This window comes from Triturus cristatus, chromosome 5_1, assembly GCF_964204655.1.
Source record: "Triturus cristatus chromosome 5_1, aTriCri1.1, whole genome shotgun sequence".
Taxonomy (NCBI): Eukaryota; Metazoa; Chordata; class Amphibia; order Caudata; family Salamandridae; genus Triturus; species Triturus cristatus.
In genome coordinates, this window is record NC_140587.1 from 312,116,481 (window position 1) to 312,188,569 (window position 72,089).

Below are 72,089 nucleotides of genomic sequence, written 5' to 3' on the forward strand. Positions count from 1 at the left end.
ACGGCTGGGGTGGGGGTTTGGTGCGTACATACACGGGTGGTGGTTCGGTGCGTACATACACGGCTGGGGGGGGGTTTGGTGCGTACATACATGGCTGGGGGGGGTTTGGTGCGTACATACACGGGTGGGGGTTCGGGGGCGTACATACACGGGTGGTGGTTCGGTGCGTACTTACACGGCTGGGGTGGGGGTTTGGTGCGTACATACACGGGTGGGGGTTTGGTGCGTACATACACGGCTGGGGGGGGTGTTAGGTGCGTACATACACGGGTGGGGGTTCGGTGCGTACATACACGGCTGGGGGGGGGTTGGTGCGTACATACACGGGTGGGGGTTCGGGGGCGTACATACACGGGTGGTGGTTCGGTGCGTACATACACGGCTGGGGTGGGGGTTTGGTGCGTACATACACGGCTGGTGGTTCGGTGCGTACATACAGGGCTGGGGGGGGTGTGGTGCGTACATACACGGGTGGGGGTTCGGGGGCGTACATACACGGGTGGTGGTTTGGTGCGTACTTACACGGCTGGGGTGGGGGTTTGGTGCGTACATACACGGGTGGGGGTTTGGTGCGTACATACACGGCTGGGGGGGGTGTTAGGTGCGTACATACACGGGTGGGGGTTCGGTGCGTACATACACGGCTGGGGGGGGTTGGTGCGTACATACACGGGTGGGGGTTCGGGTGCGTACATACACGGGTGGTGGTTCGGTGCGTACTTACACGGCTGGGGTGGGGGTTTGGTGCGTACATACACGGGTGGGGGTTTGGTGCGTACATACACGGCTGGGGGGGTGTTAGGTGCATACATACACGGGTGGGGGTTCGGTGCGTACATACACGGCTGGGGGGGGTTGGTGCGTACATACACGGGTGGGGGTTCGGGTGCGTACATACACGGGTGGTGGTTCGGTGCGTACATACACGGCTGGGGTGGGGGTTTGGTGCGTACATACACGGCTGGTGGTTCGGTGCGTACATACACGGCTGGGGGGGGTGTGGTGCGTACATACACGGGTGGGGGTTCGGGGGCGTACATACACGGGTGGTGGTTCGGTGCGTACATACACGGCTGGGGTGGGGGTTTGGTGCGTGCATACACGGGTGGTGGTTCGGTGCGTACATACACGGCTGGGGGGGGTTCGGGGGCGTACATACACGGGTGGGGGTTCGGTGCGTACATACACGGGTGGGGGTTCGGGGGCGTACATGCACGGGTGGGGGTTTGGTGCGTACATACACGGGTGGGGGTTCGGGGGCGTACATGCACGGGTGGGGGTTCGGTGCGTACATACACGGGTGGTGGTTCGGGGCGTACATACACGGGTGGGGGTTCGGGGCGTACATGCACTGCTGGGGTGGGGGTTCGGTGCGTACATACGCGGGCGGGGGGGGTGGTGGGGTGTTCGGCGCGTATGCGGGCACATGTCTCCATGGTTGCTATGGGAGTTCGGTTCGGACGGTGTTTTTTGCGTACGGTTGTGAAATGGGGAGGACGGGAGGGATCGTACTTGCGCAGTCGGACTTTATTTTTCCGCACGGTGGGTTTTTCGCCCGGGGACGTGTCGGTGACTTTTCCCGACCCGAGGACATGTGGGGAAATCTTCCCAATGCGATTCGTATGGACTTTTTTCCGTTCGAATCGTACTTGGCAGTTTGTACGCTACTTTGACGATTCGGACGGAAAAAAATCCGGATACGAGTCGGACGGGGAATTTTTTTACCGGATCGGAATTGGCACCTGAGTGTCTGTCCAAGTGTGTGTGCTTCATAGTCTGTGTGCCACTGCATCATAGACTGTGTGCTACTTTATGCATGTACCAGTGTGAGGGTATGCACCACTGCTTTTGTGAGTCACGCTGTTTGCGAGGGAGTGTGTTGCACTGTGTGTGCCTGCATGGTGTCAATCTCACTCCCTGTGCCTGTATGTGTGTGTTACTGACCGTGCTGTTGTGTGTGACCCACTCTGTGTCCGTGCCACTGTATGCGTGTGCGTTTAACCTTGTATGCGTGAGTGACTGTGTGCGCGTGTGTGGGGAGCGCGATGTACTGTGTGTATGTGTGTGCGCGCACGTGTGTGTGTGTGTATAAAGCGAGTTACTGTATGTGGCCTACCGTGTGTGTGCGCGTGTTTGAGCCACTGTGTTTGTGTGTGTGTCCCACTCTGCTGTGTATCTATCAATGTGTGTTAGTGTGTGTGCGCAGCTGTGTGCGTACCACTGTATCTGTGCGTATGTATGCGCGTGTGACCGGGTGTGTAGACACACATGCGAATCCTCAATCTGAGAGCAGTGTACGTGACGCATCATCAGGGCCGGCTTTAGGGCGGTGCGACCGGTGCCACCGCACCGGGTGCTGGCTTCCTGGGGGCGCCGAGCTTGAACCTTTATTACGCTTTTGAAGCACCTGATGCAGCGTTTCTTTCCCCCGCAATTACCAGGCCTCACATAAATGTCAAGATAACTCCTGTGATTAATTATCGTCCTGGAGAGAGATCAGCATTTTGCATAGTTGAGGTTTTGTTTATGTGAAGTTAGTGCAGAGGGTTAATATGCCTGCTGCAAAGAACGTGTACCAAATAGATTACAGAGTGCGTATGATGTACACAGATCAGCAGGTTACTGCTTTCAAAAGAAACGTCCTTTTTTACTTGCAATTTATAACTTAAAGGCCTAATATAGAATAGTGAGCTATCAACTTTCATCCTAGAACTGCATACACACTGCAAAATATACATTATTAGAGCATTCATTAATGTTGCAAAAAGTATTCATTTGGCTAGAAATCGATTCTTATTATTAAAGAGTACTCCCAACTATGCTGTTTGTTTTTCGACTCTGAGTTTGTGGTTCTCCACACCAAGCACTCTTAAACTATACTGCCTACCAGTATGGATGACATGTGACTCCTACACTTTTAGTCTTTTGGCTTATGTAACATTTCCTATACACTGATTTACACATGTATGATTGATTGTCTCTGTGTAATGTGTGTGTGATGCAAAGTGCTCGAACACCCTACACTGGTATGAGTGGCGCTATATATCTAATTCAATGCATCTGAGAGAGTGTGGTTATGGTGACTTGGTCAATGTTAAAGGGTGCTAGTGAGAGAATCCGTGGTGGAGGTGGTCATTGGGGGGGCGCCAACAAACATTGTCACACAGGGCGCCATCAGCACAAAAGCCGGCCCTGCGCATCATCTAACCCTTGCAACTGTTGTTGTCTTAATGTTAAATGATGATGGTCGAAATCCCGAACAAGACCCCTAGTAGGTTGGGCTCTACCTGGACTTTTAGTTTTGCGACAATTGAGGTGAAGGTCTTGCCACAGAAATCACGAAGCAGAATAGCTGGATGTAGGGCCAGCCCCCTCGTGGAAGCCCACATTGAAAGCATAGCGCCGATGTTGCTGGAAACATTTGATGCAAGCGGTATAATAAAGCCAAGTTTTGAAGTAAAAAAAAAAATCATTCTTATGAAGTTCGTTAATCGGACATCTTTATGGGCCATGAGATTATAACAACCCCCAGAAGCGAAGTCAATTTTGGAGCCAGTGCTGCAGCTTCGTGCGAATAAAGATAAAGTATATAGGTACCAACTGCCCAATCCTATAAACTGAAGTTGAATAACGTTATGTTATCCGTTTGACGCATTAACGGTCCTTCCCTCTTTTTCAACGCGATCCCTGGAGGCATGCAGGCTCACGTTTCACCTGCTCACTGCCTCTACCCAATCAAGAGGTCCATCACACGACACTGGGTTGAAAAGCACGGCACTGTTGCTTCACCTCACGTGCACCTTGTGTATCCTACCTGCCCCAGGCAACAACACAGCCTTAGAAGCCAAATAGCGATTTGCAAGGAAATTAAATTCAATCAACATACGCAAACGTTTCCTGCATAACAAGGAACAGTGGGTCTGTAGAGAGATCGGTTCTCCATCCACCTTAACCCCATTTAAGGGTTGTTGTTTTCATTCCCAGTTCCCCCTCCACGCACAAATAAATGGTTTACCCCGCCTCGCGCTGGGAGAGGAAAGTTTCACAGGGGCCGGATTCGGTTTCGATTCCTAATAGACTGGAGCACCCATAATCTTAAGGAGTGGGCGTTATTGGTGCGGAAGGGGGGGGGGGACTAGGCTGCGAGTTAATGCCACCGCCATGCGGGTGGTCTCTGGGACTCCAAGAGGAAATCTTTTCCTTGAGGCTCACAGTGGTTTAGGTTTTAACAAATTATTAAAAGGCGATGGGCGCTTTTCAGGGGAATGTTTACTAGAATCACGTAATTTCCCGGTCACTGGGGCTGGCTAGTAATCCCCGTTAAGACCCGCGGGCCCCACACAGAGCGTAGGCTGCACTGTGTGAGAAATGTACAGGGATAAACGTGTTCTAGCAGCTGAAGCACACGCCGTAAGCACCGTCCCAAAATAGAAAAATAAACAAAACTAACCCAGAAGATGAAATTGAAGACAAACAGCATGTATTTGATGCACTTGGTGCAGCCCTCGACTCCCATGGCGACGGTGGTACAGGTGGTAGCTGCAGGGGTTCTGGGTTCCTGGTGGCGAGAGGCGTGATGCGAAAAGCTCTCTTCTCTGTTCCTCCGCTACGGCAATGAGAACTCTTCAGTTCCCTCCTTTTCCCCGCCCTCTTCCCCCCCCTTCCCCTGATGCACTCGAGGTTAGACCACGTTTGCATGTGGTGCTGAATAAAGTTTTGGGGGTGTTGTGGGTGCCTACGGGTGGATCTGACATTGCGATGAGGTGGGATCACTCCCTGACATGTGCCAGAAGGCAGGGAAGGCGTATCTGCTCCCGCCCCAGCATAGCCCCGCCACGGAGCGGCTCTTGCCAAGAGTAGGGACTGCACTCATCAGCACAGATTGAGACTGCTGGCTGGCAGACGAAGCCGGACTATCGAGCTCACCTCCGCAATACATGCAGCCCCAGCGGATGCCGCTTCACATCCTGGGCCAGCATTGAAGTGGATGGCTAAATCATGGCACATCGGCGGGGTCGATCCAGTGAAGGTAACGCTACACACAAGGCCTGTTCCACAGCAGTAGAGGAAACATCTGAACACTGCCGCCTTTCTCCGAGGCGAAGCAGAAATGCGTGTTTTTTTTTCTCTCCTCTTGCCATTGGCAGGAGGAGATAATGAGAAAAGTAGCAAAAAACACGCCCCCGAATCCGAAAAGGACGGGGCCTGTTCGGAGAGACAAACTGCTTCTCCATTGGCTGGCCAGCATTCAAGAGGCCAGCCAATGGAGAAGAGGGGAGAAGAGGGGCGGGTTCAAGCCCCTCTTCTCCAAGTCATTAAATCTCGCGAGCGAGACTGCGCAAGCGCAGCCTTCGCTAGCCGAGACCTAAAAACTGAATTCAATTTTGATTACCTGGATTACCTGGATTACACAGGATTCTTGTTCGCTGTACAGGCTGTGCGTCTTGGATTTGTGTGCGATGGCGCACCAGGTAGTTTTCAGTTTAAAACTGCACACACACCATTCAGTGCAGAAAGCACACTAGTAGCATTGAATGTACAGGCCCTGAGCACATGTAGTGCACTTTACTAGAATTTATAAGGAAATCAAATATGTCAATTGTGGATAAAACAATGTTACCACATTTAAAGCACAGAGCATAAGCACTTTAGTACTGGTAAGCAGTGAAAAAGTGCCCAGAGTCTTAAAGCCAACAAAAACAAGGTCATAAAGAGAGAAGGAGTAAGGCAGAAAGTTTGGGGCAACCCTGCAAAAAGGGCTGTAGGAGAGTAGGATCTGCTTCACATGTTTACCCCAACATTTTGCTGGCGTTTCACTGTTTTTCGACTTTAGTCTGGCTGGGACCCTGCTATTCAGGGCCCCAGCCTAGCTGCTTCCTCTCTAAAATGATTCCATGTACTTTAGGTACAGTTCAGATTGGATCTGAGGTGCCCTTATAAGTCCCCAGTATATGGTATACTATGTACCCAGGGCATAGGTACCCCAGAGGCCTACCAGGGGCTGAAGCATGTATTATGCCACCCCAGGTCGGCTACTGCAGCCTGGGTAAGGTGGTGCATGCACCCTTTACTGAGATATAGGTTTGCTATATCTCACCATACTGTACATACAAACCTATCAGTCAACCCTATGGCAGGCCTTATCAATCCTGAAGGCAGGGTGCTTGGTTAAATGTGAGGGGGTGCCCAGGCATGAGCTGAGCCCCTCTGCAGCCTTTGGAATCTCTTCTCCGGGTTTGTCAGTAGTGCAGCCTGACCATATACTCTTAAGTACATTATAACCAAACGGTAAATGCTAACTTTGGACTGGCTGCACGGAAACATGTTGTGTTTGGTGTCAAACACCTTGGAATCATACCCCCACACCAGTAACTGGTGTGGGAGTATGGTCCCACCCTTCTAGAGGGAGAGACATGACAGCACTGGTATACCCGGTAGAAACTTCATAGAGCCCTGGCATCACAAAATGGATGCTGCAACCACAGACACGGGTCAGGCCTCCTGCTGCTGACCGAAACTCCGGCAGGGGAGGCCTGAACAATAGGTTTCCTGTCACAGGGAGGTGTAACCACCTCCCAGACAGGCTAATTGTATTGGGGCTGATTGAGAGCACTCTCTGAGTGCTTTGAAGTCCTGCACTGGGGGCACATTTGGTGTCCCTGTGCATAGTCCAGCTCAAACCGGTTCAGGGGCTTCCAGCCCCTGCTCTGTCCCAAACTGGACAAAGGAAATAGGTGGAGCCACCCCTCTTTCCAAACCCTCCCATAGGTGGGTCCCCAGAGTATGTCCAACCCCTTACCTCAGTATAAGTATGGGACCCCAGTCCTTAGGACTTTAGATTACCCTGGACGAAACTCTGAAGCTGAATACTGGACCTTCGACGTTCTGCTCAAGACCAGAGGACTGAAGAAATCTCCCTTGGGATCAAGGAGTGACTCCCCTGCTTGGCAGGCACCAACAAAGCAATTTGCCAGTCTGCATTATCGAAGCTCCCGCCGGACTCCGAAGTATTTGCAGCCCAGGAAGAGGATTTCTAGACATCTCAGAGGCCAACCCGAGTCCCCAGCAAAGCTGTGACCCGCAGCCCTCGTGAGTAGCGTGGAACTGGAACTCCTGGTCACTGTGCATTTCTGCAAGTTCAATGACTTCTCAACGTCTCTTGAAGTCGTGTTTGGGCTGACTTGCAGCCCCAACCTCAAGCACTGAATCCACTGAAGATTGTCAGCCTGGTCATTCCAAGTGCCCAGTGGGCCACCATTTTGTGTTTTGTCTTGAGGCCCCTTTGCGATCCCTGGTCCGTCAACTGGTGGGTCCCTGAGGGGTAACTTTGTATTTCCTTGGGCTTTCCTGGTTGCTCCAGAGGTGCCCCGACTCCCTACCAAGCGGTGAGTACCACAGACCTTGCTGGTCTGCACCAAAGCATCTTTCTTGTTTCTGCGGGGGCTGCTGTTGCCAAGGCTTGTTGTGTCCAATCCAGGCACCAATGCTGCAGCACTCGACATCCTTTGTGTTACAGCTCAAATCCAGCTCCTGGTCATCCTCAACGCCTCCTGGTCCTCGTGGCTGAAGAGTCAAGCTTCACCACTTTCACCTGAAATCACCCGACATCGGTGGGCATCTGCTCATCGCCTTCTTGGTCACTGGCTAGTGATCCAGACTCTGTACACTCTGCTTTCAGGTTCTTCTCATCTTCGATCCAGGCTTGTATCTCTTTGGACACTTCGCATCTTCACGGCATCAGCACTTCTTCACCATCTCCCATTGAAATCGACGACGCGACCCGACACCAAAAGACACCTAAGACCCTGGGTGAGGTAACACGAGTACTCCGGTGCTCCCCCTGACTCATTTCTAAGTGTCCCTAATCTTTAAAAATCTAACTGCGACTTTCCCCATAGAAGCTAACGGGAGCTCACGGCTGTGTTTACACACTGCACACAGCCCCCGTGGGTCCCCTGTGTCACTACTTGGGTGGTTCCTTGGGGTCCCAGCAATTCTACAGGCTCTAGGCCTTGTGTCTAGTTAAGTCGTGGTTCTTATACCAGTATTTTAGTATATGGTTTGTCTCACCCCAAGGGCCTGAAGTGTATTTGTGCTATTTTACTGTGATTATTGAAGTGTAACTTATGTGTTTTGACCTCTAGTCTCATAAAGAGACTAGGAGGGTGTGTTTAGTAATAAATACATATATTTTATATATATACCTGGTGTGGATATCTTTCATTTAGTGACTCAAGAGATTATAGACTGGTAAAACAAGCTGCTTTACATTCCTTCAAGACTTAGCCTGAAGGCTGCTCTACATAGCTACCACTAGGATAGCTTTCATTAAAGGTTGTCTTTAACCTATAACCAATAAGGGGTTGTTTGGACTGATACAGGGTGCCCACTATAACTAGTGGACAGCATATATCAGGCCAACTTCTCACAAGGGCCATTTTCAGAAGCCACTAACAATTTTTATCTCTATTTTAAAAGTTTCAACAGGACTGCTGTTGCACAAATCTGAAACTAATACTTTCCCTCATGTTGCTCCTAACATTTTGAATAAAGTGCTTCCCTCACCATTGGAGTCAGGAGTCATATCATGTTGAGCTTTGCTAGTTCAGCGCAGAGCCAGATGCCTACTTCTATGCACTTGTATTGTGTAAAGTGAATTTATTTAACCTAATATTTCTCTGACATTGGGGCATATTTACAAGAACATGACTGAGCACGGAATCACATTATCAATACTCAGGGATGCACCATATTCACAAGAATAAGGCGCACCCCTGTGTTTTCCCCAGTGCTGGCGCTAAATGTTGCCTCTTAACGCCAATACAGGCACCCTTGCACTATACTGCATGGGTGCCTGTGTTACAGGGAATGATTGTTTATGTGCAGGAAAGGACACCTTCCTGCACATAAATAATCACTAATGGCGATTTGTTACTTCTATGTGTGCTGTAGTACGCAGCACACATAGAAGTAGCAAATCATCACTATTTATTGATTGTTTATGTGCAGGAAGGGACACCTTCCTGCACACAAAACAGTCATTAACACAATTGTGCTCTTTCTATGTGTACTGAAGAATTCAGCGCACATAGAAAAAGAAAAAAGGAGGAATAAAAGTATTTCCTCTAGTTTCGCCATTCTAATGCCTGCTCTTGAATGGCATTAGTTTTTGGCGCTGCCTCAGATGTACACCTCCTTGTAAATCTGGGGCAGTGTCAAAAGCAATGGGTGTTACGGTGGAATGCCCACAGCAACATCCAGTGCACGCCCCTTTCACGCTAAGTGATGCGTGTAAAGTGGTATCATTTACAAGGTGGCTTCAAGCCACAAAAAGGGGCTTAATGCCGCTTTGTAAATATGGAGAAGGGCATATCGCCACCAGAATGTCGCTTAAAGTGACGTTCTGGTAGCGATATCGCCTTGTAAATATGACTCTTCGTTCTTTATTTTCAGACTCTACAGTTCGGATACTGTGAGCAAGGTTTATAAGGAGGGAAATGATTTGGAATCAGTGGTGGCAGGTAATGTGAGGATACTGGAGGCTAAACTCACGCACACGCACATGCACACCCACTCACACTCAGGCTTTCACACACCCATTCACATCACACACTCACATATACACTTAGGGGCATATGTATCAAAGGATACATTTGCGATTCTCAAATAATGATTTTTAGAGAATTGCTATTTGAGAATTGCAAAATGCAATGCATGTAGGATTTGCAAAAAATGTTCTGGCACATGCATCAACAATGCCATTTGCGATTCCTTAATAGCGAAAAATAAGGATTCGCTAATAAGGAATAGCAAAAGGCTATGCATTTAGAAATCACTGACAAAATAGCAATTTCTAAACATTCCTTAATTGCTACTCGCAAATTGCGAGTCGCAATTAGGAATACCTCCCCATTGATTCCTATGGGCCTAAAGGCCCATAGGAATGAATGGGAGGACTTTCTCAATTTGCTAATCTCAATTAGAGAATCGCAAATTGCTCATGCTATTTCAAGGGTGCCAGGGCGTCAAAAAGGACACCCTGTTGCACCCCTGAAATCTGCATATGAATACATCTTGCACACAAACATGCCCCAAGGGCATGTGGGTGTGTAAAATGGAACTTTGAAAAATGCACTTTAGTGCATTTTTCAAAGTTTTTGCAAATTACCATGAAGTTCAACTTCATGGTAATTTGCTCCCCCTATTAGCGAAATCGCTAATTTTTAAACTTTCATGCATTGCATTTAAGGAATCTCATTTTGGGATTCCTTAAATGCAATCGCAATTTAAGGAATCGCTATTTAGAGATTCCTTAAATAGCGATTTTTGCATTTGGGATGATGCATCCCAAATGCAAAAATACTGGTCGCAAAGGGACAGATTCTGCTAATCTGCCCGTTTGCGAGCAGTTTTCTCGTTGATGCATGTGGCCCGTTGTGAATCCTACATATTCCTTATTTGCGAATCGCAAATTGAGATTCGCAAATAAGGAATACCTTCCCATTCATACCTATGGGCTAGTAAGGCCCATAGGAATGAATGGGAAGACATTCTCAATTTGCGATTACCAATTAGAGAATCGCAAATTGAGAATGCAATTTCAAGGTTGCAAGGGTGTCATAAGGACACCCTGCTGAACCCCTGAAATGAGCATGTGTGCACATGTGGCACACAAACATGCCCTAAGGGCATGTATGTGTGCCACATGGCACTTTGAAAAAAGCAGAAAAGTGCTTTTTTCAAAGAATTCGCAAATTACTACCAACTGTTAGTTGTTGGTAATTTGCGATTTCCTATGCCATATTCGCACAACTTAGGTGCTTTCTACATTGCATTTAAGGAATTGCATTTTGCGATTCCTTAAATGCAATCGCAAAATAGAGAATCGCAAATTTTGCGATTCTCTAATTTACGATGTCCTTTTGGGATGATACAACCCAGAAGGCCTTTTCCCGTTCGCAAACGGGCCGATTCTGAGAATCGGCCCATTTGCGAACGGGGAAAGGGCTTGATACGTATGCTCCTTACATTCATTCATGCATACATATGCGCAAGAACCACACATTAAATGAAAACATAACTAAAGCTAACCAGTGGTAACTTGTTAGTGCTCTCCCTTTTAAATATGGTAAAATTGTCATACACCTAATTGGAACATATAATTTACTTATAAGATCCTAGTATATGGTACTACCGGTACCAAGTGCCTGAAAATTAAATGCTACAATTGGGTTTCAACACTCACTGTGCCACACTCTAAAGTAACACTGTAAAACATGTCTACAGCCCTGACCCTGCAGTCTGTGTGTGCAATTTTGAACTGTCATTTCACCTGGCAAAATAAACCTTTTGCCAGGCCTACGCCTTCCTTTTTCGTACTTATAAGTCACCCCTAAGGTAGGCCTTAAAAGCCTGCCGGGCAGGGTGTATGGTATTTAAAACATAATACATGTATATTTATGGTTTTAGATATTCTGACAGAGAAAACCTGACAAAGTTGTTTTTCACTGCAGCAAAGCTGACTCTTCCACAGAAATGCACTGGAATACATTATAACTCCTTATAATGCATCATTTCAGTTTGGGACTAGCAGGAAAAGTGAGTCAAGGACTCATTTAATATGCAATGGGTGTTACGGTGGAATGCCCACAGCAACATCCATTGCACGCCCCTTTCACGCTAAGTGATGCGTGTAAAGTGGTATCATTTACAAGGTGGCTTCAAGCCACAAAAAGGGGCTTAATGCCGCTTTGTAAATATGGAGAAGGGCATATCGCCACCAGAATGTCGCTTAAAGTGACGTTCTGGTAGCGATATCGCCTTGTAAATATGACTCTTCGTTCTTTATTTTCAGACTCTACAGTTCGGATACTGTGAGCAAGGTTTATAAGGAGGGAAATGATTTGGAATCAGTGGTGGCAGGTAATGTGAGGATACTGGAGGCTAAACTCACGCACACGCACATGCACACCCACTCACACTCAGGCTTTCACACACCCATTCACATCACACACTCACATATACACTTAGGGGCATATGTATCAAAGGATACATTTGCGATTCTCAAATAATGATTTTTAGAGAATTGCTATTTGAGAATTGCAAAATGCAATGCATGTAGGATTTGCAAAAAATGTTCTGGCACATGCATCAACAATGCCATTTGCGATTCCTTAATAGCGAAAAATAAGGATTCGCTAATAAGGAATAGCAAAAGGCTATGCATGTAGAAATCACTTACAAAATAGCAATTTCTAAACATTCCTTAATTGCTACTCGCAAATTGCGAGTCGCAATTAGGAATACCTCCCCATTGATTCCTATGGGCCTAAAGGCCCATAGGAATGAATGGGAGGACTTTCTCAATTTGCTAATCTCAATTAGAGAATCGCAAATTGCTCATGCTATTTCAAGGGTGCCAGGGCGTCAAAAAGGACACCCTGTTGCACCCCTGAAATCTGCATATGAATACATCTTGCACACACACATGCCCCAAGGGCATGTGGGTGTGTAAAATGGAACTTTGAAAAATGCACTTTAGTGCATTTTTCAAAGTTTTTGCAAATTACCATGAAGTTCAACTTCATGGTAATTTGCTCCCCCTATTAGCGAAATCGCTAATTTTTAAACTTTCATGCATTGCATTTAAGGAATCTCAATTTGGGATTCCTTAAATGCAATCGCAATTTAAGGAATCGCTATTTAGAGATTCCTTAAATAGCGATTTTTGCATTTGGGATGATGCATCCCAAATGCAAAAATACCGGTCGCAAAGGGGCAGATTCTGCTAATCTGCCCGTTTGCGAGCAGTTTTCTCGTTGATGCATGTGGCCCGTTGTGAATCCTACATATTCCTTATTTGCGAATCGCAAATTGAGATTCGCAAATAAGGAATACCTTCCCATTCATACCTATGGACTAGTAAGGCCCATAGGAATGAATGGGAAGACATTCTCAATTTGCGATTACCAATTAGAGAATCGCAAATTGAGAATGCAATTTCAAGGTTGCAAGGGTGTCATAAGGACACCCTGCTGAACCCCTGAAATGAGCATGTGTGCACATGTGGCACACAAACATGCCCTAAGGGCATGTATGTGTGCCACATGGCACTTTAAAAAAAGCAGAAAAGTGCTTTTTTCAAAGAATTCGCAAATTACTACCAACTGTTAGTTGTTGGTAATTTGCGATTTCCTATGCCATATTCGCACAACTTAGGTGCTTTCTACATTGCATTTAAGGAATTGCATTTTGCGATTCCTTAAATGCAATCGCAAAATAGAGAATCGCAAATTTTGCGATTCTCTAATTTGCGATGTCCTTTTGGGATGATACAACCCAGAAGGCCTTTTCCCGTTCGCAAACGGGCCGATTCTGAGAATCGGCCCATTTGCGAACGGGGAAAGGGCTTGATACGTATGCTCCTTACATTCATTCATGCATACATATGCGCAAGAACCACACATTAAATGAAAACATAACTAAAGCTAACCAGTGGTAACTTGTTAGTGATCTCCCTTTTAAATATGGTAAAATTGTCATACACCTAATTGGAACATATAATTTACTTATAAGATCCTAGTATATGGTACTACCGGTACCCAGTGCCTGAAAATTAAATGCTACAATTGGGTTTCAACACTCACTGTGCCACACTCTAAAGTAACACTGTAAAACATGTCTACAGCCCTGACCCTGCAGTCTGTGTGTGCAATTTTGAACTGTCATTTCACCTGGCAAAATAAACCTTTTGCCAGGCCTACGCCTTCCTTTTTCGTACTTATAAGTCACCCCTACGGTAGGCCTTAAAAGCCTGCCGGGCAGGGTGTATGGTATTTAAAACATAATACATGTATATTTATGGTTTTAGATATTCTGACAGAGAAAACCTGACAAAGTTGTTTTTCACTGCAGCAAAGCTGACTCTTCCACAGAAATGCACTGGAATACATTATAACTCCTTATAATGCATCATTTCAGTTTGGGACTAGCAGGAAAAGTGAGTCAAGGACTCATTTAATATGCAATGGGTGTTACGGTGGAATGCCCACAGCAACATCCATTGCACGCCCCTTTCACGCTAAGTGATGCGTGTAAAGTGGTATCATTTACAAGGTGGCTTCAAGCCACAAAAAGGGGCTTAATGCCGCTTTGTAAATATGGAGAAGGGCATATCGCCACCAGAATGTCGCTTAAAGTGACGTTCTGGTAGCGATATCGCCTTGTAAATATGACTCTTCGTTCTTTATTTTCAGACTCTACAGTTCGGATACTGTGAGCAAGGTTTATAAGGAGGGAAATGATTTGGAATCAGTGGTGGCAGGTAATGTGAGGATACTGGAGGCTAAACTCACGCACACGCACATGCACACCCACTCACACTCAGGCTTTCACACACCCATTCACATCACACACTCACATATACACTTAGGGGCATATGTATCAAAGGATACATTTGCGATTCTCAAATAATGATTTTTAGAGAATTGCTATTTGAGAATTGCAAAATGCAATGCATGTAGGATTTGCAAAAAATGTTCTGGCACATGCATCAACAATGCCATTTGCGATTCCTTAATAGCGAAAAATAAGGATTCGCTAATAAGGAATAGCAAAAGGCTATGCATGTAGAAATCACTTACAAAATAGCAATTTCTAAACATTCCTTAATTGCTACTCGCAAATTGCGAGTCGCAATTAGGAATACCTCCCCATTGATTCCTATGGGCCTAAAGGCCCATAGGAATGAATGGGAGGACTTTCTCAATTTGCTAATCTCAATTAGAGAATCGCAAATTGCTCATGCTATTTCAAGGGTGCCAGGGCGTCAAAAAGGACACCCTGTTGCACCCCTGAAATCTGCATATGAATACATCTTGCACACACACATGCCCCAAGGGCATGTGGGTGTGTAAAATGGAACTTTGAAAAATGCACTTTAGTGCATTTTTCAAAGTTTTTGCAAATTACCATGAAGTTCAACTTCATGGTAATTTGCTCCCCCTATTAGCGAAATCGCTAATTTTTAAACTTTCATGCATTGCATTTAAGGAATCTCAATTTGGGATTCCTTAAATGCAATCGCAATTTAAGGAATCGCTATTTAGAGATTCCTTAAATAGCGATTTTTGCATTTGGGATGATGCATCCCAAATGCAAAAATACCGGTCGCAAAGGGGCAGATTCTGCTAATCTGCCCGTTTGCGAGCAGTTTTCTCGTTGATGCATGTGGCCCGTTGTGAATCCTACATATTCCTTATTTGCGAATCGCAAATTGAGATTCGCAAATAAGGAATACCTTCCCATTCATACCTATGGACTAGTAAGGCCCATAGGAATGAATGGGAAGACATTCTCAATTTGCGATTACCAATTAGAGAATCGCAAATTGAGAATGCAATTTCAAGGTTGCAAGGGTGTCATAAGGACACCATGCTGAACCCCTGAAATGAGCATGTGTGCACATGTGGCACACAAACATGCCCTAAGGGCATGTATGTGTGCCACATGGCACTTTGAAAAAAGCAGAAAAGTGCTTTTTTCAAAGAATTCGCAAATTACTACCAACTGTTAGTTGTTGGTAATTTGCGATTTCCTATGCCATATTCGCACAACTTAGGTGCTTTCTACATTGCATTTAAGGAATTGCATTTTGCGATTCCTTAAATGCAATCGCAAAATAGAGAATCGCAAATTTTGCGATTCTCTAATTTGCGATGTCCTTTTGGGATGATACAACCCAGAAGGCCTTTTCCCGTTCGCAAACGGGCCGATTCTGAGAATCGGCCCATTTGCGAACGGGGAAAGGGCTTGATACGTATGCTCCTTACATTCATTCATGCATACATATGCGCAAGAACCACACATTAAATGAAAACATAACTAAAGCTAACCAGTGGTAACTTGTTAGTGCTCTCCCTTTTAAATATGGTAAAATTGTCATACACCTAATTGGAACATATAATTTACTTATAAGATCCTAGTATATGGTACTACCGGTACCCAGTGCCTGAAAATTAAATGCTACAATTGGGTTTCAACACTCACTGTGCCACACTCTAAAGTAACACTGTAAAACATGTCTACAGCCCTGACCCTGCAGTCTGTGTGTGCAATTTTGAACTGTCATTTCACCTGGCAAAATAAACCTTTTGCCAGGCCTACGCCTTCCTTTTTCGTACTTATAAGTCACCCCTAAGGTAGGCCTTAAAAGCCTGCCGGGCAGGGTGTATGGTATTTAAAACATAATACATGTATATTTATGGTTTTAGATATTCTGACAGAGAAAACCTGACAAAGTTGTTTTTCACTGCAGCAAAGCTGACTCTTCCACAGAAATGCACTGGAATACATTATAACTCCTTATAATGCATCATTTCAGTTTGGGACTAGCAGGAAAAGTGAGTCAAGGACTCATTTAATATGAAGTTAAAATCCAACTTAATGGTTATGTCAGATTTTAAGTTATTATTTTGAAAATGCAACTTTAAGAAAGTTCAAACAACTTTAACAAAGGTGGTCGGATATGATTCAAAACATTTTACTAAAGGACCAGTTAATCAATAAACTAGACCTATGTATTCATATCACAATACTCGTTATTTATGTTATTAAATAGTACAATCAGTTTCAAGCTACAGCATTGTTAAGGTTGCACCACTATCATTAATCTGTTTATAAATTCACTGTCATCGGTTTTGTGGTACATTTGATTTATTTGATTTGTTTAAAAGAAGAGCGTGTTTCCTTTGTGTGACTTGTTAAAAATGCATTAACAGTATCCAATGAATTTTGATATGAAGACATAGGTCTAGTTTATTGATTAACTGGTCCTTTAGTAAAATGTTTTGAATCATACCCAACCACCTTTGTTACAGTTGTTTGTACTTTCACAGAGGCCTACGGTGGTTGTTGTCAAGAGCCTGACCCCGTTGTATTTCACTTTTAGAAAGTTGCCTTTCCCTGCCTAAGCCAAGTGTGCTTTTCTCTCAGTGGCCACCTGACTGTTAGTGGATCTTGTGTGGTGTGATGTGTATTGCCTCCAAAGGGTGGACGAAGAACGTGGGTGTGGGGAGGTATGGTTATTCCTGGGAGGATGGCTGGAGAGGAGCTGTGCACCTGATATATTTCAAAGGGTCCTGCCTGGGCCCACACAGAAAAATCTAACACCAGGCCTGCTCCTATCGTTGTTTCACCAACAAGATTGAAGTCAAACCCAGAGGAAAACGAGGAACTGACCAGAACCAGTTTTAGAGTTAGACAAAGAGGTGTCCCCCATCCACTGGTTGGCCTTGGGCATTAATTTGGCATCCCCCGAACCTGAATTCAGAACACTCCTGGACACATTATACCCCTCAGGTCCTGTACCCATGGTTGGTTTTCAAGTGTACTCCTCCTGAAGTTTCCGGAATCCTGGGACTTAGAAACCTTTTGGCAACTTTTCGCTCTGAGAATCAAGAGGTGACCAGGACCAACCTGCCAAGCCGATCCGACGAAGGTGCATCGCCGCTGAGCCAAAGATCGAGGTTGTTCCTGCTAAGTTCTCCTCTGCAGCAGCAAATCTGATTCTGAGAGACCTTGGGGAGAAGTGTCCAGCTTTGTGGAGTCCCCTTAGTATACAGCCTGCAGCTTTGTCCTGCTCGACGATCCGAGTTCCAATAAAGTGGCTAAGTATGAAGGTAGAAATCCTCACCGGGCAAAGACGCGAAAAGTATCCGTCTGGCGAGGTTCATTCTCTGGGAGCGAACATCTAATTTTTCCTGCTCTGAGCTTTCCCTCCAAAAGTCAATAGCTTCATCATGACCTCGTCCAGCAGATCAAGCACTGTTCAGCCACAGCCTGCTGCTTTGCCCCGCTGAGAACTTTTAACTTCCAATTCCAGAGGCAAAAAGTCCAAAGGTAAAACTTTCCTTGTATCTGACCCATGCTCCATCATGGCCGGACTTAACTTATGACTTTGTCTTGGTTAAGCGGATGACCGCGATTGGTGGTTTGTTCTTTTTGGTGCTATTTGAGCCTTAAACTAAAAATTAATAACTGCTTCTACTGGTTAGATTTCCGTTATTTTATTTATTCTATTTTTCCTAAAATTATTTGGATTTTTCTTATGTTGCATTTTTACTTTATTACTGTTTGAGCACTATAAATACTTTACCCATTGCCTGTAAGTAAAGCCTGACTGCTTTAGTGCCCAGCTGCCAAACGGTTAAGCACAAGTTTAGTTACGGACTTTTGTGGGTCACCATGACAAGGAGTGTAATTATAGTTTGAGGTGGGTTCTCACCCCCTTCAATTAATACTCTCAATTTCATACATCATGGTTTGTAAGAAATAAAACACCCTATGCTGTATGTTAAATGAATATAGCACGCCAGCTCATGACCTTATATAGAAACTCAGCCTTCGGTCTTCTTCCTCTTCATGTTCACTGAATTCCTCAGTGAGTTGCAATATTCTTTATAATGTACAGTAGGGGATATATTTCCCATATTTTATGCATTTTTTTATTCCACACACCTTCTAGGGTTGCTGAACTATTGCAGTGTGTTCTTTAAACAATCTATTATTTTACTCAATTCCCACCTCTTTTTCTCTATGACCCTAAAGTGATCAAATTGAATAGTCATTTTATACCATTGACTTCCAGTGGTATAGTAGCATGTGTAATGGAATAAGTGTTTTACTTCATTGCATAGCTTAAAAAAGTAACTCAAATCGTTCTAGGCTTACACCTAGCCAGAGTGACTCTAAATGGATTATGTGAGCTATATGTATGCTAATTAGGCCTGGGCTAAAATTCCGTTCCGCTCGCGGAAATTGCGATGATTTGACATTGTCGCGTTCCGCGGAGAGCGCGAAAATGTCAAAATTTCCGCAATCCGCATTTGACCGGAAATGTTTTGCTTGCTCGCGCTGTAAAATAATACATTCTCGGTGCGCGCGATCGCCTTACCTGAATCCCCCCGTTCACCGACAAATTTTCCCGATCCGGTCGTGTTCTCCACGAGATGTTGGATTGTTGGTAGCCATTTGCGCTGTCTCGCGACAGTTGGCGCCCGCAGTAACGTCATGCGTCGCACGATCACTTCTTTCTTCTCGCGATCATGCACCGCGAGACAAGTGAAAACAAGATGGCCGTGCCCACAAGCAACCGCATGGGTAAGTTGGCGAGCCGCGACCACGCAGAAAATACCGCGAACGGGCGGAAAAAAAACGTCCGCATCTTCGCGATATTTCCTCGTGTTTGCGGAGATTTTTAACATTTTCGCGATAATTTGCGAAAGTGAATTTCGCAAATTCCGCCCACCCCTAATGCCAATACTGATCTCATTTGGTATATCACTTAGCTCTGAGTTACTGAGTAGTTGGACTGCAATAGATTTACAATCTGTACTTTCAGACCTTTCTGAGGCCCCAGTAATGTGTAAGTTGTTATGCCTATCTAAATTTTCCAACTTTCAACCTTTTATGCTAGGTAGGCTTTGCTTGCCTGGTGCTTATTAATAGGTGTTATATTATTCTGAGGTTTTTTTCAACTAATTCCTTAGATGTGTTTCTAGTTTTGCAGGGCTAGTACACAGATCAATATTTGTATCAACGCTTCCACAAACAGCTTGGACCTCCCTCTGATACTACTCTGCTGTCTCCAACTAATTGAGGATTTCTTGTTGCATAGATCTAAACATTTCTTGCAAAGCCCACTCCCTCTTCAGCCACAGGTGTATCCTTATTGTCTTTTGCATATGTGTTATTCTCCTAAGTTTCTAAAATGTCAATGGGTTGTGCAGCAGTACAGAAATTGAACATGTACCTGAGTAGTTGTAATTTAGCTTTTTTACTAACGCCTTTCTTAACTTTGTTTTTGGGTTTACGCACAATCTCACTGCTCTCTGAAACAGCCATGTCCTGTTTTGGGGTTTCAATTGGAATAATACTTTCAGCAGAAATGCGCTCTTAATTCACACTCGGTTTTTCATCTGGGAGGATGGACATTTTGCTTTTTGCTTAATATATATGCACATACAAGCATTTGGGTAATCTCTATACATCGGTCTCTGCAACTTTTATTCACTTTGTGCTTCCGTCCAACACAGTATAGAGCACGGGAGAATGGATGAAACCACTCCAGCCGTTGACTCTCTTGCACTGTGAGGAATGGCAATTTGTTTCCAATTACATGCGCACATCCGCTTAAAAAGAAGTGCACTTCAGTGTGAGGGCTATTAGGACATTGCTTTATCTTGCGAAGGCTTTTTTCCCCCCATTATTTATCCTTTTTTATTTTTATCAGTCTTGGCTGTGTGTTTAACCTATGTCTCCAGGTTACAAAATTAAAAGCAAATAGTCCCTTTTTCTTTTTTTTTCTCAAATTTCAAAAATAATTATTGAAACATTTCTTAATAAAAATACAATAGCTTCTTCTTTCGATAACAAGATAAAAAAAATATATAACTGAAGCAGCTAATGGCATCAACAATGATTTCGGAAAATGGCAATGAGCAAAAACCTGCAATAAAGTGCAACAGCAGAAAAAGTGCTAGTGCTTCTAAAGTGCAACCGCAGAGAAAACAAAAATGCTACTGCTCTTAATCTCAATAACTGCTGCAATTTCAACATCAATATCGAGTGTTAATTTCCCTCCTTTAAATTTTCTAAGTTACTAAAAAACTTCCAATTTTTTTCAAATTTCTTAATGGCTCCCACTCGTCTTGCATATACTTCCTCGAAATTTCGTGTCCTTTTCATTTTATTAAACCACTTCAAATGAGAGGGAACGTCACTAGATTTCCAATTCTGAAGAATTAAAGAACGGGCTACCGTACAAGAAATAAACAAAAAAACTTCCTCAGCCTTGGTTAACATCATTCTATCTCTACATAAACCAAACAAAACAGCCTCGGCCTCAGGCTGAATTCTCTTCCCGATTGCCAGCTCTAAATCTACAAAAATTGCCTCCCAAAAGGGCTCCAACCGTGGACAGGTAAAAAAGATATGATACCACCCGCCCTCTTCGTTAGCCTGGCATCGAAAACACTTGTTTTCAACCTCCGGATATCTTTTTTCCAAAGCTTCCGGAGTCAAATAGGAAAGCCATCGTGATAGGAATGCCATCCTTTTAAAATTGGCCGCGCGCAGGGATTTACTTCCTAGATGGCATATGGCTTCCCAGTCCTTAAAGGAAAAGATACATTGTGTCTCGCAACCTATTTTAGCCAAATGGCTCTCTATCAATGGTATTTGTCCCTGGCGATGTAACAACCGATACCAGTCTCCTACGCCATTAACTTTGGCCCCGTAGAGAGCTACCGCAAATTCATTTGGGACATCAAAAAGGCCATTAGTATTTTTTAAAAAGTGAACAACTTGCAAATATTCGAAAAAGACAGGCCTCCTAAGGTTCTCAGCCCTTGCCGTCACCTCTTGCCAGGAGATCACCCTGTTTTGAATAAAAAAATGTCTTAGCTCCCATAACCCACAATCTTCCCAATTTGTTAGATGACTTTCTCGAAGTTGGAGGCCGAGGCTGGTACACTCTCTCTATCTCAGATATTGCATACCCGAGGAACCCGTTTTTTTAAAAAAGGACTGGAGTCTAAAAGAGTAATCCTTTAGGTCTTGTATCTAGGTTTTTTTTTTAAGTTTGGAGGTTTTTAAAAACACTCGAGTTTGAGAACCAATTTCTTGTAACATTTTATCTAAAAAGAAGCTATCTTGAATGCATTTAGATCCCATCAAGCTAGCCACTATATCTAGAAAAGCAGCCTCATAATAAGTTCTTAAGTGAGGCAAGGCTAGGCCCCCCTGTGCAGTAGGTAATTGTACTTTGTTTTTGGGTTTACGCACAATCTCACTGCTCTCTGAAACAGCCATGTCCTGTTTTGGGGTTTCAATTGGAATAATACTTTCAGCAGAAATGCGCTCTTAATTCACACTCGGTTTTTCATCTGGGAGGATGGACATTTTGCTTTTTGCTTAATATATATGCACATACAAGCATTTGGGTAATCTCTATACATCGGTCTCTGCAACTTTAATTCACTTTGTGCTTCCGTCCAACACAGTATAGAGCACGGGAGAATGGATGAAACCACTCCAGCCGTTGACTCTCTTGCACTGTGAGGAATGGCAATTTGTTTCCAATTACATGCGCACATCCGCTTAAAAAGAAGTGCACTTCAGTGTGAGGGCTATTAGGACATTGCTTTATCTTGCGAAGGCTTTTTTCCCCCCATTATTTATCCTTTTTTATTTTTATCAGTCTTGGCTGTGTGTTTAACCTATGTCTCCAGGTTACAAAATTAAAAGCAAATAGTCCCTTTTTCTTTTTTTTTCTCAAATTTCAAAAATAATTATTGAAACATTTCTTAATAAAAATACAATAGCTTCTTCTTTCGATAACAAGATAAAAAAAATATATAACTGAAGCAGCTAATGGCATCAACAATGATTTCGGAAAATGGCAATGAGCAAAAACCTGCAATAAAGTGCAACAGCAGAAAAAGTGCTAGTGCTTCTAAAGTGCAACCGCAGAGAAAACAAAAATGCTACTGCTCTTAATCTCAATAACTGCTGCAATTTCAACATCAATATCGAGTGTTAATTTCCCTCCTTTAACTTTTCTAAGTTACTAAAAAACTTCCAATTTTTTTCAAATTTCTTAATGGCTCCCACTCGTCTTGCATATACTTCCTCGAAATTTCGTGTCCTTTTCATTTTATTAAACCACTTCAAATGAGAGGGAACGTCACTAGATTTCCAATTCTGAAGAATTAAAGAACGGGCTACCGTACAAGAAATAAACAAAAAAACTTCCTCAGCCTTGGTTAACATCATTCTATCTCTACATAAACCAAACAAAACAGCCTCGGCCTCAGGCTGAATTCTCTTCCCGATTGCCAGCTCTAAATCTACAAAAATTGCCTCCCAAAAGGGCTCCAACCGTGGACAGGTAAAAAAGATATGATACCACCCGCCCTCTTCGTTAGCCTGGCATCGAAAACACTTGTTTTCAACCTCCGGATATCTTTTTTCCAAAGCTTCCGGAGTCAAATAGGAAAGCCATCGTGATAGGAATGCCATCCTTTTAAAATTGGCCGCGCGCAGGGATTTACTTCCTAGATGGCATATGGCTTCCCAGTCCTTAAAGGAAAAGATACATTGTGTCTCGCAACCTATTTTAGCCAAATGGCTCTCTATCAATGGTATTTGTCCCTGGCGATGTAACAACCGATACCAGTCTCCTACGCCATTAACTTTGGCCCCGTAGAGAGCTACCGCAAATTCATTTGGGACATCAAAAAGGCCATTAGTATTTTTTAAAAAGTGAACAACTTGCAAATATTCGAAAAAGACAGGCCTCCTAAGGTTCTCAGCCCTTGCCGTCACCTCTTGCCAGGAGATCACCCTGTTTTGAATAAAAAAATGTCTTAGCTCCCATAACCCACAATCTTCCCAATTTGTTAGATGACTTTCTCGAAGTTGGAGGCCGAGGCTGGTACACTCTCTCTATCTCAGATATTGCATACCCGAGGAACCCGTTTTTTTAAAAAAGGACTGGAGTCTAAAAGAGTAATCCTTTAGGTCTTGTATCTAGGTTTTTTTTTTAAGTTTGGAGGTTTTTAAAAACACTCGAGTTTGAGAACCAATTTCTTGTAACATTTTATCTAAAAAGAAGCTATCTTGAATGCATTTAGATCCCATCAAGCTAGCCACTATATCTAGAAAAGCAGCCTCATAATAAGTTCTTAAGTGAGGCAAGGCTAGGCCCCCCTGTGCAGTAGGTAATTGTACTACAGTCAGCTTGACCCTAGGTACTCTCTTTCCCCATACAAATCCTCTAAGCAGCGTTTCCATTTCTTTAAATGTCAGCAACGGAAGTATAGACATTTTAATTAATGAAACTCTACCCACTAACAAAGGGGGAGTAAAAGCCACTGATCCAAAAGTCTCTTAATTTTATCTTTCATTCTTATATATTTTAGTTGATATAGCTGTTGGTATTGGCTGGATACGAATATCCCAAGATATCTAATTGGATCTTGTTTAGCGGTTTAAGTCTTCAAACAAGATGGGAGAAGATTTAAATCAGTGTTGAGGGCAAGGACTTCAGTTTTATTAGAGTTTATTTTATAGCCGCCAATTAGCTTGAAATCCCTAAATTCTCTCAATACCGTTTCCATATTATCTTTATTGGGCATCAAATATAAAATAATATCGTCTGCAAAAAGTTTCAGGTTAGCCATACCGGGGATAGGGGATTGGATAGCAGCATTATTTCTGATTTTAATTACTCTCTAGCTCTATAAAAAAAGTAAAAAGCAATGGCGAAAGCGTACAACCCTGTCTAGTCCCCTGGTTTATTTTTATAGATCCTGCTCGTTTCAAATTAATTAATACCTGGGCCGAGGCCCCTTGGTAAATATTGCGTAGCATGTTGATGACCTGAGAAGGAAAACCAAATTGACCAAGGGCAAAAAACAGAGTTCTCCAATTAACCAGGTCAAATGCTTTCTCAGCATCGACCATTATAATACATGCCGGAGTAAAATTGGTATTCAAATAATCCAGGGCTTGTATTAAAAACTCGGTATTAGCCGCCATAGATCTACCTGCTATGAAACCAGTCTGGTCTCTATGAATTATCTCTTGGGCAGCAAATAAGAAGCGCTCGGCCCATACTTTCATTAAAATCTTATAATCTGATTTCAAAAGACTAATGAGCCTATAAGAGTTAACATCCTCAGGATTTTTATCTTTTTTAACAAATGACACAATTATCGCCTCTTTAAAAGGTGCGGGAACCAAACCAACCTTTTTAATATAATTAAATAGTTTTTTCAAAGGTGCAATTAATTCTTTTGAAAAAGATTTATAAAATTCAATGAGTAAGCCATCCTGTCCACATGCTTTTGCCCCAGCTGTCGCTTTAATAGATGCCAATATTTTGGCGGATTCTACATCAGATCCTAATTGACTGATCCAGTTATCTGAGAGTTTGGGAATATTTACATTAGAAAAATAATCCTGGATCAGTTCCTCCCCCTTAAATATTCTGTAGAATAAATTTGGTGGAAATGTCTAAAAAAATCTGTGGGATCTGGTCGCCATTGACGACTTCAAAACCAGTCTGGGGGTCCAGCACTTTCAATATTATTGCTGCTTCTTGTTTTTTCCTTGTTGAATTAGCCAAAAGTTTTCCTACTAACTGGCTATCTTCATAAACCTTTTGCTGATACATTTTAGAACTGCAAATCTCTTCCAACTCATAAAAATCCCTCAGAGATGTTCTTGCCTGCTCGAGTTGGTTGGGATACTGCTGAAGCTGAAGGGCATATTCTTTTTCAACTGCAGTTTGTAATTCGGCTATTTTAAGCCTCCGAGCATTTGATTGGGTAGCCGTATAGGCGATTATCTGCCCGCGAGCTGCCGCCTTGAACCCACCCCACACAGAAAAAGGCTCCGCAGTGTTTTCATTCATCTTAAAATATTCAGAGATCCATTCTCTAAAGCCTGTCACTTAATCCTGATCTTGGAGAAGAAGGCGGTCCAGCTGCCACCTGGGCCGTTCTCTACTCTACCCCCAAATACGAGTTCGAGCCCAACAGACACGTGATTCGAGAAGGGATTGCACCCGATATCTGCCTTAAAAACCTGGACAGATCTGGATGTAAGAAAAAAATCAATTTGAGATGCAGTTCGAAAACGATGCGAGTAGCAGGTAAAAAAATTGTTATCAGGATTGCTATTTCGCCAGGGATCTACTAGTTGATATTCTAGCTTAATGGCCTCCACCATTTTTTGGGTGTTTGGTTTTAGTTGTTTTTTATTTTTATTTGAAGTGTCTTTTATTAAATCCTGTATGAAATCAAAGTCCCCTCCTATAATAAGTTGGCCAGGGGCTCCCCTCAAAAGCTCATTAATTTTGACCAGCCCAGAGATGTCATCCGAGACCAGGCCATAGTAATTTATGAAATTCATGGTCTTCCCCTGTAACCTTGTTGTCACCCATATCCATCTCCCCTGTGGATCCCTATGAACTTGTAGAAATTCCCAGGGTAACTTTCTAGAAAAATAGATGGCAACTCCTCTCATGGCAAGGCCAGCAGACGCAAAAAATGCATTAGAATAAAACCTGGGTAAAAATAATTTAGGAGAGTTAGATTTTAAATGTGTCTCCTGGAAAAACACAACTTGGGGGCTAAATGATATCAGCCATTTTATAAGGGGGCCGTACTTTTGTTTATTTAGGATTCCATTGGCGTTGACTGATAGGGTCTTACATTTATTGGTTTCTATCAAGGTTTCTATCTCTAGAGTAAACTCCAGGTTTACTCAATAGCGAATTTCTAAGTTGCTTGCTATCAGTACCTTCTCCTCCTGCTCTTTTTTCTGCAATAGACCCTATCCCCACACCACCCTTCCCACCCCATAAAAGAACCCACACATTCAAATGCGAAAATGTACTCGCTAGCCACGCTAGCCACATTTCGTCCCTCCCATCTAGCCTCCTGGGTGTCATGAAATTACACCCTGGGTGACCCCATTGACCCCCCACTGACCCCCAATGGCAAACAAAAACATCAATCAAGATTAGCTGGCTAGCTGGCGAATACATCTAGCCTAATATAAAAAAACCAAACAGGAGAAACCCTTTTGTGGTCACGTATAGCAAATCAAAATACTCTAAACTGTTCCCTTAAGTTCCGTAAGCTCCGGGTCTATGCGAAATCTCTTGTAATAATGCCTGTGCTTCTTCCAAATCAGAGAACATAAAAACATTCCCTTAACTAGAACTCTCAGTTTAGATTGTTCGGCAATTGATGCCTGGGCACCATGGGCTTTGAACAGATGAAGGATTTTTACAAATTATTTTCTTCTACGTGCAGCAGCGGCAGTCATATCGGAAAATATACGGCACTTGGTGGTCTCGTTTACTAAAAACTGCCTCTGCTGGATCGCCTTTGTCAAAATTCTTTCCTTTATTCGGAAGTCTGCAAAGTTCAACAATATTGTTCATGGCATCGTGTAGTTGGGGAAAGGATGGACTGGGACTCGATGTGCCCTGGTAATAGTGAGATCTCCTTCAAATTCCGGAAGCACTTTCTGCTTAATAAAGGAGTTGACCCATTGCAGGGTTTGAGAACCTTCAATGCCTTCAGGGACCCCAACTATTCGGAGGTTTGACCTTCGGGAATGATTTTCAAGATCCTCCAGTTTATTCTCCATATAGCTTTTATTTTTGACTGCCTCTTTCACTTCCCTGATAACTGTGTTCATTTGATCTTCTAATGCGGAAATTCTAGCTTCGGCCTCCTGTAGTTTGATAGGGAAGCAAGACCTCGATTTTCTCCAGCCATAAATGTAAGGAGGCAATCTCCAATTTTTGAGTAGTTTTCATTTCTCGGACCCCCTCCAATATTAAGTTAAGCATATCTCTGATGTCTAGTTGGTAAACCCCCGATGTCACCGTATCTTGGCTGGAGTCGTTTTGAACTTCAGTAGTAACAAGGTTCATATTCTGGTTCAGATTTCCGGCCATGATGTCACTCCGGGCCGACAGCCCCTCTACTGGTACTTGGTTCTGAAAGAATAGTTGAGTTTGTTGTTGATGTTTAGGTTGAGGTGGCGTTGGGGTTGTTGAGATATTTATTGCTGACTTATTTCCTTTGCCTTGGACTACAAATATCTCCTTAACTACCAGATGATCGGGTTCGAGATGGCAGTGAGGTCTTTCCTTCTCTTTTGAAACTAGATCCACCGAAGATTCGGACAACACCGGTACCATTGATAGACTTTTTGATATTTTAGAGGTTGGGCTTGACGAGAGGGGTTGTAGGTTTGCCTTTTTTTAAAACAGCGGATATTCCTTTGCATCTGTTGATCCTTTCTTTGGAACGTCTGATACAGGATTGTCCTGCTGCAATTTGGATGACAAAGCTGTGCCTTCTATTGAGTTTGAAGCAACATTTATCTGCTCTATCACCGATACCTCGCACTCCGGGGGGGTGGTAGGGGGCAACTCCTCCTCCGAGCTCTCAAGAGTACTATCAAGGCCATGGGAGTTGATGCTATTCTCCCTATTGGCGGTCTTACAGCCTCTTTTGCCTGAGCTAGGCGTGTTTTAGCTTTGAGACGGGCTGCAGAATCCGCTTTAGTGACTGCATTTACATGCTTTAGTTTGCCCATTTTTTTTCCTCCAAATTTTTCTTTGCTTATTTTATTCAGTTCTCACTTTCCCACTTTCGCACCTTGTGTCCTTTTGATTCCCCCTTCTACCTCTAATATCGCTTTGGTACCAGGTGTCGACCCCCTGAATCCTCCGTACCTTAAGAAGAATATATATATTTTTTTTCGGACTTTATCCTTCCTGCGGCTCCTCACTAAGCACCAGACACCAAGAGCCCATCCAGTTGCAGTCTCCCTATGTAGTAGCAGCACTCTCCTTCGCCATAGTCCTTCACAATAGTCTCCGAAAGCTCGGGGGAGACAAATTGGTCTCTGAATGACCTTGTCTCTCTGCAGCACTGGAACCGCAGGCACTGTAACGCAGAGAGCCGTCGATAATCCACAGTCGGTGAAGCAGGCATCTATCCGCGGAGCGGACGTAGAAAGGAGTCCGCCTCCCGTAATCACCTCGCCTCGGAGAAATTAATCCAGTGTCCGCGCTTCGATAGGCACCTCAAGACCGCCGTGTCTACGGCGCTCAGAAGAACAGGAAAGCTGCGAGAAATCTCACCCGGCGAAGTTGTGGAATGCCAGCCAGAACGCCAACTAGCCAGGTACGGATCGCCATTACTGGGGGGTGGGGCAGCAGGGTCACCTGTGGCTACACGGAGGCGTGGTTCTCCGTAGCCATCCCAATCATTCAATAGTCCCTTTTTCTTGAGCCAATAATAATTATCTTTTCCTCATATGTTCATTAAAACTAAAAAAGTTCTAAGTCTAACTCCCTACTCAAGGCACCCATGCTGTTTTATTAAGATTATTTGAGATGGTTAATTTAATTTTAAATATATAGATATATAGCAAACATATGGATGCCACTTTTAGGCAGCAGCATGATTTCTTTCTTCTTTTCATTTTTATCACATATCCTTCTAGTAAAAAAATTATTAAATAAAATTACAACCAACGTACCAGCCTGCCAAGGCCAGAAATATTGCCTTTGCCAATCATTTTTGCCAAAAGTATGCCAATAAAAAACATTTTGCTCAGCAGATGTAAAGGCTGTAGATGGGTTTTATTGTGAACAAATTCAAACACCACTGCCATAAAACGCGTTACGTTATAAAACCCCAAGATGATAGGGCAGAAAAGAAGCGTAATTCTCATTTAAATGTGTCTGGCACTCCATGTTTAAGAGTTTTGATGTTTGGAGCCCATGCACTAACTAGTGGAGTCACCGAGTTAGATCATGTTCTATATTCTTTATTGTATATTTCTTCAAAAATGAGCGTGTGGCTCTCTTCAGCACCTGCATCCAAACGCAGAACACGAGCATGATGCGGCACCTGGGGGCTGCGGATGGCTTCCTACATTTGCAAAGTAAATAGCTGCTCGTGCGGGCTCTTAGAACATCCCAGGAACTTTTGTCACTGTTGGCATCCTACTGCCTCAGCTCTATAGCCCTCGCCTCCTTAATGCAGCAATCCACTAATGTACACTCAGACACAGACCGGCCACACAGCCTTTATGAGATCCCAGTCCATGTGGGAAGAGCATCCTTCATTTACAGCACTATTCTCTTCCAAATGTAAAACTGTAAAATCAATAAGATTAAATCAATTAAAATATACCAGAGCGTGGAGACCAGCAGTATTTTTTGCGGCATCGGCTGATGCCTTTTTGTTTATATTTTCTCTGTTTCGAATGCACTTCTTGTCCTCCCCCAACCGTGATGCCTGCGTGAAATGTTCATATGTTTTATTTCCATCTCTGCTTAAGTGCTTCCTGTAACCAGAGAAAGTGTGGCGTTGTGTGGATTCATTGGAAGTAGTTTCACGTTTCTTCCAGAACAAGCAAAGATATTTTTATATAATTCTCTCTGAAATCGTTGGCTTCAATGCGTGAATAATGGAAGCCAACTGGTGCTTGGAAGGAGCCTGACCTCCTGGGCAGTTTCTGAAGAGGAATCCCCAGCAGTGCATCTTTCCTGGTGGACATGGCTCTCATGCTCCACAAAACTTCACCAAATGTCTGCATTGGGAGTGATGGAGAAAGTGTTAGAGCAGAGTTTAGGTTTCTGAATATGTTTGCCGTATCCGCGTAATGTGCTTTTGCACAATTACGAGAAATTACAGCAAAATTATGCATAATTTCGTGAAGAGCAAATCCATCATTTTGAGCTGTATTTTAGCGCACAATGCGGCCTCATGTCAATGTTTGTGATGTGGATGCATTTAAACAAAAGCACTGCAAACAACAGTCAGTCCTGTTTTGTTGTTCCTGTGTGTTCACCGCAAAATGTTTATGCGAATTGCGCCTTTGTAGTAAATTCTTACCGCAAACGGCATGTTATTACAGAAAATTGCATATTTTAAAGTTAGATTTTGCCCAGACCTACTACCTCTAAAACCATATTTATAAATTTGCGTATTAAAAAAAGTATCTTGTTCCGATAAATACACAAAGTTCTAAGGGGCCTATTTACGAAGTTGTCACGCGGTGCAGCGCAGGCAGTCACTTTGCTTCGCTGCACTGTGAGACAGGGAAATGGCCGCAGTGCGCTCTGTTTAAGGCAATACAGTGCATTCCTGCCTTTTCCCCTGCGCTGGCATGCTTTCGGCAGCCTAACACCAACGCAAGCACCCGTGCGCCAAGGTGCAACATAGAAAGGGGAAGTAACGAGGAGAAATACAGATATTTCTCCGTGTTACACCCCTCCGGGGAAGGTGTATTATTTTGGTGCGTTCCCAGGTCTGTCAGTTCTGGTAAATCTAGGAATGTGTCAAAAACCATGGGAGTTGCATGGGAACACCTATGCCAAGCCCAGGTAATGCCTGCCCAGGACAGAGTAATGCAGCACAGCAATTTGCACTGCGTTGCGTTACTCCAGATATATGGAGCCACTCAGGGCCACATAAAGTGGCCTTGCTTGGCTTCATAAATCTGACTTAAGGTTTGCGTCGCTCTTGAACCACGTTGTGTGGCGCAAAAGTAATGCAAACCACCTCATAAATAGGCCCCTAAGTTTTCCATAAGCCCACATAGTGCCTTCCTAAAAAAACACTGCTATCTCCCACACCCTTGGAATTTGCTTCCAAAATATCCTGACAGTAACTTGCACTGAAAAGTGGTCACAACTTTGGGGTTCTCCCTAATTGCTCCTCGCACGAAATAGACCAATCACAGCTGAGGCAGGGACGTTCGTGGTGCTAAACACACATGAATTATGTGATTAGCACTTTTCTCCACCAGCCTCTTTGTGCCTTCAGGAAATTGGACTCAGTTAAATAAGGGTCATGCTCTCTAGAAGCTTAACGTGACAAATTAATTTAATTACGCCTAAATGGTCCTTCATTGCAGCAGGCAGACAAAGCTAACACTATGTGACCAGTGATGGCAGTACTGTTCTGTGTGCATTCTGCGTGGCTCGGCTCAAACCTGCTTCTGTATTATTGGCAGTATTTATTGTACTTAGCCTAAGGCGAGCAGATGTCAAAATGCTGGAGGATTTTTACTTCCTTCTAATTATTTCCAGACTAAAAACTACGTTTTTAATCCCTCAGTTTTTTGATCGTCTGTTTGCAAATTCCAACCTTTCTGGTAAAATATATATAATTATACCTCAAGGGTGCGGTTTGTATTTTTAGTTTTCAAAACTAAGCATTAAGCAGTGGAGTATAAAACCTGAGAGGCGGTTTCGAATCCCACTATGGTGAACCTACAAGTTTTTGACATTAGAAACCAAGATTTAGGTTTGGAAATGCTAATTGCATCAAATGTAGGAAACCTTTTGAACGAAGTAGATACCCCATTGTCATATGTGAAAGGAAGGCTTGGACATCCTGGAACCGATTCACAAAGTCGTTTGCATGTTAATTGACATTAATCTCTCACATAACCAAATAACTTTTGGAATCATAAAGGTTGGTTTTACACTTTAAAAGGATTTACTCCAGTGCTTAATTTCAGCTAGTGGTTTCCTGTGCTAGACACTAGCACATACTTGTCAGCACTGGCACTCATGACAGCAGATACCAGTCTATGTGCCTAACATGCTGCTTTTAGATACTCAGGTCGCTTACCACTCCAAGCTACAGCTATGATCCATACCTCATCCGCTGCACAACAGGAAGATTCTAACAAATACAGGGGGTGGTGCTCTGGGTATATTAGCACCAACCCTCCCATATGCAGTATGGTTTATGCAGCTCATTGTTCCCTGACTCCAAATGTATGTATTCTAGATAGAGAGGCAGATCTTTCAGATCTATTTAGCAAGGAGTCTTGTTATATAGTTCTTTGTCACTCTTTCTGAGAAGAGCATGCATTCATATACAATGTTGGGAAACAGCTGGCTGCCAGACAGCTAACTTAAGTCCAATTTAGGAGGTTGAATGGTTAGGTACCTCTGGTGTCCATCTGAAAAGTCAAGAGACCTCGTCAGGTGGATAGATAGAAAGATAGACAGATAGATAGAAATATAGAAACCGAGCTAGATAAACAGGTGGATGGATGGATGGATGGATGGATGGATTTGGAAAACTACTTCCACCTCCTCCTCCAGATAAAGATTGTGATGTTCCTTGTTATGATGGGTAGTTGCTCCATTTTCTCTTTTGTCTCTTCTCTTCTACTTCCATTGGTCACTTGGTCCAGTGGTAGATCGCCCTTCATGGTGTTGTTTCCTGGTTAGACAGCAAAAGGCTTTGCTCCCACCTCTAGCTCATACCGCTTCATCTGGAATATGGTGTCTATTATTCTTGATGCAAAGCACAAAGCACATGTTTTATCGCTCCTTTTCATCACGTCCAACCTCCTAGGCTTTGTTTATCTAGGTTGGAAAGTATAGGTCCACTATATGGCCCTGAAGAGCTTGAGCCCCTTCAGTTTCCCCTAGCAGGCTGAAGACTTTTTGACCCACACCTCCACATACATGATGATCAAGCATGTGAGCTTGACATACTGTTCGAAACATAGATTGAGACCAGGAGCAGGGTTCTGTGGTCACAAGGGACACACCATGTGTCACTAAGCTTAGTAAATTGACAGGTACATGTTTCGCCATCTTGAAGATGCTCAGAAAATTCCAGTCCTTGTTGCCTCTTTCTGCCAAAGAAACAGTAATACGGGCCTTAGTTACCTCCCGTCTTGATTATGCCAATGCATTATATGTAGGTCCCCCTGGCTACCTAATGGATAAGTTGCAGGTGGTGCAGAACGCCGCTGTGTGGTTGCTGCTGGACTTACCCAAACACACTAGCGTGCAGCAACATCTCTGTAACTTGCACTGGCTGCCGTTAAAAGCTAGAGTCCTGTTCAAGGCTTTAGTTACGGCCCATGCGGCACTATATGAATATGGCCCGATGTATCTGAGTAAACGTTTTTCATTTTATGTCCCGGGCAGACTCTTGCATTCCTCAAATACTTGCCTGGCCTCCGTACCCAAAATCCATTTGAAAAGAAAGGGGGGCAGCTCACTGTCTTATTTGGCAGCTAAGTCGTGGAACTCTCTCCCCCTGGAGCTCCGCAGTCTTCAAAACCCCTCTCAGTTCAGAAGAAACTTACAACTTTCCTATTCAATTAAGCCTGTCCCCTTCTGTTTTCACTGTATTCATTTACTGGCTCGCGCCGGGACACTCTTCTGAGTAGCCGTGCACGTTATAAATCACCCATAACATAACATAACACACCATGTGCCCCTCATTTGGTTGAGTGTGCCTACCGTCTGCTTAGAGGACTGAAAAGTACTGACTGTGGTGGCAGCAATACCATTTCTTGTGGCAAGGCAAGCCTTTTACCCTGCCCATGTCAGGAAGTAGACCAGGAAGATTTGTCGACTGACCTCTCGAGCTTTAAATATTGTGTCTACCAGTAGCATGCAACTGGGTCCTTACCTTATGTCTGTAGTACATGGCTGTTGTATGTGTTGTTAAGTAGTATACATAAATGGAGAACTACATGAAGCATGAGTTGTACAGGTGGACATAGCCACTTGGGGTTCCATTTTGTATCTGCAGTCCAGCCAAGTGGTACAGCAGATGATGAGCTAGAGAGAGCCCAAGCAGAAGATATGTATTCAAGGGTTCTCTCAGGACATTACAGGGATGCTTTGTTGTAGGTCAGACTGGGGATTGTGAAGGAAAGGAAAAAATAAACTCTTTCGAGCCTAATGAGTTTCTCCCTGCCCTTTCCTGGCTACCCCACACAACCCCTTCAGGTTAACAAGTAGCTGAGTAGAGCAGCCTGTCCTTATTTTGTACCTATGTTTTGGGTTTCTCCTTACTGGAGACTCCTAGCCCCTCCCTACCTTCCTGGTTACACTTTTGATAAAGACTAAGGGGCTCATTAGGATGGCGGACGGAGGCACATCTGTGGTGCTGGCAGTGGTGGAAAATGTAATTTTCTACACTCCAACAGCGGTCTTCGCGCCCGCCATATTACAATGGGCAAACATAGCCCATTTCCCGTCCGCTGCGGTGTGACGTGAACTGCCTGAAAAATGCACCCGCCACCGCGGCAGAGGGAGCCAATAGAGACCCACCGGCGTGCGGAATGATGTCCTGTCCGCCTTACAAATCAGGATGTCCCAAACAGCTCGGCACACCGCAGCGGAGAAACTACCAACCGGAGATGGCAGAAGCACGACAGCGGAGCGCAAAACCAGACTCCCCTCCACCTGGTCCTGACTGCAATGGTTCCAGCTCTACAAGCCTTTCTGGTGCTGTACCTAATCCACTACCAGCAAATAATGGACCGTCGTGGAGAACGCCGCAGGTATGCAATCACACAACTCCGCACACAACCACAATACACAACTCCTGGGCTGATATACGGTTCCTGTCCACATCAGACACTCTGGTGGGGAAAGGAACACATCCCCAAGTGTGCCCACACATGTTCTACCCTTAAGAAAATCACCCCTCTGCATCCGGGTCACCCATCAACCGTGAAATCACTGCAATGTCCCCAGTCACGTCACCGCAGCGGTGTCAACGCGGGAAAACCAGCACACAATGTAGTAGGCAGGGCCGGCGCCAGGCATGGGCAGTCCACAAAGATTTACAGGGCCCCACCTCTACCCTTCCCACACTAAGCTTCCCACACCCATTTGGGAACATGCTGTGTGCTCCTCCTGTGTCCCCCCTGCACAATTAATCTGCCAGGTGTAGCCAGACCTTGCACCTCACACACCAAAGGACAAGGGAGCCTGACTTGGAAGGTGGGGGTGAAGAGGAACACCCTGCACAGAAGCTCAGGGGCAGGGCATCCCTCCTCCTCACACCTACCCTCCACTCATGTCAAGCAAACTGAGTCCAATCACAAAATGAATACTCACACTGCATATGAACATCCACTGAACTGTCCACACTGCCTGTCAAGTCACTCAGACACCCCCCCACACTGAAACACAGCCATATACACATACTAGATGTCAGCAGCAATGGAGGACAATAAATGGGCTAGCCAAAAGTGAAGTGGCCAATGCTGGAAAGCCATGGAGCAAGCCACAAAGCATGTGTACATCACATGCAAGAGAAGGAACATATCACACCACCCTTAGGCCATCAAATCATACATGGGGGGGCACAGTTAGTGAAATTAAACCAAAGTGACCTCTATGCAACAACTCAGGGAGACATCAAGGTAAGCCATGCATAGGCACAGGAATGATAGGAAGTGTCTAAAGTCAAACGGTGATCAGCCATACCTCTGTGTCAACCTACTTGACATGTGTATGTCATCAGCACAACACACATGAATCATTGTCACACTCCCTGACTGTCAAATACAAGTTTGACCTTCACACATACCCCTCCTCTAACCACCGCACACCTGCAGCACTCAACACCAGTGTTAAACACACAGAAGGGTGCAAATGATCTCCTGTGAGTTCACTGACAACCAATCACACTCCTTGGGTGCATCCACAAACACCACACCCACACTCAGGGATGCCTGAGCCAATGCAGATACAAAAACAATTGCCAAACACAAACCTCACAAACAACATACACAGAAGTCCAACAAGCCCACATATAGCCACCCAGACATTGGAAAGGCAATGGGACCCCAGACAGAACAGGAGTACACAACATTGTTACTCAGGACCAATGCACAGACACCATACCCTAACACAAACAAGAATTGCATCATCTCAAAACAATCATGAACACAAACTGGGATCAATGGGACAATAAGCTAACACAGACAGAGATTCCATACCACCCATCAAGTCAACATAGTGTCATCGTGTACCACAAGCATGCACATGCACAATCCTTACAAGTGACAGGTCAAATATAGGAGGACATAGCACTATTGTGCTCTCAAAAGAAGCCCAGTAACAAACATACATTTTGCTGCATGTGACAGACACACAAGTAATGGACACTACACTTGCAATACACATCAAGCTGCATCACAATGCACAAACTACTCACACACAATGTCATGCAAATAGAACATCACACACACAGAGCATCTGTCAGCAGAAAGAGCCAACACCACATTGCAAACTCAGCTGGACATCAGGGGGATGCACACCAGGCAAGTACAAGGCAACATTCACTGACAGCACTGCATGCGGGCCACGTTGTGTGCACACCAACCAAATCAGTGCCACAACATGTACTCCCACAACACAAATCAGCACAGCACACAGACAACATCACACTCAGGAAGGGTAGCAGTACCTCAGCAAACACACATTCAGCTTACCCAACACCCACAGATGCACAACTCAGGGACACCCAGGTGCAAACAACATGACCAGAGGACTGTGCAGAACAATCATTTGCACTGCACATGAGCAACCATGCTTGCAAACCAGTACAAGCAAATCACACATAACTAATTGGGAAACTGTCCTGAGTGGCACATTGGTCCTGTGCACAGATCAGCACCACAAAGCATAGTGTAACTAACGAAGTGGTGGGGAGTCACACACACACTGGCAACCCAAGGGGTAGGTGACATGAGAGTCAAGTGGTGTGTACGTCAGTAGTGGACAGGTCAGGAGTGTACTGTACACAAACACATAGAGGAGTCACTCACAATATGTAGGCATCAGAAGCACAGATAGGGGATGGTATGACTCCACATCCCACATACCATACTGGGGCCAAAAATGGCTCAAGTGACAGCAATGCATGAGAAAACTCACCAACAATGTCAGTGTAGCTGACCAGGTCTGCACAGTGAGCACAAACAGTAACAAGACACATGGCAGATCAACAAAACACAAAACAGACTTGCCAGTCACACATTCTGCATGCTCACAACTGGCAGCAACATCAAGTAGGTGTCCCCCAGGATTACAAGGACACACCAACACACTGCACAGTGCACAGCCTACAACTCCTACATGCGCCCACAATCTCAAGCACATGGCTGACAATTCAAACAGGCACTCAGCTTCTGGGTCATGCATGTGTGCATTTGGCATTGCAGGGGTACACACACATCAACAGCACTGACAAAGTCACACCCTTCACACTTCATGACCACTCAAGTGCACACATTCAAATGTACCCATGTGACTAGGAAGACAGGCCATCACAAGATGACCATACATCAACACTGCTGTTCGCACATCAAGAAAGATTACACAGACATGATGGACCCTGGCCAGCCTGCATGTAATCCTGTGGATAGAATTCCCCTCTGTGCTGGTAGTGCATCCTAACATGACATGTGTACAATTTAGCGAACCTAACCATAGAATGATTAGAATAACAGTAGATCATCACAAACAACCATCATTGCACCCTCAAGCCTCAGAGTCCAGAAGAACTAAAGTGCCTGTCACCTCTGGCAAACTCTGAAAAAAAAATAAAACAAGCAATTGGCAATGTTAAAGTGGCATACCGAGCATGTGTCACATGAAACCATACCCATACAGAAAACATTTTATTTAGCAAGGACACTGAAAAAGCTGACAACAGGAGTAACTGTCTTTATTACATATCACCCAGATAGGCATCACAAGTAGACAACAGCAAGGCCATTAGCCAGTCCATAGTTCAAAGTAGGTACATGTGTGCATGAGAACCTGCACAGGGAATGAGCATCCAAAGTGACAAACAGCAAGGCCATTAGCCAGTCCATAGTTCAAAGGAGGCACATGTGTGCATGAGAACCTGCACAGGGAATGGGCATCCAAATTACAAACAGCAAGGCCAGTGGCCAGTCCATAGTTCAAAGGAGGGACATGTGTGCATGAGAACCTGCACAGGGAATGGCTGACACCGTACACTGTCATGGGAAGAAACATAGCTAGGGGGATAACAATGTGCCGTCCAGGCACCGCTGTGGGAGCGATAGGTTTGGGAGGGGGACTTTTCCTCAGACTTGGCTGTCAGTCAAACTGGGAGGTGGCTGATTGTTGGGGTCAGTTGGAGGACTAGACCTGGGAGAGAGAGGATCAGCTGAGGTAGAGGCATCAGTTGTTTTGGGAGCCGGAGGTCTGCTTGGACCTGGTGGTGTGGTGGCACGTGGAGGCGGAGACATGCTACCGTGAGATAAAGTGTGTGAGGGAGAATGTGGAGGGCTGCCTTTCCACTTCTTGGGAATTCGATAGGGAATGTTTGTCTTGGTAGGAGTGGGAAGTGGGGTGGGCACAACAGCCTCACTCTCCACCACAGGTGCATCAGGTGGTGGCCCTCCCTCTGGGAATCTGCTGGATCTGGGGGTACGCTTGGCCTGGCCTTGCCTTTTACCCTCCATCCCCTGTTGACCAGGTGAACCCCTCACAGTGCCCTTCTGTCCTAGCTTAACAGGGGTGTGGGTGGGAGTTGAGGTTGTGGGTGAATCTGCCTTAGAGGGCTTTTTCTGTGGACTCCTAGCAGGCACCAGCTTCACAGCAGGCACGGCAACTGTTTGCCTGTCTTTGGGAAACGCTTTTGGGATGGAGTGTCCTTGGATGGGGCAGATTTTGAGGCTTGTGAGCCTGAGACCTGTTTCTTGGCTTGATGCCCCTGAGTGTCACCTGAAGGGCTTTTGCCTTTGTGCTCCTGTGTGACTTTAGTTTGTTTGGGGGATGGTGTCTCTGGCCCACTTGGGGTGCTGCTGTTGTGTGCTGCGTGTGGTGTACCTGGAGCCTATGGGCTGTGGTGTGTGGTCACTCTCGTCAGATATAGCCACTGGCAGGGGGGTTGCTGAATGGACTGGAGCTGGAATCTGAGCCTGTGACAGCTGTATGGCTACCGTCACTGTGGAGGACAAAGACTGGACAGTTCTGTGTAGCCCACCCACATCAGAATGAATGCCCTCCATGTAGGCAACTACCTGTCCCAACTTCTTGTCATGGTCTTGGAAGGCATTCAGGAGAGTTGTTTGACCCACACACAGCTGGAGCAAAAGGTCCACCGCCTCAACACTGAGGGCAGCAGGGGAGACAGGGGCATGGGCAGGGGTGGCTGGGGGAAGGGCACTCTTCCCTTCCTACTGGTGCGAGCACGTGCACCACTAGTGGAAGTAGGTGGGAGGGTGGGCAATGGACAATGTGTGGTGGAAGAGGAGGCAGATTTCCCACTCCCTGTGCCCACCAACATCGAGGAGTCATCGCTGGCGTCAGATGACATTGATGTTGGTGTTTCTGGGCGTGACTCCTCAAGGGCACTCCTGTCCCCCTCCGAGGTGCTGGTCACATCAGTGTCAGTGAGCTCATGTGCAGCAGTCATGCCCAAAGCTTCACCATTGTTGTCCGTCCCATGTCCTTCTGTGCCCTGGGTAGATGCTGCAAGAGTCAGAGACGTATGTTCAGTTTAGTGCCATACACACAAACATCATATGCAAGCAAAGCACAAAACAAGATGATGATACCCCATGTTGCACACAACCTTGTGCAGACTGCATGTGCAACCTTAATTCAAAACACAAAACATGCATGGTAACTTGCACACTTGGCATTAATGACCCATGTGATATCCACACAGCCAAATAGCTTGCCCGTGCCTCTGTGTAACCTGACTTACAGATCCTTGTGAGCATACCTAGGTCCCTGTAGGTGAAAAAGATGTACATCTCAACATGTTGTCACAGTCACATATGGAGTCACCGTAAGGGGACAAAACAGAAAGAGACTCCAAAATGTCATTTTGCAATGGTCATGAGCTCCAGCCATCCACCATGTTGTGCTTTGGTGCACACCTACAGGTGCACATTGGTGTCAGATGTGTAGTTCTCACAATTTCGAGGTCAGGCACTGCACACATCGATGAAAGCACACTCAGCTGAGGCACACTGCCGTTCACTGCCAGGGGATGTCCATGACTCCCCTAATGCAGCCAATGGCACAAGGCCACAACTCTGCATGCAATGTCAAGGGCCATTACATTAAAGACATGAGAAAGTACATATAGCGAAAATGCATGACAGCTGCACCCAACACAGAGGCCACTTACAAGCCATTGTATCACACTAGAAACATCATAGAGCTACGCACTGGCTCAGCGTTGGAATACATGCAGTCACTCACACCCAAAATCACCCTTCCCAGAATACTCACCCCCAACTTGCTGCTGGTGGGCCCTCAAACGTCCATCCAGCTCTGGCTGTATCACCGCCAAGATGCAGGCCATTAGTGGTGTCATGCTCCTGCGTGCCAACCTGCCAGTCCAAGGGAGCAGCCTCAGTGTCATCTTTGCCACGTTTTTGCTCATCCGGCAGATGTCATCCCACCTCTTGTGACAGTGTGTGTGCTGTCAGTTGGAGACACCCAGAGCCTGTACCTTGCATGCAATGGCCCTCCATATGGCCTTACGCTGGTGGACTTTGAGCTGCAGGCATGATAGACAAGAAGAGGAAGTTTCAGTGACACTGTGTTATGTACCACTGTGTCTCAATACAGGAGCATGCACACATTCAGCACAGCTATTTAGATATGATTAGCAGAGACAATACAGCATGACACGTAGTACATTAGCCTGAGACAATCATACGTAAATGCATGTAGGTATGGGGTTAGACACAGTACCTGGCCATCTCATACACCTGCAGAATGCCAGCACAGAAGGCAAGTTGAAGAAGGCCCACATCTGTGATGCAGTATGTGCGGTAGCAAGACATACATAACATTGCAAATGATCTGTCGTGCCAGACTTACTGTGTCCAACACTGCACACCCCTCAATGTCCTTGGCCTGTGAATGGCTCACTGTGTCATGGAGGTCACATATAGGGACATGATCTTACAATCTCATACCCTTATCACAAGGTCTGTCTTGTGCAATCCACAGGCCTAAGATACCTCATTGAGAAATGAGGCAGCAGACAACCCATATGTCTCACTCTGTCCATTCAGTGATGGGTCCCTGTCAAATTGGGCAGTAACTTTGCAGCCCAGGTGGGCTCGCACTGTGGTCTAACGTGGGCCATCAGAACTGTTACATGCATGAACAATATGAGAGGGCAAACAGTGCCTACACATGCGAGTCAGTACACATTATGAAGGAAATGGAAGGGGGATGTGTCAGAAGTACAACAATCTGCTGTGTCAAAGGTGAATTTCCACCAAGAGTGTCACCCTCAGGCATTTCACTCTTGTGCATAATGCTTACATATCCATGGTGGCAACATGAATTCAAACACACTTCCATCAGTACCCTCTGGATGAAAAGTCTTTGTAATGTCACAGATGAGCCTGTGAAGAACCTCATGGACCGAAACATCCATCCACTTACCAAACTTGCAGTGTCACTGTATGGCTGCAAAAACGCTGCATGTCCCTCCCATCCTTTAATGCAGCCCAGGAAATGTGCAAAATAGGCTACGAACCCCTTTCCCCTGAAGTCAGCATGCTAGGCAGTGTATCACACAAACCCTCACTCTCAGGCACATACTGCAGCAGATCAACTTCATGTGTGCACTCCCTGCACTCCCCTACTTTCACTGAAACACTTACCATGCCATCAGGAGCACAATATAGCCTCCCATACTGGGTGAGCAGCACCTCGTCCACTAGGACCTCCAGCTCCTCTGTGGTGAAGGGACGGGCCCTGATGTTCTCAGTCCTCGCCATCACTGGGTCCAGGAGACAGGAACAGCAGCTGTTGGTGGTGAAGAGTGTCAGTAAGCAGTGGAAATGTGGAAATGTGTGGCTCTCTCCCACACATGTATTGCCCCCTGGCGTAGTTTCAATGGTACTAAGCTGATGCAATTGGTGTTCCAGGTTAGCTTTTTTCAAATGCATCCAATGACCGGCCCCGCGGTGGCAGAGCATGCCTACTGCGATTTTCAAAATTGCATTTGGCTACCACGATTGAAGTTCCTATTGGCTGTATGGGCATGGGTATTGGCGGTGACACACCGCAGGGGCCAGGCGGTCACTCCGCAATCATGCATCTTTCAATTGCATCCAATGACCCACCCCACAGTAGCAGAGCACGCCTACCACGATGTTCAAAACTGCATTTGGCTACCATGATTGCGGTTCCCATTGGCAGTATGGGCATGGGCTTGGCGGTGACACACCACAGGGGTCAGGCGATTGCTCCGCGATCGTGCATCTTTCAATTGCATCCAATGACCGGCCCCGCTGTAGCATAGCACATCTACCGCGATTTTCAAAATTGCATTTGGCTACCGCGATTGCGGTTCCCATTGGCTTTATGGGCATTGGTGGTGACACACCGCAGGGGCCAGGCCGTCACTCCACGATCGTGAATCTTTCATTTGCAACCAATGACCGGCCCCGTGGTGGCAGAGCACGCCTACCGCTATTTTCAAAATTGCATATGGCTTCCGCGATTGCACTTGCCATTGGCTGTAAGGGCATGGGCAATGGCGGTGACACACCTTAGGGGCCAGGCAGTCGCTACTGTGATTTGGCCGCCTGACATTGGTGCCTTTGGCCGTGATTCTGGTGGCGGAGCATGCCAACTGCCATTTTCCAATGTGTATATCACTACTGCAATTGCGGTTCCCATTGGCTGCAAGGGCATGGGCATTGACAGTGACACACTGCGGGGGCCAGGCAGTCGCTACCGCGATGCGGCTGCTTGACATTGGTGCCTATGGTCGTGATTATGGTGGCGGAGCACGCCAACCGCCATTTTCCAATGTGTATATCACTACCGCGATTGAAGTTCCCATTGGCTGCAAGGGCATCGGCATTGGCAGTGACACACCGCAGGGGCAAGGCAGTTCCTACTGCGATTTGGCTGCTTGACATTTGTGCCTATGGCCGTGATTCTGGTCCCGGAGCACGCCAACCATAATATTCCAATGTGTATATCACTACCGCGATTGCGGGTCCCATTGGCTGCAAGGGCATGGGCATTGACGGTGACACACCGCAGGGGCCAGGCAGTCGCCACCATGATTTGGCCGCTTGACATTGGTGCCTATGGCCGTGATTCTGGTAGCGGAGCACGTCAACCACCATTTTCCAATATATATATCACTACCGCGATTGCGGTTCCCATTGGCTGCAAGGACAGGGGCATTGGCGGTGACACACCACGGGGGCCAGGCGGTCGCTACCGCGATTTGGCCGCTTGACATTGGTGTCTATGGCCGTGATTCTGGTGCGGTGCATGCTTATGGCACCTATGGACACATCATGCTGTGGATGTGGCAATGGCCAGTTCTCAACATTGTACAGTAGACACATGAATCATGCCACCAGATAGTGCAAACCAATGCTAGTGTGTGTAACATTTAGCCCACTGATGACTATACATGCCATGTCAGTGCACAGGATTACATGCATTGGCATGTATTCCCTCACATGTCACTTATGATACTGTTGTGCATGTGGTGGGATGGACCCTCAAATATGTACACATTTCAATGTGTGAGATGGCTAGGCAAAACACAGTAATGAAGGTCTGACTACATGATGTACCAATTTCACTGTGCACATTGCCGAGCTTGTGTACATACTAGATCGTTATGCACACACTGTGCTCATTGTGTTGTTAATGTGTGCCTTGTCCGACTTACGCAAGAAGATGTGGCAGCGACAGCAGGTACGTAGAAGCTAGCAGTGTTGCTGTCTCACACATGTGCTGTGTCAATTACTCTCAGGGCTGGTGACACAAGATGTTGAAATGTACCTTTTGGCATTCACATAGTCTAAATCTGTTTTGGGGGTACTCACTGTGTGAATACTGGACAAGTGTACGACTAGTTTAGATCAAGGTGTCCCTACATGTAAGTTGTGCTGTAAGCTGGTTTGTTGCCAGTCATTGTTGGCGCTGTCTCAGTCAACACATAAGATGTTGGACACTTCTCATAGGGGGATTGAATTGACATGTGTCCCCTTTCATCTCACCTAGGAGGCGACCAAATGTGCATCGTCCATTCACAGTGCTGGTGGACATGGAGGATGAGGACATCATACGGAAATTCCATCTGGATCTACCTACCCTTCAAGACCTATGTGCTCTGTTGGAGCCCCATCTGCGGCCTTGCAGAACCTATCCGACTGCTTGCACACCAACATGTAAGGTGATGACGGCCCTGCATTTCTTTGCTACTGGTTCATTCCAGTACACTGTGTCCATTGCAGGTGGGATGTCGCAACTTATGTTCAGCATGGGGCTACGTGATGTCCTGTCCGCTATGATGACCTACAAGGACAGATACATCCATTTCCCCAGGAGGCATTAATTGGAGGCTGTGAAGGGTGATTTTTATGACCTTGGCCACATCCCTAATGTTGTTGGTGCCATTGACTACACACATGTTGGCCTGGTTCCACCATAGGCACGTGAGCACATCTACAGGAACAGGAAGCATTTCCATTCCATCAATGTGCAAGTGGTATGCCAGGCGGTTATGATAATCTCACATGTCTGTGCCAAATTCCCAGGATCAGCCCATGACTCCTCCATCCTGCGTAACAGCATTGTACCACAGCTGATGGCAAGTCTGCATCCAGAGCATGCGTGGATTGTGGGTGAGTAGGCAGTCACGTAGTGTGCTGTATGTGTGACATGCTGTTCTCAGCTACTGTTTATCTTACAAAATTGCTGTGTGTAGCTCACACCTAGGTGAATCTGCATATCCCAACCAGCCTTGATTGCTGAGCCCACTGAGGAATCCCAGGACCCCGGGTGAAGTCTGTTACAATGATGCCCATGGGAGGATACATCATGTGGTGGAGCCTACTTTTGGTATACTTAAGTCATGATTTCGCTGCCTGGACAAGAGCGGAGGTGCACTACTCTACTCTCCTCAAAAGGTGTGTCAGATCGTAGTTGCATGCTGCATGCTCCACAACCTGGCCTTGTGCAAAGAGATCCCCCTGATCCTGGATGATAATGAGCAGCCGAGGCCCCCACCTGCAAACCAACACATGTCCAGTGACAAAGATAGTGGAGTGGAGGAAGGTGTCGACCTGCGTCAACAGCTCATCAACCGCTACTTCCCTTGAAGGTGAGTTAAAACGTACAACGGTGCCATTGTCTGCTGATTTTGTTGTTGGTGAAAAGACCTAGGGGAGCTTTGTGACTGCTGCCTGTTGTTGGCTCTGTGCTGGCTGCTAATGTTTCTGGGACAGGGTAGTTGTGCACAGCTATAGGATGTCTATGTCGTTACCAGTGCTCATTGTAATGTGTGCAGATTTAGGTACCTTGATGACAAGTGTTGTGTAATGGCTGTGATGCCATCACCTGACAAGTGAATATTGTTCTCTTGTGGTTTCATAGGTCCCTTCAGCCTCTCAACACCTCCAAACAATCACTTCTCCTGGTACATTGTAATCAGAGTCAACATTGTTCATCCTGTGAAGAACATGGAGCTGATATGAAAACATAGGTGTGTGAGGAGTTTTTATTTACAATGGGTATATTTGACAGGGAAGTGAATATTTACAAAAAGGTGAAAAGGGAATCAATGAGTTGTCATGATGGTTGATGGGACAATAGAGTAGTCACCCCATTGATGTGGTGACCCAGTCCAACAGATGCCTGCCAACAACGTGGCAGTGTGGATAAGGACAGTCAACTAAGTCAATGGCAAGGTGAAGAGGTGTGCCATCATGGCTGGCTCTTTGACTGGCGTTTGGCTGGTGTTTTGCCACGTGTTCCTCCCTTGTTTTTCCTTGAACGGCCCCTTGAGATTTTGGCAGGGGGTGCCTCTGCTGCGGGCTCAGCGGTGTCTGAGGACTCACCCCTCTCTGTGGCCGCAGGGGAGGTCGAGGGACTGACATCCTGTGGGCCACTAGAGGGAGGTTGAGCTGTTGTTGGGGCCACAGGCCTGTCTCTCAGGACACCCACAAGCTGGCCCAAGAGGTCCACGATTTGGCCTATTCGTGTGTCTATGGATCTCAGCAGCAGGCCGGAGTTCATGTGATTCTCCCAGAGCCTGGCCCGTGTGTCCCTGGGCTCATTCATATGCCCCAAGGACTCTGGCGATGTTGGCCAGGACTTCGATCCCAGTGTCCGGTAGATTTTGGCGCCCAGTTGCCCTCCCACCTGCCCTGCTGTTCCGGACCTGTGGCGTCACCGCTCTACGCACCCACGTACTCTCCCTGCCCTCCTCCGATTGTGGGGTGGTGTGGGCATCCTCTGAGGCAGGGACAGTGTTGCTGGCAGCACTGGTGGTGGTGGTGGAGGCCGGAAAGGTCATTACATCAGGGGTCAGCACAGTTGTTGTTGCTGAGGTGGTGGCGGTGGGGACAGTGGGGTCCTGGGACCGGTTGCGCCCTGGCATGCCTCATGGGCCGGCGTCTGGGTCGCATCCAAGGAATGTAGGGAGTCAGCATCAGAGAGTCCATGTTCCGGGGGGTGGGGGACTGGCTCTCCAGGTTGTTGTTCTCATCTGCAGCTGTCTGTTCTTGGTCACCTGTGAAACAGAGGGGGAATGGTCATTGAAGTGCACCCCACATGCTTGGTGTTAGACGTTTGGATGTTACATGTTGTACACCACACAGTTTACATTGACATCACTTTGTATGGCTGCACGGTACTGAGCATACATGTTTTTTGAGAGAAATGGCAGGGTGCATGCACGGTCTACCTACCTGTTTTGTGGCACAGTTGTAGGAAATTACTGACATGTTTCTAAGCGCGGGGTGGAGTGCCCCATCCTGCTGAGCTGTGGGACAAGGTGGCCTGGTGGGAGCAAACACCCCTCCCTATTAAGAGGGCTACCTACCTGTAAGTTTGATGTAATTAATAGAATGGCTGCCACATGGTTATGGGTGGTGGGTTTGCTCCATCCTGCTGGGCTGTGGGACAAGGGTGCCTGGTTGGAGTTGTAGTGCTGGCTGCCTATCCACAGACACCTCTCCCTGTTAAGATGGCTGGTTCCCTGTGGAGCAGTGGAAGGGAATGGTTACACATGGATCTTGGGTGGGGGAGTGTTCCATCCTGCTCCGCTGTGGGACATGGAGCCTGATGGGAGTTGTAGTTATGTTATATTATGTTAAGTAAGTATTTATTAAAGCACACAGCTACTCGATAGAGTGTCCCGGCGCTGAAAACCTTGTGACGGAGCTGGCCGTGTGCTGTTAGAAACCAGGTCGAGTACTATTGCTGAAATAACCAGGTTTTCAATGACTTATTAAAAACAAGGAGGTCCTGCATCTGTCTCAGTTCCAGTGGCAGGTTGTTCCAGAATTGAGCCGCCTGCACTTGGAAGGAGCGTCCCCCTATCCGCGCTCAGTGATATTTAGGAGTGCGTGCTAACTGTAGCGTTGAAGACCTCAGTGTTTGGTGTGGACAGTAAAACTGTACTCTCTTCCTGATGTATGCCACACCTGTGCCATGGAGAGCACTAAAGGCCAGGACCATTGCTTTAATACGAATCCTCTTGCGGACTGGCAGCCAATGTAGGGATTTCAGGTGGGGAGACATCCGTGATCTCGGGGCAAGCATGAGTATTGCTCTGGCTGCTGCGTTCTGAGTCACCTGCAGCCGTGCCAATAGATATTCTGGTAGCCCCAGGTACAGGATATTTATGTAGTCCAACCTGGAAACAATCAGTGCCTGGACCACCATTTTTCTGTGTGTAACAGGCAGAAGGGCAAGAACTGCTTTAGCATTTTCAACATGCCAAAACATGATCCAACAACTGCCTGAATCTGGGCCTGCATGGAAAGATTATCATCCAAATTCACTCCTAAGTTTTTAACTGGCTTTACAGAGGTTGTGGGAGGATTCCTGTCCACTAGCCACCAGTTTCACCACACGTTGCTGGGGCGAGGCCAAAAATAATGATCTCTGATTTTTCAGAGTTACATTTAATCGGAGCCATGAGAACACCTCTGATAAACAGGAATTAATCACATCTCCTGTAAAATCCGAGTCTTTGTCGCAGGTAAAGAGCAGCTGTGTATCGTCCGCATACAATACTATTTTTGCTCCGTGAGCCTCTGCCAGATTCGCTAAGGCAGTCATATATATATTTAAAAGTGTTGGGCTCAGAATTGAACCCTGAGGAACTCCCACCTCCAGAAGGGGGCATAGGGGTGGCAAAAAATGGAGACCAAACTGTTTGCTGGCGATCCTTTAGGATGGAGGAAAACCGATTGAGTACCGTACCCCCAAAACCGCACTCCTGGAGTCTCAGCAGGAGTAGGTCATGGGGGATGGTATCAAAGGCCGCAGATAAGTCCAGTAATTTCAATACGGCCTTGCCTCCCTTATCCAAAACATCCTTTATGGCTTCCGAAACTTCCAAGAGTGCCGTTTCAGTGCTGAAATTTGTCCTGAATCCAGACTGGCTCTGGTAGCGTACTTGATTAGATTCAATTCAACAAATGAGGTGGTAACAAGATTTACAAATTTTTCCACGGCCTTGGAAAAAAGGGAAGCAGAGATATTGGCCTGTAATTTGAGGCTATCTCTGGCTATCTCTGGATCAGATGACGACTTTTTAGGTCGAGCTTTCGAGACCTATTGTATCTTCTTCTGGGGTAAAGTCCACCCACTGCTATTCATTGGTTTGTTTCAGTGTCCTTTAAAAGTCCTCTGTTGTTCTTGGTCAGTCATTCCTCTTGTCCCTCCTTTTTGTCTTTCGTTTCCTCCCACACAGCATGGCCTGACTACTCTATCTTTATGCCTTGGTTCCATATGTCTGTTTCGTGGGACTATATTTATCTTCCTTTCCTGCCCGGGTTAGCAGTTTCCTGTTTATTTTGGTCACTCTGTCTCTTATCTTGTGGCAGTTGCTATTCATTGAAAGACTGCCCCTTTAACAATCCTCATGCATTTGATGTGCTCCTTTAATTTCCTTTGGCCCTACAGACCATCTGTTATACTCCGATGGGAGCTGCTGCGAAGGTGGTGCTCACACTCGTTGTTAGGTCTCGCATGAGCCAGCGCATGCGCTGCTCTGGCGAGACATTTAGTAAGCCGCTTTTGGAAGTGCTACCAAAGCGGCCACCAGCTTGCGGTCACGTGCACAAGCGCGTACGCCATGCTCCACCTCTCCAATAACAGCTGCGCGCGCATTCCCTTGTTTACTTTCACTTTTGCGCAAAGCGCGTGTGCCGCGATTATAGCAAAAGTAAAGAAATAGATGTTTTTTTCTATTTCTTCACTTTTGCTATAATCGCGGCTCCGGCGCTTTACTTTTAACATTAAAAGTAAAGCACTGGTGCCGCGATTATAGCAAACGTAAAGAAATAGAAAAAAACATCTATTTCTTTACTTTTGCTATAATCGCGGCACAAGCACGGGTGCCGCAATTATAGCACAAGTAAAGAAATAGAAAAAAACATCTATTTCTTTGCTTTTGCTATAATCGCGGCACCTACGCTTTACTTTTAATGTTAGAAGTAAAGCGCGGGTGCCGCGATTATAGCAAAAGTAAAGAAATAGAAAAAAACATCTATTTCTTTCATTTTGCTATAAATGCTTTCAACTGAGAACTCCGCCACAGGCTCTTAATACCTGCTAGCAATGGCCTCGCCCTTCTGACCGGCTGGTTTGATAAATTTGGAGATATTAGTGGCTCTGAACCGAAGCGTGCCTGTATGTTTTTTTCCTTCCTCGGCTGCCTGTGTCGTGCTGACTGTGCTTTGTGAGATCAGGCTGAGTGTGGAATGTTCAGGAACGTTTTAAAAACAATAGATTCTGCATAACGTTTGACGTCACAGTTGTGGTTGTGTGGTGATGCTGTCCGAGGAGCCACCATTCATGTAAACTCTACAGCATTTCAGAGATACTTGGCAAAATAATGTTTGCAAATATTAGAGCCGTTTTATGAACACGTACCCGGCGTATCTTTTACAAATTCAGGGACCACAAAGATATGCAAGTGCAACTTTGATGTGTATAAAACACGGGTTGAGGATAGGAAGGAGTGCACAGATATCTCCCCCCACGATTTTGAAATCCCTGAAGATGTGCACTGGACATTTCAGTCCCTTGACAAATCAGTTCATAGTATGTGTGTAATGCTAGCTAACATAACATTAGCTACTTGTGGATAGGTCCAGACAATTGTTTTATGTGAATGAAATCTTGTGTAAGAATAGATTTTATTTTGCTTAGTTTTTGTTTTGTCTCCCAGTTATGTTTTTTTTCGTGTAATTTTTGACCATGGGCAAAAAATGTCCTGCAGAAACTTTGCAACTGGATGTTTGCCACTTCTGCATGCCCTGCACTAAACGTGTTCACTGAACAGGTATCTCAAAGAATTTTACAATGCCAGGACATACTTAGTGTATAATTTCAGGCACGTAACTCTTCCAAGATATTTTGTTTAATTTTTATAATTTACAAAAAGTCATAATTGTTACTCATTGAAAAAAAAACAAATTTCATCCACACCTAATCTCGTCCTCCAACAGGAAGAACTTCCAAACATACCCTCACATTTAGTAAACATCACCTTATCTTTAGGAAACATCTACAGTACCCCTTCACAGAACCTAACATGGCTCTCAACAGACTATTAAAGGCACCTTCCACAGACTCTTGAACTATCTGTACCCTAACCACCCTGAATGAACCATGTGCCCATGTTTAGGCTTAACCTTCCCGCCATAACCTTGCATTAGTCTGTCCCACTTTGTTGTTAAAGTGATCCTCTGTAGATGGAAGCAGTCTTTGGGCAGCATAAGCACTAAGCAAACCTCATGTAAAATAACATATGACAATGAGATAAGGCACACCCTTATTTATGCCTCTACATAAGCCTTACATTTTTGTATTGCCCTATAATAGTTTGGGAAGATCATCTGATTGAGTTGTGACTGCTGTAGACTGTAATATTTTATTCATTCACATTTTCATATTGTCCATTTTGATTGTTGAACTCCCTTGGCTACCACACAACCTTGGTCTACCAAAATTCCCTAGTGTATCTTCAATGCCTCGCAGAAATATCAGCGATACAGTTAATACATTCAAGTTATGTATACTACAGATTCTCAGGTGAAACAACCCTTTTGCTATGCGGTTTTTCTTTTTTCTGAGGGGTGGTCTCAAACAATAAGAATTTCAAGAACATAATATGATGCATCCATGTATAGAACCTCTCTTACCCTCAAATTGTATATCTGTGCCAAGCCCCCTGTTATTTTGTTATTGATTGGAAGGAAGGAAGTCTCCTCTTCTCGATGCTCATTATTAATTCACTCCTCCTTATGCTACAACAACCTCTTGTCTCCCTTATGTACCTTCCAGTTTTTTTAGCGGCTTTGAGGTCTCAAGGTTGTGCCGTTTGTGCTGTAATTGGTTCAGTGGAATTCAATGGAGACCATTTTCCTAACTGCCTTGTCAGGATTTTAGTAACTCCCTGTTTGTCCTAGTGTCAGTTGTAACTTTTGTCTCTTTTTATTTTAGTTTGTGTTTTTTTTTAACTCCAACCCAACATTTTTTTTTATTATGAAATCCTTTCATTGAAAAACGAGCAGTATTTGTAACAAGTTAGAACACCGAATTGATTGCAAGTTAGCTACATAGCATTTATCAACAAGCACTGGCAACATTAATTGTCAAGCATTGGCAACACTAATAGTTCTGGCCTTCTCTGGTTTAATAGCATTTTTTTAAATGCAGGCATATGCCACAAAATAAAATGGAAAAAAACATACTGACATCTAAATGTGGCTACCTTTATGCTCACAATAAAAACAAGCATTGGCATAGCCAATAGGTCTCGCTTTGGGGACCTTATAAGTATTTAGTTATGTAACACAATATCCTTGGTGCAACAACATCAACTGTTGCATGGCTAAACCCTTATAATGTCCCAAAAGCGAGACCTATTGGCTATGTCAATGCTTGTTATTTTTTTAAATTTTTTTTTACAATGCATTCACACGTGGCTGCATGCCTTTTGTTTTTATAATAGATTTACTTTTTTTTGTTACTATGCATTCACCGCGCTTTAGCTTTAAACAACTTAAGGTAAAACGCGGGTGCCGTGATTACTTAAATAGCAAGTAAATGGGAAAAACCCTTTTTTCTATTTCTTTACTTTGAAGCAATGGCGGCACCTGTGTTTTAGCTTATGATGTTTACAGCTAAAGCGCGAGTGTGGCAATTGTAACAAAAGGCATGGCCGCCATTTATTTTTTTATTTGCTTACTTTTGTTACAATTGCCACACTCGCGCTTTAGCTGTGAACATCGAAAGCTAAAGCACGTGTGCCGCGATTGCTTCAAAGTAAAGAAATAGAAAAAAATCGATTTATTTACATTTTAAGCAATCACGGCACCCGCGCTTTAGCTTGCATTGTTTACAGCTAAAGCACGAGTGCCACAAAGGTCACGTATTTTTTTCATTTTCCCAACAGTTTAGAAAATGCTAGTGCAGATTTGCACCGACATACTGGGCTACATAGCTAGCACTGCTGTAATTTTCCGCAAAAGCACAACCTGAAAGTCAGAAGCCCTTGTTAAACACGGAACTGATGTACAAGCAGTGATTCGGGTGGCGGTATCGTCTTTCGTCAGTTTTGGTTAATGGTGTTTGTATCCAAATGCAGGGGAGTTCCTTGTCTGGGCTCTGTTTATCAAATGTACAAGGCTGTGATGCCGATACCAGACAGGGCTGGCGTGAGTCACCTGGCCACATCACATCCGTAGGCGAGGGATTTCTTGAACCGCCGGTGCTCAGAGAATGAGTGCACGCTATCTATCACACAAGTTCGGTAATCAGTGGTCATTTAATTTCATTTCATTGCTCATGGAGCAGTCTCTCAAACAAGGTGGCATTGGGTGCTTTCCAGGTTTCTAGTCAAATCTTAAAAATACACATTTAGTAAGCGAAATACAGGCTGTAGCTGTTTTGCAAAGGCGACAAGATGCGTTCGCCATTCAAGGAAGGCAGGGGCATATCAGCAAGGGCCGGCGATAATTATCGCTCAGCGCTCTTAGTGTGAGGATAATTATCGCTGGCCAACTCTGAATTTTATCGTGGAGATGGCGTGCTATTAGCAACGCTTATCTCCAAAGCGATAAAATTCAGAGCGTAGCTGCCAAATGTGTGATTATCGCTGGAAATCCAGCGATAATCACACAACTTTTGGCAATGGCTTGCTGATAGGGCCTCACATACTTAGCCATGATATCCACCTTCCATAGGATATCATGGCTAAATCAGTTTCAAAGCAGGCGTAAGGAAAGTAGCGATGAGGTTATCGCTACTGTTCTTGTCGCTATGCTGCTTTGCGTGAGGTTTGATAATAGGAGAAATGTCGCTTAGCGACATTTCTCCTGTTATCCTGGGGAGGAACGCCCACTTTGCATCTCATTAGAGATGCAAAGATGGGTGTTAAGGGAAATGGCGATCAGCGTGACCTTGCTGATCAGGTGATAAAATTATCGCCGCTTTTGTCTGAAAACGGACGCAAAAGCGGCGATAATTTTGTATGCTTGCTTGCTGATATGCCCCGCAGAGTCTAGCGGCAGTGTCATTAACATGTGCGCTTGTGTAGTGAGGAAACAACTGTGCTCCTGTTTATATGCAATCCCCAGTGGTGAAACTGGAGAAAATGTTCTCCGGGTCCTATAAATTGAGGAGGGTCACGGTGTGGGAGCAGAAAGGGGTTGGAGTCACGAGGGTCAGACTTAAGAGGAGCGGAGTCTGACAGTCATCTTATAAATGTATATTTAAAAAACTCGGCTGCAAAGAAATTGGAAACAAGGGCAAACGAGGCAGCGAATTTGTTCTGCCTGAATAATTGTTCACACATGGGGCCTCATGTAGGTAAAAAAAAATTACCGATTCTTAAATACCGAGCCGTACCGAATCGGTATTTAAGAATCGGTAAGTTATATGTAGGTAAAAATTCGGTAATAATTACCGAATCGGTAACATTCGTTAATCAAGAATCGGAATTTACCGAATCGGTAAATACCGAGGTGGTATTTACCGATTCGGTAAATACCGAATCGGTATTTACCGAATCGGGAAAAAAATCACATGACCTGATGAAACAGCCAATCCTGTGCAACCACACCCCACCCAACCAGGAAGTGGCCACACCCAGGCAGGTGCACACAATTAACAGACCCTGGAGAGGCTTGGAGTGCAGAGGAGAAGCAGGGAGCCAGTGCCTGTTTGTGCAGCAAAAAAACATCATGTCCAGCCAGAGGACACAGAGAGATGGAGGGGAAAGGAGGAGGAAGCTGAAATTCAGCCCCAAGGAACTCCAGGTGCTGGTGGAGGAGGTGGTGAAGCAGCACCAGAAGCTGTTTGGGAGGCAGTCCCTGCAAGTGCCTGAGGCTGAAAAGGGCAATATTTGGCTGGCCATCCAGGCGCAGGTCAATGCTGTGGGAGTGACCCACAGGGACATAGAGGTCCTCAAAAAGCGCTGGTATGACCTGAGGATTGTAACCAAGAGGAAGATGGGGGAAATCCAGAAGGAGGCCAGCCAGACTGGAGGTGGAACCAACAGGGCACCTGCCCTCACCGAACTGGAGGAGCTGGTGGGGGCCACAATCGAGAATGAGAGCGTCGTGGGTCTTGGGGATGCTGACAGCTCTGCCAGAGCCGCCACCCAACAAGGTAAGACGAATGCACAGCAATGTAGCCCCCCCTACCCCTATCCCACATCCCCCATTGGTAAATGAGTATCCCACTCCAGTCCATGTGTTAGTGCAGACAGGCAATGCATTCTGGGAGATGTAGTCAGTGAAACCCCAACCATGAAGTAAATAGCACAGGACAACAAGGCATGTTACACACATTAGCCACAAGGAGGCAGAGGACAAATTTAGAGTGTAACATGATTTATTGTGATGCTTGCAATGCAGCCCTTCAGGGACACTGAGCCGATGTTGCATTTCTGTCCACAGATGTGACATCACGCAGGACAGGACATGCTGCAGAAGAGAGGGCACACCGGCCACACAGATCAGCTCTGGCCAGCACAAGTTCAGCCCAGGGAGCAGTGCCACAGGCAGCCGCACCACTAACACAGGCAGCCTCGCCTCAACCAGAGCCAGCCTCACCTCAACCAGAGCCAGCCTCACCTCAACTGGAGCCAGCATCACCTCACCCAGAGCCAGCATCGCCACTCATGTTTGAGTCCCCGGCCACATCACCGCCTGCAGGTGTGAGAATGAGGAGGCGTCTGCCGCCAGGCTGCGAGCCTTAGACACCTCGTCTGACGACAGCAGGGGCCCTGAGCAAATTACTATGCCCCAGGATGGGAGCCATGCCACTGTGCCCTACACCTCACAGGCAGCACAGACGGGTGCAAGAGGGCGCCGCAGGTCGCGTGTCCAGAGTCCACCAGCAAACATTGACAGCCATGGTGTCTTCTCGGGGCTCGAGGGCCAAATGTTAAAACAACAGCGCCTGCAAACAAAGGCAGTCATGTCAGTCCAGAGGCATATGCGGTTCATGAAATCTACATTTGTCAACATGGACAATAACATCAGCGCAATGGCAGCGGGCATTCGGGACATGTCCCAGTCAATCCAGCAGTTGTGCAGCAAATTAGATGCTGACATAGATGCACGGCGCCGGGAACGGCAGAGGAGGGACACTAACACCAGGGCACTCAACCGTCTGGCAACTGCCACTTCTCTACTCTGCCGGCGCTCTGTGTCGATGCAGGAGGGCCTGACACACTGCTGCAGCGACGTGTCTCGGGGGATGGTGCAGGTGACAAGTGCACTAGAGGTGCTATTAACAAGTCAGGCGGCGACAACTGCTGCAGGGGATGCTGCGGAGAGCATTGACTCCAGCAGCAGGAGCAGCATCTCACCCCCCGTCCCAGAAGCACGCAGGAGCAGCAGGCGGCTTGGGGTTGGCTGTAGTGAGGATGCTCAATCCGTGCCATCCCACACTGCAGCGCGTATGCGCAAACATTGATGCAGCCCTGCGTAGCCAATTCCCAATGGGTGACGTAACCCTGGACTTACTCCTTGTAAATATGCTATGTTGCCAGATTGGCTTGATCTTGTTTTCATGGCGTAGTGCCGCATTAAAACTACGTCATGACATACCACAACTGGCTGTGTCCCCTTACTTACTCAGAAATAGTTGCATGTGATCTCTGCCCGTCTCTCTCTCCCATCTATTGCAGTTGGCACTCCAGCTGCGTTGCCCTCTGGCTGGCCTGACTCTTCCTCGTTGTCCTCAAAATCTGTTAGTTCCACATCTGTACCTCTCTTCGTGGCAAGGTTGTGCAGCATTGCACAAGTGGCAATGATCTTGCAGCAGTTGATCGGTGTGTACTGGCGTGCGCCTCCGCTCTTGTGGAGGCAGCGGAACCTGCTTTTCAGTAGTCCAAACGTGCGCTCCACCACATTGCGTGTAGATTTATGTGCCACGTTGTATCGTCTCTCACTCTGGGTTGATGGGTGTAGGTAGGGAGTGAGGATGAATGACCGGCAGGCATATGCACTGTCGCCTAGGTGAGTAAAAGGGTACCATCAGTCACATGCCTCTATACACTATGATTTGCAGGTTTCATGGGGCGTCACTGTTACTTACCTAGCAGGTATCCCTCTCCAAATTCTCCGGCAATCAGTCGTGTGTAGATCCCACTGTTCTGGAAGATGTAAGAGTCATGGGTGCTCCCAGGAAACTTCGCTACAATATCAGTGATGATGTTCCCTGCATCACAGATCACCTGCACATTGATGGAGTGGGTGGACTTTCTGTTCCTGTAGATGTGCTCTGTGTCAGCTGGTGGGCAGATTGGGATGTGTGTGCCATCAATACAGCCAATGACATGGGGGAACTGTGCCATGTGATAAAAGTCAGTTTTAGTTTTCTGCAGTTCAGCCTGTGTGTTGGGGAAGCTGATGTAGTGGTGCATTCTCTGCATCATGGCATCCAGGAACTTCCTGAAGAAACGGGATAGGCAACTCTGGGATACACCACCCACCGCAGCTATCACCACCTGATAACTGCCAGATGCCATTCGATGTAGGCTGCAGAGCACCTGCACATGTGGTGGTATGGCATGCGCCCTTCTTGTTGGCTGGTCCAGGAGTGGGTGTAGGTCCCTTATCAGGTCCATGATGGTTTGGGGGTGTAGCCTGTACCTTTCATGTATCTCTGCATCAGTCAAATGGAAGAGTGTGATGCGCTGTCTGTAGATGCGTTCCTCCCGTCTCCATATCCTCAGACCTGCTGCCTGTAGACGTAGGCGCCTTGCAATGACATACAGAGCGGCCATGTTGTCCACGCTGTTGCATTTTGGGATTGCTTATATGGTCTGTTGATGGTTACCACCTGCTTTCACTCAGTGTTAATTACCGACTCTTAATTACCGAATTTCATGGATTTCTTAATTACCGATTTTTCCTACATGTCATTTTCAGTTTTACCACTTCATATTTACCACTTCATATTTACCGATTCATATTTACCACTTCATATTTACCGAATCGGTAAATATGTATTCGGTAAATATGAATCGGTATTTTAGAATTCGGTATTTATGAATCGGTATTTACCGCTTCATATTTACCGAAAACTGGTTTTTGGCCTCCTACATCTCATTTGTCTAAATACCGGTCGGTAACGGTATAATTACCGAAAATCGGCCGTTACCGACCGGTATTTGGCTACCTACATGAGGCCCATAGTCTTTTAAAATGCCTTAAAGGGATAAGGCACCTGCTGCAGAGATCTTTGTGTAGGAAGTAATATCCAGAGTATCTCAATGGTAAAGTGAATTCTGGTAGTTAGTGTACTTGTTTGAGAGATCTGTGTGTGGTCCAGGTGCATAGTCCACTCATCATAAAATGGCATGGAGAGTTAATGCGCCTGCTGCAAGCACAAGCATAACTTGTTGGTCACTGATCTGTGTTTTATGTAAACAGCCTTGTGGGTTACTGCTTTGTGACAAAAGACCCTTATGTTGTTTGCAGGTCATAAGTACTAATCTTTGCAATATAGTGCAGTGATGTATGAAGTGGCATCAAGGAGCTACATGCAGACTGCAAGGCATAAGTGTTGAAGCATAATTATTCATTATTCTGTGAGTGCTACAAATGTTCATATGGGTAGAATTAACGACTGACTAGTACGGACAACCCCAACCTCTGCCATCTGTAGATCCCACATGTTTTAAATCCTGACTCTTTGTTTCTCCAAACTAAGTACTGTTAACAGGTAATGCCTACCAGAATGGATGATTAATGACTCCGGCACCTTGTAACCCTCATTGAGTTTTGGAACATTTCCTTTATATTAATAAACACCAGTACGATTATTTGTCTGTGTGTAATATCTGTATGATGAAAAGCACTCTGGTACCCTACATTGGCATGAGTAGCGCTAAAAAAGAAATTAAACAAAGAAAAATGAATTTGTCGGTGCTACATAAATGGTTATTTGTGTAACCCCTTGTCTAGACAGATATATCGGACATACGTCCAATAAATTCATCTCTCTGATATACAGGGAATGGAAAAGTCAAAACCCTGCAGTCAAATCATAGTTTGTCACTAAAGCACTTGTGCTGTGACAACAAGCTGAGCGTCTTTGTTCCCTTCCTGGCAATGGCATTAAGGTTTTATGCTCCAGTTAACCCCTAGCCACGATGAACTCAAACAAAAGGAGGGCTGATGGGCCTTTAACCCCTTCGACGCTCATGACGGAACGGTTCCGTCATGAGCGTCGGTTGAGCTGTGCTCATGACGGAACCGTTCCGTCATGACCACGCCCGCGCAGGTAACGGTCAGCACAGCGGGGGAATCCGCCCCGCATGGAAGGGGTTAAGTGACGATCGTTTATGTTGTGCTGAAAGAGAAAACAAGACGCTTGATTTCTTCTTAACTCAAAGCAAAAAAAGCATGGTTGCTGCAGAATGAGTCCCAGGGTTGACAGATTAAACCAGTGTGTCCTGGTGTCTGTAGAACGGTACAAAGGCAGCATGAGAAACAGTGAGCAATGGTTGCCCCTTTCTGTTTCTGAGCTGAGCAACCTGCAGCTTCTGCACTACATCAGAGTGTTTTGTTCATATTCTTCAAAATTGCTTAAAAACAGCGCATAGATGTGCCTTGTGAGAGGGTACATTGTCATGATACTGACCTACATATAGTTCTCTGCATCTGTTCAGTAATCGCATTTTGTTGTCTACAGCTGCAGCGCTAATTTGCTCCCTCTTTGAAATAGAAAAGATACAACAGACTGTGCAGCAGAGACACATGGACCGGCAGGTCTTCTCCATGTGTTTTTTGTGCTGGTGTATCTCCAATGGTTCCCCTCAATCGTAGGGGCCGATTCACAGAACTAACTTAAGACAAAATCCTAAACGTACTACTTTTGGTATTCACAGAAGTTAGGATTTTGTCTTAAGTTTGTCTTAAGACAAACTTAAGACAGACTTAAGACAGACTTAAGACAGACTTAAGACAAACTTAAGACAGACTTAAAACAGACTTAAGACAAAATCCTAACTTAAGTCTGTCTTAAGTCTGTCTTAAGACTGTCTTAAGTCTGTCTTAAGTTTGTCTTAATTCTGTCTTAAGTCTGTCTTAAGTCTGTCAAGTCTGTCTTAAGTTTGTCTTAAGTCTGTCTTCAGTTTGTCTTAAGACAAATTTAAGACAAAATCCTAACTTCTGTGAATACCAAAAGTAGTAAGTTTAGGATTTTGTCTTAAGTTAGTTCTGAGAATCGGGCCCAAGGAGTTTACGAGTTAGCATGGCACTTCAGAAAACACAATCTCATTGTTGAACGGCTCCAACCTACACTCTTGACTCATGCGCGGACATGGCTGTGTGTCAACAATGTTACGAACAGAGGTTGTTACTAAACTCTGTGGTCGGGAGTTACAAACCATGATGGTGTTGTATGCAATGGCATTCTATGTCACACACATGTGGAGAGGCCAAAATCTGCGTGAGACCGAGCGTATGAGGACACGGCCTAGATGGGAAGGATAGCTTTAGTTTATACCTAAGAAGCGAGGGAAGGCAGTGTCTTTTGTAGTGCTATCTCTCTCTGAGATAGACAGTACTAAGAAGAGCAAGAGGCGTAGTACTCAATGTAGATTGTGCCTGTGTGCTAGTGAAAATCCTTTGAAAGTGTTACTATTATGCAAAATTATAAGTGTAGTGAGTAAATAAAATAGAGACGTGCCCAACATTTGAGAATGTACACCAGAGGCACTCTTCATGGCCGCTAACACACCCCAGAAAACTTTTTGCCTCCCTTCTATGAGCCACAGAATTAAAGTTTACAGGAACAGGTAGGAATATGGACATTTTCAATGAAAATTCAAGAGTGGCATAAACTACTTTTTTATTTGCTTAAAGAGGATTTTCGATCAAAAACCACGTAACCTTTCTAACGGTGTGGCGCAGGGGCCAGGGCGGCTGACTCTGGATTACAAGACTCATGGTTCGATCACCAGCGGCAGCTCAGCCCAGCACCATGTGACTCTGGGCAATACCTCGCTTAATCTCTCTGACGGCCCCCAGCTCCTTGAAACCCTTAGGGGTGATTAATTCACATTTTACAAATACTGGGTTATTATTTATTTATAATTATGAAAGTAAGTATACGAGAGAGGCCTGACCCAGACTTGCCAACACACATGGTGCCACTGTGTATCACGTGATACTGGCTCTCTTCACTTGGTCACCAATTTAGGAGCCAATGTCACACTGTGACCACAGGGTGAGCTAGAAACCCCTAAATGGAGTAAGTTACCATATTGTATGTTAGAGGCTTTGCATTGTTAAAACTTAATATGCATTTTAAAAGCTGTCTGACATTGCCTCAGAAGCTTTTTTTTCGTGTCTATCACAGGATTGAGAGAGCCTTCTAAGGCCAAGTTACAGTTTTAACGCCCACCCTTCTTAATTGCCCTGCTCCACCTAGGCCTTTTTCTTCAGTGATGTGCTGAAATTCCCCACACACACAAACCCCATCTCACACTCCCGCTGTGGAAACGTTTTCTAGGTTGACTGGTGTGCTGACCCCCTCAACACCCATTCTTCCTCCACTCTGAATACAGTGTTTATTAGGAATTCCTTGATTTTGAAAACCTTTACTCTGATCTTGACTGCAAGAGAGGAAATTGTGGTGCAGGTTAAGTTCTTGCCCTCCCAGTCACCTCATTTTATGAGCCATGCATTCATTTCATGATATTGTGCATTTCATCTACATCTTTAAAGAGTGAGCAAGTTCATGAATGGACATCATCTGACACGTGTGCTGCTCTTCAGGGTGCTTTCCCCCGTTAAATCGCCCAATGTTAAATATGTCAAATCTCCCAGCAGTCCTCTGCAAACCTAGAAACGTGTGTGACAGCCACTGCAGGTGTCTGCAAGATTCAACAGACAATATGTCAAGCAGGAACAATGAAGTATCTGAGCAAAAATGTCTGACTGTTGTGCCGGGCACCGGGACATACCACAACCAGAGACATACATGCTTGTTTCAGGGCGCCTCTAGTCAGCCAACCAGCCTCCTTTGAAAAATAATGGAGATGTATTAGGGTCCTGTGTTCACCACAGGCTTCTGGTCTGTGATGGGGGATGAATAATTGCAGGTAGGTCCAATTAAAAACAATACATTTCTCTTGGAAGACACATTCGAATAGTTTCTATGTAAGCCTGATGCTCCACACACGCTCCAAGTCAGCCACGGCCAGTGCAGATAAGAGCGGTATGCCAGGGGGTGGGCTGGACGATGAGGGAGAATAACATTTAAAAAAACAGAAAAACCACTTACCTTGCGCTCGCTGAATTGTTGCTCTTACCTGCACTGGCCGCGGCTGCTCCAAGTTCCCCTAGTGTTCTGACAGTTGAGCTACATAACTGTCTGCAGCTGGCCGGTGTGGCCCACCATGATGACTCTTCCACCGGCAGGGCCAGACTGGGAACACTAACCAGCCCTGGCAATTAAGTCAGACCAGCCTGGGGTGAAGGGCACGGGGGAGGGGTACTGGTGGGAAACACTGCTGTTGCACCTTTGTTACAAGGGGCCTATATTGCAGCACCGCTGCAAAACTGTCTCCCAGTAACAAAAAGCATTTGAAATGTAATAGCTCTCGCATTTATGCAAGTTTAAGCTATTGGCATTGGAAATGACAATGTTTTTTATGTATGTTTTAAAAAAAATAAAAGAATAAATGGCATTGTTATTTGCAATGTCAATAGCTCAAACTCGCGTAAATGCGAGACCTATTGCATTGCAAATGATTGTTTAATAAGGGGAGGATTCTCGCCCTCTTCCACCTGTCAGGGACCATGGCTGCCTGTACACATGCAACCCAGGGAAAGTTGCTGGCTACCTTTGGGGTGAATGAGGGGGAGTGAATGTTGGATCTGTGAGACATGTGTTGGGCAGTGTGTGGTGCACATGAATGGAATTTCGCCTAGGAGGTGTAGCTTTGTAGCTGTGCAAGACAGTACATAGCAGTGTGATGGTAGACATTTGTTTGAACTTACCAGCCTCCACTCCCCCGGCTATCCCTGTGAGACTCTCTGGATGTAGTGTGGCAAGCACCTTCTCCTCCCATGCAGTGAATGTTCTTGGTGGAATGGGAGGGCCACCGCCAGTCATCTGAGCCAGCTGACGGTTTTTGTTGTTCCTCTCCTTCATCTGCCTCTTGAGGTCATGCCACCTCTTCATGATCTCCTTCTTGGTGCGCGGGCTGGTCCCTACTGAATTGACTTTGTTGACTATCCTTTCCCACATTTGTGTTCTGGTGGCTAATGGTGTCTGTTGGACCAGGTTACCAAACAATTGTGGTTTTACTCTGATTATCTCATCTACCATGACTGACAACTCATTGTCAGTGAATTTGGGCATTTTCTTTTGTGCCATGGTGTGTGATGTGCAAATGGGTTGAGGTGCAGGTATGAGAGTGGTGGGGGTGATGTAAGTGGTGTGTGTGTATTGTTGTGCTGGTGAGATGTGTGGTGGTTTGCCTCTCCTTTGTGCTGTAGTGTTAGTTCCTTCAGGGGTGGAGTATTGCAAAGGATTCTGCTCAGGGAAGGGGCTGGTTCTATACTCAGCTATGTGGGTGTGTCAAAATGGAGTATTGCTGTCAGGTGTGTTGTGTGGGTTGTCCTGGGCTTTGTATTTTTTTAGTTTTCATGGGGATGTGTCATTGGGGTGTGTTAGGTGTTTTTGGGGGCTGGCTAGTTTGATGTGTACACTTGGTGGCCTTGTTGTGTGTTTTTGTTTGTCGACCGCCATAATTGTTCCGGAGCGGCCACGGCGGTGGGTATGCAACAGCCCTTCCGCCGGCTCTCCCATTCATCACTGTTTGTGATTGCGGCGGTCCGAAACAGCGGATTGTTCCGCTGTCACCTCAATGGTATCCTAATTGTGCGTGCAGTCAATCTGCTGGCCTTGCAGTGGTTTGGGGTTTTTCCATCGCGAAACCGACCGCAGTGGATGGATTTTCACCTGCTCCACCCACGAACGGCGGTCTTTTGTGGCATCGTTCCGCCGCGGTCTGTTTTTTCTGTCGGTTAAGCCTAATCTGACCGCCGGTTTTCCCGTGGTACCTGCGGATGGTTAATTTCCGCTGCCATGGCGGTCGGAATTGTTTTCTGACCGCCATCCTAATCAACCCCTTTGTTTGGACCAATCAGAGTGAAATCAGAAAAAGGGCAAAATTACATGGAAACAGTCACAGAACTGTACTACTGGAATACACAACTGCGTTCTAGTATTACGTTATAGAGATCAAACAGAAACTTCAAGCCAGTGCGTCAGGATTTAGCTTGCAATTTCCATTAACTCCCCACCAGTGCAACAAGAAATTCAGTTCATCAGAGTTGGAGAACAAGCCCTCTGTTTTAATGTTCCTGGAAAGGATGCCTGCCCGCTGATTTGAGGGAGAGAGCTGACCTACGGTTAAGGGGCTGCATTAGAGGTATTCTTGCATGGGATAGACATTGCTCAGACGAAGGAAGACCATGTAGGAGCCATGTCGGAGTGAGCCTATGATGTTGGCTGTGCACTGGGAATTTTCTATGGCTCTCTGTGAGGGTGAGACTGTGATGTGTAAAGCATATGGGGCCATATATACAAAGTCATTTCGCTTTACATTACGAAATGCTATTTCCGGTCATTAGGAAGTGCAAAATGGTATTTCGGTATGCACGAAAGGCATTTGCGATGGTGCAATTAGCGATTTCCATCATGTAGAAATCGCATTGTTTACATTTCGAAATTGGAAATCGCAAATTGTTATTATCAAATAGTGAATCGCTAACACTATTTACAAAGGATTTTCTAATTGTGTTTAGCAACAAAATGGCCGTTTAGGAAATTAAAATACCATCAAACTGTATCAGGTGGTAGCCAGGTGCAAACTATACAAAGTCACCCAAAATGCATCTGGCTCTTTCAGGATGGCAACTCCATGTGTCTTTCTGAGGAGGATGAGAATATTGGCTGCTAGGCAGGGAAGGAGGAAGAGAGAGGAGAGGATATTTAGGGTGAGGGTCACCATGTTTGAACAACGGAGAAGAGATTTATGAGAAGCATAGAACAAGGTGTGTGGTAATTTTTATTTTAATTGCAGAGTTACATCCTCAGCTACAAATGCCAACAGTCAGAAACAATGCAACTCCACCACATGTGCAAATCTTCACCTTTTAGCTTCTGGCAGTTACCAGGGAGTTATTGCAGTGACATAGGGAGTGTCACAAAGTGCTTTTTCCGGGTTTTTACATAGGTTTTTGGACACCATGGTTGGCAAATTGAATCAATATGTTTGTTTTCCAAACACTGCCCAATATATACAACACACAAAACTAATGTTTTATTGGGTAGCACAGTTTCCAACAATTATTGGTTTTGTTAATGGCACACATATTGCTGTATGTTCCCCCTCTGCAAATTAATTATTTTATACAAACAAGAAGAGCACTCATTTACTCAATGTTCAGGTAGCATGTGATGCGTCATACATCATAACTAGGGCTCCCGGTTTTATGGTATTTTTTTTTTTAACATTTCCGTCTGTATTTATCCATATTTATTTTTTGGTCAATTTTTCTGTATTTATCCACTTTTATTTGTGTTGCAAGCAAAAGAAGACGCTACAGCTAGTATTTTTCCACATTTATTTAATTAGACAATACACACTTGAACTCGGTTTTTATAGGTATATATATATATATATATATATATATATATATATATATATATATATATATATTATCCTTCTTCAAAAAGTAACACGCACTCTCGAAGTCTAATGCTTAACAGGAAGCCAATTTATTATTTGCTACGCGTTTCGACAAATAAATGTCTTGTTCACACAAAATACAAGCAAATAAAGACGTGTTTAAATACATATGCAAAACCAAAAAAGGACTACATTTCATTCATGCTATGTCCTATCATTGACAAGTGTCGGCCATCTTATAATAGTAAGCACACACCTATATAGCATTTGTAAATCGATAAATATCGTACTAAATGCAGTGTTTCTTGCAAAAAAACGATTTTGACTTTTAAAATGCATCATCACTATTTCTATTTCGCACTAGTGGCACAAGAGAAAATGCAAAAAATATATATATATGAAAAAGATATTTTTATATTTTCATTCTGTAGGGTATATTCTGTTTGAAAATTCATTGTAAATAGTAAAGAATACATGTCGCACTAGTGGCGTTTGCTTCATTCAATATTTTAACTATAATTACTCCATAAAATACATTCAGTAACAGAATAATTCCCTATACTATATTTCATTAAACTCTCTATATACATTTTGTTTTTCAAAAGAAGGCCTAATTTGTTTTTGTCAGACAATAGCAGGACTAAAAGACAAGTGCACACCCTACTAGATAAAAGTCCAAAAGTAATAAAGGTTACCATAAATTAATCACCAAATCCTTAAGAAAGTGACAAAAGTGCAAAATGATCAGACTTTTTTTCGCATATTCAAACTCGAAATAAGATTAAAATTGTTCCGAGCCCGGTGGAAGAAAAGGGTAGGGTGCCCATACAGTGACCATCTAATACGGTGGGTCCCTTCCTTTCTTCCTGTAAATGTGAAAACAAGAAAGAAAACAAAAAAACACAATAAAGACTGAACTTTATCATAACAAATTGTCCAACAGAAAAGGCAAAACATCGAAAAGTTATGGTTCCTCACACATTTTACCATGTAATCAAATAGAGTTACACTGACTAGCATTCATTCTTCGTACAGGTGTGTTGCCAGTTCATCATCAATATTGTGACCACCAGGGAATTTAGTCTCCAATTCAAGTATCCATTTGGATTCTTTTTTACGGAGAGCCAATTCTCTATTGCCCACCCTATTGCTAAGGACAATCTGTTCAATAGCATAGAAGCGCAATAGGTCACTGTTTGAATTATGAAATCTTTTGAAGTGTCTGGCAATCGGATAATGAACGTCAGTATTAGTAATTGCTCTAAGATGTTCCATAACTCTCTTTTTAATCATACATGTGGTACTCCCTACGTACCTTAGCTTGCAGGGACATTCCAAAATGTATATTATGTAGGAGCTACTACATGTGAAGAACTGTTGTATTTTCCATTTGCGTGTTCTACCTGGAATATTGAATTCTTTAACAGATGGACTATACTTGCAAGATCTGCAGTGACCGCATGGGAAGAAACCTTTAAGATCATGGAACGTGCTTTTCTTCATGACAGTAATGTCACTTTTTACTAGGATATCTCTCAGGTTTCTACCTTTTCTATAGGTTATTTTGGGTCTTTCACCTATTTCTGAACCAATAATATTATCGGTTTTAAGGATACTCCAATTGTCACACAGAATTTTTTGTACTTTTTTAGAATGACTATTATAAGTAGTAATCACTCTTGTGACAGATTCGGTGGTCTCCAATTCGGGTGTTTGGCCCAATGATACTTCTCTGCTTATTTTAGAGATCTTCTCTAGTGCTTTTTTCAACACCCATTCTGGGTATCCACGTTCTCTGAATCTTTTCAAAAGGACACCCTGTTCCTGTATGTATTTAGCGTCATTGTTGCAGTTTCTTCTTGCCCTCAGTAATTCACCGTATGGAATGCTCCACTTAAGGGCTTCTGGATGTTCACTGAGGGCATGAAGGAGACTATTACCAGCTGTCTCTTTACGATATAAACTGGTAGTGATTTCTTTTTGCTCCACTTCAATTTTGATATCAAGAAATTCCACATATATTTTACTGATATTATGGGTCAAGATGATATTATATTGGTTGTTATTAAGTTTCTTGATGAAGTTCAGGGCTTCTGCTTCACTACCCTTCCACACTATCAGCAAATCATCAATGTATCGAAGCCATTTTATTACTGACTTGAAATCTTCTGATATGTTGATGTCCGCGCGAATTTCCTCTTCCCATTTTCCTAGAAAAAGGTTGGCAAAGCTAGGTGCAAAGCACGTACCCATCGCCGTGCCTCGCACCTGCTTGTATAAGACACCATTGAAGAGGAAAATATTGTTTTTGAGGCATATCAATATCATATATTTTAACATGTTGGTATGTTGCAGATACATTATGTTAAGTGACTTCAAAAAGTGCAAACATGCCTCGACACCCTGATCATGATCGATGATAGTGTATAGTGTGTTTACATCTAAGGTAATCAATAAATACTCATCCTCCCATACAAGACCTTCAATCTTATTAAGGAAGTCCTTAGTATCCCTCACGTATGATGGAAGTTCGATGACATAATCCTTCAGGAATTGATCAACGTATTTGGAAATATTTTCCAATACATTTCCTACTGAGGAGACAATCGGCCTCCCAGGAGGGATAGTGGGATGTTTATGGATCTTTGGTAAAAGATACAATACAGGTAATTTCGGGTAATATTACTTTTGGACTTTTATCTAGTAGGGTGTGCACTTGTCTTTTAGTCCTGCTATTGTCTAACAGATACAAATTAGGACTTCTTTTGAAAAACAAAATGTATATAGAGAGTTTAATGAAATATAGTATAGGGAATTATTCTGTTACTGAATGTATTTTATGGAGTAATTATAGTTAAAATATTGAATGAAGCAAACGCCACTAGTGCGACATGTATTCTTTACTATTTACAATGAATTTTCAAACAGAATATACCCTACATAATGAAAATATAAAAATATCTTTTTCATATATATATATTTTTTGCATTTTCTCTTGTGCCACTAGTGCGAAATAGAAATAGTGATGATGCATTTTAAAAGTCAAAATCGTTTTTTTGCAAGAAACACTGCATTTAGTACGATATTTATCGATTTACAAATGCTATATAGGTGTGTGCTTACTATTATAAGATGGCCGACACTTGTCAATGAGAGGACATAGCATGAATGGAATGTAGTCCTTTTTTGGTTTTGCATATGTATTTAAACACGTCTTTATTTGCTTGTATTTTGTGTGAACAAGACATTCATTTGTCGAAACGCGTAGCAAATAATAAATTGGCTTCCTGTTAAGCATTAGACTTCGAGAGTGCGTGTTACTTTTTGAAGAAGGATAAAGATTATTCACCGGTGAGGGCATACCGGCAAACGCACCACCTGACTTCGGGCTCAATCCCGGAATGACCCATTCGGAAGATTGCATATATATATATATATATATATATATATCAAATTAAATAAACATAATACATTCACTTGAAAACTTTGCCATTGTAGGACAAAAATATGTGTATTTCAAGAGACTTTGACGACATTGAGGCTCTTTCTGGTTGTTTTTTGCCATTATGCCATCTGGTCTCCGGACATTAGTACAAACTATTCAGATTACAGACTGAGGGAGTCCCTAAGTCCTAGTTATCCATATGGTCTGTAGAGCTTAACCCCGGTTAGGGCTTCTGATCTACAACTTTATCAACTGTTAACACCCTTCACTTCATAGCAAAAGTAGTCCAGGGAACAGCGTGCAAGTGGCCTCTTGCTGCTTGTACCCGTTACATGAGCCGGCATTTCACTTTAAGTGATTTGCCCAGAATCACTGGATGGGTAAGTAAACACCAAGACTCAAATTGTACTTTAATTCCTCCCATTTCTTCATGTTTATCATGTTCATCTTGAATGGTTACGTTTTGCTTGGGGAGGGTTTTTTTCTCAATGAAAATAACGTTTTTGTTTTACATTGTTGTGCATTTTTGCCTGTTTTGTATAGTATGCACCAGAGGCATTGAAACGCTTTACATGAGCGCGAGTCTGATTACACAAGATCACTCTAATTTCTACAGGCACCGGTAAATCAAGTTATTTGCCCAGGATCACAGGATGGTGAGCAGACGCCGAGATTTTGGCCTGGTTGCTCACTTCAAGATAAATAAAAGTGCTGCCCGTGAAGGCCCAGTCTAAGGGGCTTAACCAAATGAGAGAGCCCTACTTGCCTATGCCTTTAAGCTGTCCCTTATTGGCAACAGTTTGAAGTCATTAAGAACTCCAGTAGAAGAACGACACTGTGTAGGACTCCAAGCCAGACTTTCTTTTTTTTGTGGTGATGCTAGAGGGGTGTTGCAGATAAACCCTACTGCTTACACTATTTTTGAGTGGGTCGGGACAGCACCCTGCGTTATGAATGTTGGCACAGTCACTCGAGGCAGGGCCGGCTTTAGTGCTGGTGGCGCCCTGTGCGACAATGTTTGTTGGCGCCCCCCAATGACCACCTCCACCAAAGATTCTCTCATTAGCACCCTTTAACAGTGACGAAGTCTCCATAACCACACTCTCTCAGATGCATTGAATTAGTTATATAGCGCCACTCATTCCAGTGTAGGGTGTCCGAGCACTTTGCATCACACACACATTGCACAGAGACAATCAATCATAATCAGTGTATAGGAAATGTTACATAAGACAAAGGACTAAAAGTGTAGGAGTCACATGTCATCCATACTGGTAGGCAGTATAGTTTAAGAGTGCTTGGTGTGGAGAAGCACAAACGCAGAGTTGAAAAAGAAACAGCATAGTTGGGAGTTCTCTTTAATAATAAGAATCGATTTCTAGCCAAACTAACCCTTTTTGCAACATTAATCAACGTTCTAATAATGTATACTTTGCAGTGTGTATGCAGTTCTGAGATGAAAGTTAATAGTTCACTATTCTATATTAGGACTTTAAGTTATAAATTGCAAGTAACAAAAGGATGCCTCTTTTGAAAGCAGTAACCTGCTGATCTGTTTACATCATACACACTCTGTAATCTACTTGGTACACGTTCTTTGCAGCAGGCATATTAACCCTCTGCACTAACTTCACCTAAGTCAAAACCTCAACTATACAAACTGCTGATCTCTCTGCAGGACGATAATTAATCACAGGAGTTATTGTGACATTTATGTGAGGCCTGGTAATTGCTGAGGAAAGAAACGCTGCAGCAGGTGCTTCAAAAGCATAATAAACTTTCAAGCACGGCGCCCCCAGGAAGTCAGCACCCGGTGCGGTGCCGGTCGCACCACACCAAAGCCGGCCTTGTCTCGGTGATAATGACCTTTGCCCTCCTGGTATCGCTCCGTGCCCCCTGCACTCGACTTTGCGAATTGTCCAGGTTGAAAGTTTCTTTAGTGTCAAGTTTCCTTAGTGTCCTTTACTTTACTATGACATCACTATGCCAGACACTTGATGGCCAATGCCCACGCTGTGATTTTAGAGTGTCCTGGGGCCCCCTCCCCACTAACCCATGGTGCTTCCTCCTTTTCCTTTCTAGCGATCCACACAGGCACCGAGTAGAAAGAGCCAGCTAATTCCAGCCTAAACAGCCGAGAGTGTGCATTCAAAAAGGCTGATAAGCGCTCCTGGCTTGCTGCTGTCAGGGCGGTAGAGGCTCCCTGGAAACAAATCAGTCTCACTCAGCAGGGGAGTGCTTAGGGTGATTTAGACGGAAGAATAGTGTGCAGGAGAATCTGACAACGGTTTAAAATTTCTTCCTGCAGCCCCTGTGAACCTCAGACACGGATTGACACATCACCGGTTTTTCAGTATTTTTCCGTGTCTATTTATAAATACAGACAAAGGAAAAAATGTTTTCCGCCTGTATTTATGTGTATAAATCCGTTTAAATGGAAAACCGGGAGCCCTAATCATAACTGACCTAGTAGCCAGATTCCCAGACAGCACACATAACTCCTTTATATTCCACCACAGTGGAATTAATAACCGACTGTCGCAAAAAGAATTTGGCGATGGTTTTTTACTTGGTTAGAGGATTATAACCTCAATTCAATTAATGCAGTGTTCAATAGAATGTTTGTTAAATATTCTAATTGCTTCTCCTTCTCACACTATTAAGGAGACAGTGCATATGCCTTGTGACCTAGAATACTGAAACCATACTTGGATCAAAGAACCAGAAGTGAAAGGCTGAACAGCAGGGCACATAAAACAACAAGATCAATCATTGTACAGACCTTTATAATACTAACATCACATTTTAGGTGCCTGTATAAGACTGGGGGAACCCTACTCTACAGACTAGAGATCTGTTGCCAGTTCTCCTGGCAAGAGTGGTGGTTGCTGCGGTCAATTGAGTTATTGAGTTTTTTTAATGCATCATAGCATGCCATGTGCTGCTTGTGCCTGCAACTTTGCATACATTATTGCTTCTCCAAGGCACCAATCCAGCGCTCTTGA